We start from the raw sequence: 71,735 nt of genomic DNA, 5'->3' as shown, positions 1-71,735 counted from the left end.
GACCACACTCGCCATTGGGGCTCTGTAAAGGAGCTTAACCCAATTGGTAAACCCTACCCCGAACCCAAACCTACGCAGCACTTCCCAGAGGTACTCCCACTCTACTCGGTCAAAGGCCTTCTCCGCGTCCATAGCTGCCACTATCTCCGCCTCTCCCTCCTCCGATGGCATCATTATCACGTTTAAGAGCCGCTGCACATTGGTGTTTAGTTGCCTGCCCTTTACAAATCCCGTCTGGTACTCGTGAATCACCCCCGGGACACAGTCCTCGATCCTTATAACCAGCACTTTTGCCAGCAACTTTGCATCCACGTTGAGGAGTGAGATCGGCCTGTACGATCCACATTGCAGTGGGCCCTTGTCCCGCTTTAGGATCAAAGAAATCGTCGCCTCCGACATTGTCGGGGGCAGGGTCCCCTCCTCTCTTGCCTCATTAAAGGTCCTCACTAGTATCGGGGCCAACAGGTCTACGAACTCCCTGAAGAACTCCACCGGGAACCCGTCCGGTCCCGGGGCCTTCCCTGCCTGCATACTCCCCAAACCCTTGCTCAGCTCCTCCAACCCAATTGGTGCCTCCAAACCAGCCACCTCTTGCTCCTCCACCCTCAGGAATCTCAATTGGTCTAGGAATCGTCTTATCCCCTCTTCCCCCGCTGGGGGCTGGGATCTGTACAGCTCCTCATAGAAGGCCTTGAATGCCTCGTTTATTTTCGTCGCACTCCACACCGTGGCTCCCCTTCCATCCTTGACACCCCCTATTTCCCTCGCTGCCTCGCTCCTCTTACGGAGCTGGTGTGCCAGCATCCGACTCGCCTTCTCCCCATACTCGTAGGTCGCCCCCTGCGCCTTCCTCCACTGTGCCTCTGCCTTCCCTGTGGTCAACAGATCAAACTCCGTCTGGAGACGTCGCCTTTCCCCAAGTAATCCCTCCTCAGGGGCCTCTGCGTATCTCCTGTCCACTCTTAAAATCTCCCCAACTAACCTCTCCCTTTCCATGCCCTCTATCTTCTCCCTATGAGCCCTGATGGAGATTAACTCTCACCTGATCACCACCTTCAGCGCCTCCCATACCACCCCCACCCGCACCTCCCCGTTGTCGTTGACCTCCAAGTACCTTTCAATGCACCCCCTCACCCTCCCACACACCACCTCATCTGCCAGCAGTCCCACATCCAGCCGCCACAACGGGCGTTCCCTGGCCTGTGGCCTGGCAAACCGCCATGGGTCCACTCCCCCCATCTGGTCCATAAACCCCCTAAGCACCTTGGCCGCCGCCGGCCTCTTTCCGGTCCTAGATCTGGAGCGACCCAGTGCTGGATCCAACACTGTATTGAAGTTCCCTCCCATTATCAGGCCTCCTATCTCCAGGTCCGGAATGCGCCCCAACATGCGCTTCATGAATCTGGCATCATCCCAGTTCGGGGCGTATACATTTACCAACACCACCCAGGTCCCCTGTAACTTACCGCTCACCATCACATATCGGCCTCCGTTGTCCGCTACGATAGTCTTGGCCTCAAACGACATTCGCTTCCCCACCAATATTGCCACCCCTCTATTCTTCGCGTCCAGCCCCGAATGGAATACCTGTCCTATCCATCCCTTTCTTAACCTGACCTGGTCCGCCACCTTCAGATGTGTCTCTTGGAGCATGACCACGTCCGCCTTCAGTCCCTTTAAGTGCGCGAACACTCGAGCCCGCTTCACCGGCCCATTCAGGCCCCTCACATTCCACGTTATCAGCCGGATTGGAGGCCCCCCCCCCACACCCCCCCGCCGACTAGCCATCTCCTTTTCTAGGCCAGTCCCGTGTCCGCGTCTCCCTCACCCTCCAGTCCCCCAGACGGAAGACCCCCGCCCCGGCCACCTCTTCTGTGTCCCATTCCCTTTCGGTCAGTGCAGCAGCAACCCTTCCCCCCCCCCCCTTCCCCCCCCCCCCCCCCCCCCCCCCCGCTAGACCCGTGTCTAGCTTTTTTGCTCCCCCCATATCACTCCCGTAAGTCAGCTGACACCTGCTGACCCCGGCTTCCCCCGCCGTCCCATTGACCTCCCCCGTGTGGGAATCTCCCAATCAGTATACGTTCCTCCATTCCCCTTCCCGCCTTTCTTCCCGCGTGCGGGAAAAACCCCGCGCTTTCCTAAGCCTGCCCCGCCCCCTCTGGCGCAGCTCCTGTCGCGGCCTTGTCTCTCTCCCCCAGCCCGTGTAACATTTCTTGCGCGTGATTGACCCCCTATATACAACAACCATCACACATCAAACCCCAAAACATCCCCCCACCCTCACAAACCCTCAGATAGAGTCCAACTTTTCGGTTTGTATAACTGTCCACGCCTCTTCAGGCGCTTCGAAGTAATAGTGTTGGCCCTTGTATGTGACCCACAGTCGCACTGGCTGCAGCATTCCGAATTTCACTTCTTTCCGGTACAACGCTGCTTTGGCCCAGTTGAAACCCGCTCTCCGCTTTGCAACCTCCGTGCTCCAGTCCGGGTATATTCTGATCTCTGCATTGTCCCACTTACTGCTCCGCTCCTTCTTGGCCCATCTCAGGACCCACTCTCTGTCCGTGAACCGGTGGAACCCCACCACCATCGCCCTTGGAGGCTCGTTTGCCTTGGGCCTCCTCGCCAGTACCCGGTGTGCCCCATCCAATTCCAGCGACCTCGAAGGGGCCTCCGCGCCCATCATCGCCTCGAGCATCGTGCTCGCGTATGCCCCGGCATCGGCCCCCTCCACTCCTTCAGGGAGACCCAGGATCCGCAGATTCTTTCTCCTCGACCTGTTCTCCAGGTCTTCGAGTCTTCCCGCCCACCTCTTGTGTAGCGCCTCGTTCTGCTCCACTCTCACCGCCAGGCCCACGGGCTCGTCCTCGTCCTGACTGACTCGTTTCTGTACCTCCTGGATCTTTACCTCGTGGGCCTTCTGGGTCATCCCTAGTCCTTCTATCGCCGACAACATAGGCGACAGCATCTCCTTCCGCAGCTCCTCGAAGCAGCGCTTGATGAACTCCTGCAGCTCCGGCCCGCACTCCGCTTTGTCCCCAGCCGCCGCCATTTTGCTTTTCTTCCCTCGCTTCTCCCGCTGCTCCAATGCCGTTTTTTTGGCCGTTTCACTTCTGGCCCGGTCCATAAAAGTTGAAGGGGGACCTCGCTCTTCCCTTCCCCACGGGTCGTCTTCAAAAAAATTCCTGTTGGGGCTCCTCTAAAGAGCCCGAAAGTCCGTGATAGCGGGAGCTGCCGAATCATGCGGCTTAGCTCCGCATAGCCGCAACCGGAAGTCCTGCATTGCCACCCTAACCATCCAGGGCGTAGAGTTCAGCGGCTTCCGGCTCTACGTCCTCCCCAACCTCTGCGCTGCCTTGCTACTCGGCCTGGACTTCCAGTGCAACCTCCAGAGCCTAACCCTGAAATTTGGCTGGCCCCTACCACCCCTTACTGTCTGCGGTCTCACGCCCCTTAAGGTTGATGCACGATCAATTGCACAAAGACTAAAGTTGGGTACAACTGTGGCTTTATTACAGTCAGATGTGTGGCCTCCTGCTGCAGCTGGCGAAATGGCAGGGCACTGAAGGTCATGCATATTTATATAGTTCTCCCTGGGCAGAGCCAGCCGGCAGGAGCTACCGGCGAACCTGTAGTGCAGGTCCTACCTTACATCTCCAATTACAGTGGATCACCACATTCACCCCCTGTTAAAAATGAGTCCAGCAGGGGTGACGTGAAACTATATACATTTAGTGCAATTATGTACAGTGGTAGGGAAAGAAAAGTCCATGTTGACGGTCCAGAGTCCGTCAAAGGTTCAGCCGGTCCGGTGCTTTGATGCTTCGTTGGGAGCGGCGTAACGGTGGCAGCGAGGCCGGTGCTGGCGGTGGTGGGGGTGGCACCGATGGCGATGGCGGTGGTGGCGGTGCTGATGCTGGCCAGTCATCGAGGAACTCCAGGAGCGTGCAGAAGTCCTCTTCGTCCTCTTGTGTGGAAAAGGGGGGGGGTGGTGCTCTGGTGGGGTAAATATTGGCGGCGCGGTGGGAGGTGGGGGGGCGCATGGGTGGGGGGGTGCGTCAGGGTGGAACCTGACGGTGCCAGGTCCCTGAGTGACACAGTATCTTGGCGGCCACCAGGGAACTCAACGTAGGCATATTGAGGGTTGGTGTGGAGCAGGTGAACCCTGTCCACCAAGGGGTCCGCCTTGTGGAGTCGGACGTGCCTACAGAGAAGGACCGGTCCTGGAGCAGCAATCCAAGTCGGGAGCGACACCCCGGATGTGGACTTCCTGGGGAAAGTAAAAACACATTCTTGGGGTGCGTTATTAGTGGCGGTGTACAATCGTGACCGGATGAAGTGTAGAGCGTCAGGGAGGACCTCTTGCCAGCGAGAGGCTGGGAGGTTCCTGGACCGTAGGGCCAGCTGGACGGCCCTCCAGGCCGTCCCATTCTCCCGTTCTACTTGCCCGTTTCCCCGGGGTTTAACAAACAAAGAACAAAGAAATGTACAGCACAGGAACAGGCCCTTCGGCCCTACAAGCCCGTGCCGACCATGCTGCCCGACTAAACTACAATCTTCTACACTTCCTGGGCCCGTATCCTTCTATTCCCATCCTATTCATGTATTTGTCAAGATGCCCCTTAAATGTCCCTATCGTCCCTGCTTCCACCACCTCCTCCGGTAGCGAGTTCCAGGCACCCACTACCCTCTGCGTAAAAAACTTGCCTCGTACATCTACTCTAAACCTGGCCCCTCTCACTTTAAACCTATGCCCCCTAGTAATTGACCCCTCTACCCTGGGGAAAAGCCTCTGACTATCCACTCTGTCTATGCCCCTCATAATTTTGTATACCTCTATCAGGTCTCCCCTCAACCTCCTTCGTTCCAGTGAGAACAAACCGAGTTTATTCAACCGCTCCTCATAGCTAATGCCCTCCATACCAGGCAACATTCTGGTAAATCTCTTCTGCACCCTCTCTAAAGCCTCCACATCCTTCTGGTAGTGTGGCGACCAGAATTGAACACTATACTCCAAGTGTGGCCTAACTAAGGTTCTATACAGCTGCAACATGACTTGCCAATTCTTATACTCAATGCCCCGGCCAATGAAAGCAAGCATGCCATATGCCTTCTTGACTACCTTCTCCACCTGTGTTGCCCCTTTCAATGACCTGTGGACCTGTACTCCTAGATCTCTTTGACTTTCAATACTCTTGAGGGTTCTACCATTCACTGTATATTCCCTACCTGCATTAGACCTTCCAAAATGCATTACCTCACATTTGTCCGGATTAAACTCTATCTGCCATCTCTCCGCCCAAGTCTCCAAACAATCTAAATCCTGCTGTATCCTCCGACAGTCCTCATCGCTATCCGCAATTCCACCAACATTTGTGTCGTCTGCAAACTTACTAATCAGACCAGTTACATTTTCCTCCAAATCATTTATATATACTACAAACAGCAAAGGTCCCAGCACTGATCCCTGTGGAACACCACTGGTCACAGCCCTCCAATTAGAAAAGCATCCTTCCATTGCTACTCTCTGCCTTCTATGACCTAGCCAGTTCGGTATCCACCTTGCCAGCTCCCCCGTGATCCCGTTTGACTTCACCTTCTGTACTAGTCTACCATGAGGGACCTTGTCAAAGGCCTTACTGAAGTCTATATAGAAAACATCCACTGCCCTACCTGCATCAATCATCTTAGTGACCTCCTCGAAAAACTCTATCAAGTTAGTGAGACACGACCTCCCCTTCACAAAACCGTGCTGCCTCTCACTAATACGTCCATTTGCTTCCAAATGGGAGTAGATCCTGTCTCGAAGAATTCTCTCCAGTAATTTCCCTACCACTGAAGTAAGGCTCACCGGCCTGTAGTTCCCGGGATTATCCTTGCTACCCTTCTTAAACAGAGGAACAACATTGGCTATTCTCCAGTCCTCCGGGACATCCCCTGAAGACAGCGAGGATCCAAAGATTTCTGTCAAGGCCTCAGCAATTTCCTCTCCAGCCTCCTTCAGTATTCTGGGGTAGATCCCATCAGGCCCTGGGGACTTATCTACCTTAATATTTTTTAAGACACCCAACACCTCGTCTTTTTGGATCACAATGTGACCCAGGCTATCTACACCCCCTTCTCCAGACTCAACATCTACCAATTCCTTCTCTTTGGTGAATACTGATGCAAAGTATTCATTTAGTACCTCGCCCATTTCCTCTGGCTCCACACATAGATTCCCTTGCCTATCCTTCAGTGGGCCAACCCTTTCCCTGGCTACCCTCTTGCTTTTTATGTACGTGTAAAAAGCCTTGGGATTTTCCTTAACCCTATTTGCCAATGACTTTTCGTGACCCCTTCTAGCCCTCCTGACTCCTTGCTTAAGTTCCTTCCTACTTTCCTTATATTCCATGCAGGCTTCGTCTGTTCCCAGACGTTTAGCCCTGACAAATGCCTCCTTTTTCTTTTTGACGAGGCCTACAATATCACTCGTCATCCAAGGTTCCCGAAAATTGCCGTATTTATCCTTCTTCCGCACAGGAACATGTATTCCTTTCAACGAGCTGGTCGTCCTGCTGGAGGCTATACCCCTGCTGAGCAGGAACTGACGCAGCTCATCGCTCATGAATGAGGATCCCCTGTCACTGTGGATGTAGGCGGGGAAACCGAACAGAGCGAAGATGGTGCTGAGGGCCTTGATGACGGTGGCAGATGTCATATCGGGGCATGGGATGGCGAAGGGGAATCTGGAGTACTCATCGCCCACACTGAGAATGTACGTGTTACGGTCGGTGGAGGGGAGGGGCCCTTTGAAATCCACGCTGAGGCGTTCAAAGGGGCGGGAAGCCTTCACCAGGTGCACACAGTCTGGCCGGTAGAAGTGCGGCTTGCACTCCGCACAGACCTGGCAGTCCCTGGTGACTGTCCTTACTTCCTCGACGGAGTAGGGCAGATTGCGAGCTTTGACCAGATGGTACAATCGAGTCACCTCCGGGTGACAAAGGCTGTCGTGTAGGGCCCGGAGTTGGTCCACTTGCGCGCTGGCACATGTACCTCGGGAGAGGGCGTCGGAGGGCTCGTTGAGTTTACCGGGGCGATACAAGATCTCGTCATTATAGGTGGAGAGCTCGATTCTCCACGCAAGATTTTATCATTTTTGATCTTGTCCCGCTGTGTGTTATTGAACATGAAGGCTACCGACCGTTGGTCCGTAAGGAGAGTGAATCTCTTACCGGCCAGGTAATGCCTACAATGCCGCACAGCTTCAACGATAGCTTGGGCCTCCTTTTTGACGGATGAGTGTTGAATTTCCGAGGCATGAAGGGTGCAGGAAAAGAATGCCACGGGTCTGCCTGCCTGGTTTAGAGTGAAGCGTCGCTTTCTACTTGGAAAGGCAAAATTCACGAGATTTTGGGGTGGTCCCGGCGGATTGGAAATTAGCAAACGTGACACCACTGTTTAAAAAAGGAGGTAGGCAGAAAGCGGGTAATTATAGGCCAGTGAGCTTAACTTCGGTAGTAGGGAAGATGCTGGAATCTATCATCAAGGAAGAAATAGCGAGGCATCTGGATGGAAATTGTCCCATTGGGCAGACACAGCATGGGTTCATAAAGGGCAGGTCGTGCCTAACTAATTTAGTGGAATTTTTTGAGGACATTAACAGTGCGGTAGATAACGGGGAGCCAAGGGATGTGGTATATCTGGATTTCCAGAAAGCCTTTGACAAGGTGCCACACAAAAGGTTACTGCATAAGATAAAGATGCATGGCATTAAGGGGAAAGTAGTAGCATGGATAGAGGATTGGTTAATTAATCGAAAGCAAAGAGTGGGGATTAATGGGTGTTTCTCTGGTTGGCAATCAGTAGCTAGTGGTGTCCCTCAGGGATCAGTGTTGGGCCCACAACTGTTCACAATTTACATAGATGATTTGGAATTGGGGACCAAGGGCAATGTGTCCAAGTTTGCAGACGACACTAAGATAAGTGGTAAAGCAAAAAGTGCAGAGCACAATTGCTTCACAGCTCCAGGGTCCCAGGTTTGATTCCGGCTTGAGTCACTGTCTGTGCGGAGTCTGCACATCCTCCCCGTGTGTGCGTGGGTTTCCTCCGGGTGCTCCGGTTTCCTCACACAGTCCAAAGATGTGCGGGTTAGGTGGATTGGCCATGATAAATTGCCCTTAGTGTCCAAAATTGCCCTGAGTGTTTGGTGGGGTTACTGGGTTATGGGGATAGGGTGGCGGTGTTGACCGTGGGTAGGGTGCTCTTTCCAAGAGCCGGTGCAGACTCGATGGGCCGAATGGCCTCCTTCTGCACTGTAAATTCTATGAAACTATGAAACTATGAAGTCTGCAGAGGGATTTGGATAGGCTAAGTGAATGGGCTAGGGTCTGGCAGATGGAATACAATGTTGACAAATGTGAGATTATCCATTTTGGTAGGAATAACAGCAAAAGGGATTATTATTTAAATGATAAAATATTAAAACATGCTGCTGTGCAGAGAGACCTGGGTGTGCTAGTGCATGAGTCACAAAAGGTTGGTTTACAGGTGCCACAGGTGATTAAGAAGGCAAATGGAATTTTGTCCTTCATTGCTAGAGGGATGGAGTTTAAGACTAGGGAGGTTATGCTGCAATTGTATAATGTGTTAGTGAGGCCACACCTGGAGTATTGTGTTCAGTTTTGGTCTCCTTACTTGAGAAAGGACGTACTGGCACTGGAGGGTGTGCAGAGGAGATTCACTAGGTTAATCCCAGAGCTGAAGGGGTTGGATTATGAGGAGAGGTTGAGTAGACTGGGACTGTACTCGTTGGAATTTAGAAGGATGAGGGGGATCTTATAGAAACATATAAGATTATGAAGGGAATAGATAGGATAGATGCGGGCAGGTTGTTTCCACTGGCGGGTGAAAGCAGAACTAGGGGGCATAGCCTCAAAACAAGGGGAAGTAGATTTAGGACTGAGGTTAGGAGGAACTTCTTCACCCAAAGGGTTGTGAATCTATAGAATTCCTTGCCCAGTGAAGCAGTAGAGGCTCCTTCATTAAATGTTTTTAAGATAAAGACAGATAGTTTTTTGAAGAATAAAGGGATTAAGGGTTATGGTGTTCGGGCCGGAAAGTGGAGCTGAGTCCACAAAAGATCAGCCATGATTTCATTGAATGGTGGAGCAGGCTCGAGGGGCCAGATGGCCTACTCCTGCTCCTAGTTCTTATGTTCTTATGACTCGTCCACTGCGCGCATCCCGGCCTTGGCGATGTCTGCTCTGATGCGGGCGAAAGCGTGTTGTGCCTCGGCCGCGAGGGGGAATTGGGTGGACTGAATGAGTGGGCGGGCATTGTCCGCATAGTTTGGTACCCACTGAGCGTAGTAGGAAAAGAACCCGAGGCAGCGTTTGAGGGCCTTGGGGCAGTGGGGGAGGGGAAGTTCCATGAGGGGGCGCATGCGGTCGGGGTCGGGCCTGAGAAGTCCGTTTTGGACTATATAGCCGAGAATGGCTAACCGGGTCATGCTGAACACACACTTCTCTTTGTTGTAGGTCAGGTTGAGAAGAGTGGCAGTGCGGAGGAATTTATCAAGGTTGGCATCGTGGTCCTGCTGGTCATGGCCGCAGATGCTGACATTATCTAAATACGGAAAGGTGGCCCGCAAACCGTACTGGTCGACCATTCGGTCCATCTCTCTTTGGAAGACCGAGACCCCATTTGTGACACCGAACGGGACCCTAAGGAAGTGGTAGAGGACCGTCTGCCTCGAAGGTCGTGTATGGCCAATCCAACTTCCGGATGGGGAGCTGGTGGTAGGCGGATTTCAGGTTAATTGTTGAGAAGACCCGGTACTGCGCAATCTGATTGACCATATCAGATATGCGTGGGAGGTGGTACGGGTCGAGCTGCGTGTTCCAATTGATGGTCTGGCTGTAGTCCACGACCATCCTGTGTTTCTCCCCAGTTTTAATCACTACCACTTGGGCTCTACAGGGGCTGTTGCTGGCCTCTATAATACCCTCCTGTGGTAGTACCAGGTATTGCGGTACCTGAGAGGTGGATGACCATTCGTTAGACCCAGGAATCTACCATTGGCTGATGTACATAGCTCCGCCCTGAGAGGCGGAGTATCAGAACCGGTGCCGTCCCAGCAGCCTTCACTTTCTGTACTGAAACTGCTGGGGAAGAGTTTAGCAGAGTAAAGCCTTCAGTTATGAATCACTTCGTCTTGAGAGTAATTGATTGTGCATCAATTTAATCTGCTACAACTTCAGTTGAAAGGATGGATCTCCGAATCAAACCGGAGTGCCTCCAGCTCAGCCCCCACGCGGAGAACTCTGCTGCTATCTTCAAACATTGGCTGGTGTGCTTTAAGAGCGACCTCGACACGGCCGCCGACACCCCCACGGAAAGACAAAAGATGCATCTCCTACGCTCATCGAGGAGGCGGAGAATTATGCTGCCGCGATCGAGCTGCTGGAAGGACATTATATCCGCCCTGTGAGCCAGGTCTACGCCCGTCACCTGCTGGCGACTAGACGGCAAAGCCCCGAGGAAACGTTGGAAGATTTCTACCGGGCGCTACTGGTACTGGGCCGAAACTGTGTCTGCCCGCAAGTTTCGGGGAACGAGCACACGGAACTTTTGATCAGGGGTGCTTTCAGGGGTATGACCTCCCCCGATATCCGCCGAAGGCTCCTAGAAAGGGATACTCTGGGACTTACAGGGGCACGGGCCCTGGCAGGGTCCATGGACGTTGCCTATAAATACGTGCTGTCCTTTGCACCCGATCGCGCGGCGGCCCCCTGGGCTGCGTGGCACCCCTCAGCGGCAGCCCCACAGACCTTCCCCCTGACCTCACAAGCCTGTGCAGCGAGATGGCCTGCTAACGCCGCCGGGCCCCACTGTTTCTTCTGCGGGCAGGCGAATCATCCCCGCCCGCGCTGCCCGGCCCGCACTGCCGCCTGCAAAGGGTGCGGCAAGAAGGGCCACTTTGTGGGGGTGTGCCAGGCCCGTGCCGTGGCTGCGGTCTCCGGCGACTATCGGCAACCCCCCTTTCAGGCCCTGACTGCCCAGCCCTCACCGCCACCCCCCTATCCTAAGGCCACGTGCGACCCGCGGGCGCGGCCATTTTGCCCCCCCGGACACCACGCTGGACAGGTGGGCGCCGCTATTTTGTCCCTCGCCGCCGCCATCTTCTTCATCGTGCGACCCATGGGTGACGCCATCTTGGATGGGGCCCCAGGCCCCCAGCACAGCCGACTACATGCTGCCCGACCAGAACTCTCCATTACTGCAGCTGGCCTCGGTGACTCTGGACCAGAGTCGGCCCCGTACGCTTGCAAAAGCTACAACGATGATCTCCATCAACGGCCACGAGACGTCTTGCCTGATTGACTCCGGGAGCACGGAAAGCATTGTTCACCCTGACACAGTAAGGTGCTGTTCTCTTGTCACCCATCCCGTAAATCAAAGGATCTCCCTGGCCTCCAGGTCGCACTCGGTGGAGATAAAGGGGTTCTGCCTAGCGAACCTCACTGTCCAAGGCAGGAAATTCAACAATTTCCGTCTGTACGTCCTGCCACACCTCTGCGCAGCCACCCTCCTTGGGCTGGATTTCCAGTGCCATTTGCAAAGCCTGACTTTTAAATTTGGCGGCCCTATACCCCCCCTTACTGTCTGCGGCCTCGCGACCCTTAAGGTCGACCCCCCTTCCCTGTTTGCGAACCTCACCCCGGATTGCAAACCCGTCGCCACCAGGAGCAGACGGTACAGTGCCCAGGACCGGACCTTTATCAGGTCGGAGGTCCAGAGGGTGCTGAGGGAGGGGGTCATCGAAGCGAGCAACAGTCCCTGGAGAGCTCAAGTAGTGGTGGTGATGACCGGGGAGAAACATAGGATGGTCATTGACTACAGTCAGACCATCAACTGGTTTACGCAGCTGGATGCGTACCCTCTCCCCCGTATAGCCAACCTGGTGAACAGGATCGCGCAATACAAGGTTTTCTCCACGGTGGATCTCAAGTCTGCCTACCACCAGCTACCCCTCCGTAATGGTGACCGCCAGTACACTGCCTTCGAAGCAGATGGGCGGCTCTATCACTTTTGAAGGGTTCCCTTTGGTGTCACGAACGGGGTCTCGGTCTTCCAGCGAGAGATGGACCGAATGGTTGACCGGTACGGCTTACGCGCAACGTTCCCGTATCTGGATAACGTCACCATCTGCGGCCATGACCAGCAGGACCACGACACCAACCTCCGCAAATTTCTCCAGACCGCGAAAATCCTTAACCTGACATACAATAAGGATAAATGCGTGTTTAGCACCGACCGTCTAGCCATTCTAGGCTACGTAGTGCGAAATGGAGTTATCGGCCCCGACCCTGAGCGCATGCGCCCCCTCATGGAGTTCCCCCTCCCTCACTGCCCCAAGGCCCTGAAGCGCTGCCTCGGCTTCTTCAGCTATTATGCTCAGTGGGTCCCCAATTACGCAGACAAGGCTCGACCCCCGATCCAGTCCACAACCTTCCCCCTGTTGACGGAGGCCCCCGCTAGGCCTTCAGCCGCATCAAAGCAGACATCGCAAAGGCCACGATGCGCACCATCGACAAGTCTCTCCCCTTTCAGGTCGAGAGCGACGATTCTGACGTAGCTCTGGCGGCCACCCTCAACCAAGCGGGCAGACCCGTGGCCTTCTTCTCCCGTACTCTCCATACTTCCGAAATACGCCACTCCTCGGTCGAAAAGGAGGCCCAGGCCATAGTAGAAGCTGTGCGACACTGGAGGCATTACCTGGCCGGCAGGAGATTCACTCTCCTCACGGACCAACGGTCGGTTGCCTTCATGTTCGATAATGCACAGCGGGGCAAGATTAAGAACGACAAGATCTTGCGGTGGAGGATAGAACTCTCCACCTACCATTGCGAGATCTTGTACCGTCCGGGGAAGCTAAACGAGCCTCCTGATGCCGTGTCCCGCGGCACTTGTGCCACCGCACAAGTAGACCGCCTCCGATCCCTCCACGAGGACCTCTGCCACCCGGGGGTCACTCGTTTTTTTCATTTTATCAAGACCCGCAACCTGCCCTACTCCATCGAGGAGGTCCGGACCGTCACCAGGGACTGCCGAATCTGCGCAAACTGCACTTCTACCGGCCAGAGAGGGCGCACCTGATAAAGGCTTCCCGTCCCTTTGAACGCCTCAGCATGGATTTCAAAGGCCCCTTCCCCTCCACCGACCGCAACACGTATTTCCTGAACGTGATTGACGAGTACTCCCGGTTCCCATTCGCCATCCCCTGCCCCGACATGACCACTACCACTGTCATCAAGGCCCTCCAGGGTATCTTTACACTGTTCGGTTTCCCCGCATACATTCACAGTGATAGGGGTCCTCCTTTATGAGTGACGAACTGCGTCAATTCCTGCTCAGCAAGGGCATCGCCTCGAGCAGGACGACAAGTTACAACCCCCGGGGAAACGGACAGGTGGAGAGGGAGAACGGAACGGTCTGGAAGACCGTCCTGCTGGCCCTACGGTCCAGGAATCTCCCAGTCTCCCACTGGCAGGAAGTCCTCCCGGTGGCCCTCCACGCCATCCGGTCGCTGCTCTGTACAACCACAAATCAGACACCTCATGAACATCTCCTTGTTTTCCCCAGGAGTCCTCCTCTGGGACCTCGCTCCCAACCTGGCTAGCGACACCAGGACCCATCCTGCTTCGGAAACATGTGAGTGCGCACAAGTCGGACCCGTTGGTCGAGAGGGACCACCTGCTGCATGCCATCCCCCAGTACGCCTACGTAGCGTTCCCTGACGGCCGCTAAGACACTGTCTCCCTTTGGGACCTGGCGCCCGCCGGAACCCCACGCGCACCCGAACCATTGCCCCCACCTCCACCCTCCCCACAGCAGCTAACTGGAAGGTCAGTACTCCCGCCGCTCCTGCCTAGGCCCGAACACACACCGACGCCCCCTACAGACGCCCCCCCCCTGTCCACCTTTTGCCCCAACAGCGCCGCCTAGGGGTGACGAAGCTGCCTGGGAGGACGACATCACGCTCCCGGAGTCGCAACCGCCGGGACCTCCATCAGAATCATGCCGAACCCCAGACGCTCCAGAAGGACGACCAGGCCACCCGATCGACTGATTGCTGCACTATGAACACTTTGTTATTACCCTCGATATCACGGTACCTCCATACCTGGTCATACCATGCGAAAGGCGACTATTAACGCTGGCCATCACCTCGCCGGGCTCTTTTTTAACTGGGGGTGAATGTGGTAGTAACAGGTATTGCAGTACCTGAGAGGTGGATGACCATTGGCTAGACCCAGGAGTCTACCATTGGCTGTTGTACATAGCTCCGCCCTGAGAGGCGGAGTATAAGAACCGATGCCATCCCAGCAGCCTTCACTTTCTGTATCGAAGCTGCTGGGGAACAAGTTCTAGCAGATTAAAGCCTTCAGTTATGAATCACTTCGTCTTGAGAGTAATTGATTGCGCGTCACCTCCTTAAGCAGCCGCTGGACTTCGGACCTGATGAAGGTCTTGTCCTGGGTGCTGTACCGTCTGCTCCTAGTGGCAACGGGCTTGCAATCCGCAGTTAGATTGGAAAAAGGGAGGAGGGATCAATCTTGAGGGTCGCGAGGGTACAAACGGTAAGGGGGCGGTAAGGGCCCACCGAATTTGAGGGTGAGGCTCTGGAGGTTGTACTGGAAGTCCAGGCCCAACAGGAGTGCAGCCCAGAGATTAGGAAGGACATAGAGGCGGAGGTTACTAAATTCTGCACCCTGGACCGTGAGGGTGACTGTACAAAAGCCTTGGATCGGGATGGAGTGGGATCCGGAAGCTAGGGAGATCCTTTGATTGGCAGGGCGGACCGCGAGGGAGCAGCGCCTTACCGTATCGGTGAACGAAGCTTCCGGTGCTCCCGGAGTCCAGCAGGCACGAGGTCGCGTGGCCGTTGATTTTAACCGTCGTCGACGCGGTGGCCAGGTTGTGCAGGCGAGATTGGTCCAGCGTCATCAGAGCGAGCTGCGGGTAGCCATCGGATGCTTCGGGTGGCGAGCGGGTGCGGTTCCGATGTCGGGATGTCTGGGGACCCTGTGGGGGACAAGATGGCGGCGCCCATGGTGCGCACATTGTGGGGTCGGGACAAGATGGCGGCGCCCATGGGGCGCACGTGGCCGAGGGGGGAGAAGATGGCGGCGCCCATTGGTCGCACATGGACCCGGGAGGAGAAGATGGCGGCTCCCATTGTGCGTCTGGCGTGGGGGAGGGGGCGATAGCGGGCGCGATCGCAGCGACTGCGTGGGCCTGGCACACCGCCGCGAAGTGTCCCTTTTTACTGCAGGCTTTACAAACTGCAGTGCGGGCTGGGCAGTGTTGGCGGGGGTGCTTCTGCTGACCGCAGAAGTAGCAGCGGGGACCCCCGGGGTGCGCGGAATGGCATGCGGCGCAGGCGTATTGGGAAGGCAGGGCCCCGGCTGAGGAGGTCGTCGGCGGGGTCCAGGAGGGGTAGGAAGGGGTAGAAGGGTGGGCAGCGCGGCGGGAGGGGTAGATTGTACGTTACGGGATGCGACCGTCATGGAGAGGGCCAAGGTTTTCGTCTCCGCCAGTTCCAGCGTGGCCCCTTCCAGTAATCGTTCTCGGATGTGGTCCGACGCAATCCCCGTCACGAAAGCATCGCACATGAGGAGGTTCGCGTGTTCGGCGGCCGTAACGGCCTGACAGTCACAGTCCCGGACGAGTGGAATCAGGGCCCGCCAGAAGTCTTCGACGGACTCACCAGGTAGTTGCGAGCGGGTGGCGAGTACATGCCTGGCGAAGAGCGTGTTCGCCCTCTGCGCGTAGTGTTCTTTGAGGAGTTCCATTGCTTTTTGTAACTCGTGGCATCTTGGAACAACGGGAACACGCTGGAGCTCAGTCTGGAGTACAGGACGTTTATCTTCTGAGCCTCCGTTGGCTCGGGGTCCGCAGCCTTGATGTAGGCCTCAAAACATGCTAGCCAGTGAGTAAAGTCTTTCCTGGCGTCGGGCGAGTGCGGATCCAGCTGCAGGCGATCGGGCTTAATTCTGATATCCATTCTGCGGAAAATCTGACTGTAATAAATTGATGCACGATCAATTGCACAAAGACTAAAGTTGGGTACAACTGTGGCTTTATTACAGTCAGATGTGTGGCCTCCTGCTGCAGCTGGCGAAATGGCAGGGCACTGGAGGTCATGCATATTTATACAGTTCTCCCTGGGCGGAGCAAGCCGGCAGGAGCTACCGGTGAACATCTCCTATTACAGTGGTTCAACACAAAGGTCGACCCGCCTTCTCTGTTTGCAAACCACACCCCGGATTGCAAACCCATCGCCACCAGGAGCAGACGGTACAGCGCCCAGGACAGACCTTCGCCAGGTCTGAGGTCCAGCGGCTGCTGCGGGAAGGTATCTTCGAGGCCAGCAACAGCCCTTGGAGAGCCCAAGTGGTAGTGGTGAAAACGGGGGAGAAACACAGGATGGTCGTGGACTACAGTCAGACCATCAATCGGTTCATGCAGCTCGACGTGTACCCCCTCCTACGCATATCTGACATGGTCAATCAGATTGCACAGTACCGGGTCTTCTCAACTGTGGACCTGAAATCTGCCTACCACCAGCTCCCCATTCGCAAGGCGGATCGCCAATACACTGCGTTCGAAGCAGACGGCCGCCTTTACCACTTCCTTAGGGTTCCCTTCGGCGTCACTAACGGGGTCTCGGTTTTCCAACGGGAGATGGACCGAATGGTTGACCGGTACAGACTGCGGGCCATTTTCCCGTACCTGGATAACGTCACCATCTGCGGCCACGATCAGCAGGACCACGACGCTAACCTTTCCAAATTTCTCCACACCGCCAAACTCCTCAACCTAACTTACAGCAAGGAGAAGTGCGTGTTCAGCATGAATCGATTAGCCATCCTCGGCTATGTGGTTCAGAACGGAGTTCTGGGGCCCGATCGCATGCGCCCCCTCATGGAACTCCCCCTCCCCCACTGTCCCAAGGCCCTCAAACGATGCCTGGGGTTCTTTTCGTATTACGCCCAGTGGGTCCCTAACTATGCGGACAAGGCCCGCCCACTCATCCGTTCCACCGTTTTCCCACTGATGGCCGAGGCTCACCAGGCCTTCAACCGTATTAAGGCCGACATCGCCAAGGCTGCGATGCACGCGGACGACGAGACGAGACGAGACGAGGACTTCCAAGTCGAGAGCGATGCATCAGACGTCGCTCTGGCCATCACCCTCAACCAGGCAGGCAGGCCCGTGGCATTCTTTTCCCGCACCCTCCATGCCTCCAAAATGCGGCACTCCTCCGTCGAAAAGGAGGCCCAAGCTATCGTTGAAGCTGTGCGGCATTGGAGGCATTACCTGGCCGGCAGTAGATTCACTCTCCTCACAGACCAACGGTCGGTTGCCTTCATGTTTAACAACACACAACGGGGTAAGATCAAAAATTATAAGATCTTGCGGTGGAGGATCGAGCTCTCCACCTATAATTATGAGATTTTGTATCGCCCCGGTAAGCTCAACGAGCCCCCCGATGCCCTGTCCCGAGGTACATGTGCCAGCGCACAGGTGGACCGACTCCGGACCCTGCACGACGATCTCTGTCACCCAGGGGTCACCCGCTTTTGTCACTTCATTAAGGCCCACAATCTGCCCTACTCCATCGAGGAAGTCAGGGCTGTCACCAGAGACTGCCAGGTCTGCGCGGAGTGTAAACCGCACTTCTACCGGCCAGACCGTGCGCGCCTGGTGAAGGCCTCCCGCCCCTTTGAACGCCTCAGCGTGGACTTCAAAGGGCCCCTCCCCTCCACTGACCGAAACACATATTTTCTCAGTGTGGTCGATGAATATTCCCGATTCCCCTTCGCTGTCCCATGCCCCGACATGACGTCTGCCACCACCATCAAAGCCCTCAACACAATCTTCGCTCTGTTCGGCTTCCCCGCCTACATCCACAGCGACCGGGGATCCTCATTTATGAGCTGCGGCAGTACCTGCTCAACAGGGGCATTGCCTCGAGCAGGACGACCAGCTACATAGATACATAGATACATAGAATTTACAGTGCAGAAGGAGGCCATTCAGCCCATCGAGTCTGCACCGGCTCTTGGAAAGAGCACCCTACCCAAGTCCACACCTCCACCCCATCCCCATAACCCAGTAACCCCACCCAGCACTAAGGGCAATTTTGGACACTAAGGGCAATTTAGGATGGCCAATCCACCTAACCTGCACATCTTTGGACTGTGGGAGGAAACCGGAGCACCCAGAGGAAACCCACGCACACACGAGGAGAACGTGCAGACTCCGCACAGACAGTGACCCAGCGGGGAATCGAACCTGGGACCCTGGAGCTGTGAAGCAATTGTGCTAACCACCATGCTACCGTGCTGCCCCCTACAACCCCCGGGAAACAGGCAGATGGAGCGGGATAATGGGACGGTCTGGATGGCCGTCCAGCTGGCCCTACGGTCCAGAACTCTCCTGGTCTCCCGCTGGCAGGAGGTCCTCCCCGACGCACTGCACTCCATTCGGTCGCTCCTGTGCACGGCGACTAACGAAACCCCCCATGAACGTCTCTGGGGTTGTTTAGCACAGGGCTAAATCGCTGGCTTTGGAAGCAGACCAAGGCAAGCCAGCAGCACGGTTCAATTCCCGTAACAGCCTCCCCGAACAGGTGCCGGAATGTGGCGACTAGGGGCTTTTCACAGTAACTTCATTGAAGCCTACTTGTGACAATAAGCGATTTTCATTTCATTCATTCATTTCATTTCTTTGCCTTCCCCAGGAAGTCCACCTCCGGGGTTTCGCTCCCAACGTGGCTGGCAGCTCCAGGACCCGTTCTCCTCCGTAGACACGTACGACTCCACAAGGTGGACCCGTTGGTTGAGAGGGTACAGCTAATCCACGCAAACCCGCAGTACGCCTACGTAGCGTACCCTGACGCCTGCCAAGACACAGTCTCCATCAGGGACCTGGCACCAGCTGGGTCACCACCCCCCTCCCTGCCCCGGCGCCACCCTCCCTTTCCCCAGCGCACCCCACCACAGCCCCCGCTCCAGGACAATCCGTCCTCCCCTTGGTCCCACCCTGGGATGAAGAGAATGTCGACACGCTCCCGGAGTCACCGACGACCGAGCCGACGCCTGACTCGCCACCAGCACTGCGGCGCTCTCAACGACGGATCAAGGCGCCCGACCGTCTAAATTTGTAACCTTCTCTGAAATTTTAATGACAACCTGTATGTAAATAGTTTTCCACCACCCCCGCTGGACTCATTTTTAACAGGAGGTGAATGTGGTAGTCACCACTGTTGTATTATATTGTATATACTGCACTGCATACGAGGGTATTACGGTAAGGCCCCTGTACTTACAGGTTCGGGGGGGAGATCCCTGCCTGCTGGCTCCGCCCAGTAGGCGGAGTATAAATGTGTGGGCTCTCCGAACAGCAGCCATTTCGGCAGCAGCTGCGGGAGGCTCCACATCTCTGCGTAATAAAGCCTCGATTACTCTCTACTCTCGTCTCGTCGTAATTGATAGTGCATCAACCACCTCTTTGTCTGCCCAGCAGCCGGCCCCTGTCACCTTCACGGCTGCGGACAGGGGGGTGGGATCTGGCCGAAGACAGCCTAAAAAGGCAAAACATAAGTCGGCACGGCGGTCAGACCGGGCTCTCCCAGACCTTGGCCATGTCCCAACCACTGACCCCCGTGCCCAGACAAGCTCAGAGGCCACAACCTCATCTCACCGCCACCCTACAACAACCTGAGGGGCCTGGAGAGACCACCACACAGGCTCCAGAGGGTGGCGGGGAACCTGTGTACGGCCCCAAGGCAGAAGATGCTCCAACCTCATCACAGTGCCAGGGGCCGGGCGGTGTGGAGGGGGGACGCCGCTGAGGGCTCTCCAGCGATGGAGACTGTGCAGCAAGGTGATCCCGCAAGCGCCGCCTGTCCGGGTGGGAGGAGGTGGTGGATCTCGCTGCCCCCTCCCCGGGTGAGCGGGGGTGGGTATCTTCCATATTTATTCCCATCGCCCTGACGCCCAGCCCCATTAAAAAGAAAGCCAAAGTGGCCTCCAAGGCCCCCAAAGCGTTTGAGCTGCTGTCGTCCCCCGAGCAGGGAGGACAGGGACCGGGCGGAAACGAGACCCCCGTGGGCCCGTCCCGCCCGGTGCAGATTTACTCCATGGTCACCTCCTCTTCTTCATCGCCGGGGGCTGGTGGCAGCCATAAATACTCTTATCTCTCCAGGTCGTGGACGGGTGACGGTGAGGAAGGCTCCTCGTACTCTACGCCCGGGCGAGCGACGCCAGGGAGCCCAGTTTTCTTCCCGGAGATGTTTCCGCGCGGTTTCCCGGACCTCTCCGAGGTCCCGGCATCGTCGGTAGGGGCGGAGGCGGAGCCGCTGCCGTCCGCGGACCCAGAATCGCGGGAGGAGCCTGCAAGGGACCCGCGCCTGAGGACGATCCTGGGGTTGGGATCGACTCGGGCCAAGGGCTAGCCGGTGGGCCTGTGGTGGGGGACTCGGGCTTGGGTGGTGACTGCTTGGAGGAGGAAGGCTGCGGAGGAGGTTGTCGGGCCTTGTTTTGTGCGAGCCGGACATGGCGGTGGTCCTCTCGGCTTACGCTGATGATGTGCTCCTCGTGTACACTGACCCCGGTGATCTGTGGAGGATGCGAGATTGCCAGGCTGTGTCTTCCACTGCGTCTTCGGCAAAGGTCAACTGGGCGAAGTGTGCCGGACTCCTGGTCGGTCCGTGGCTAATGGACCCCCTCCCAGAGGAGCTCAGGCCCTTCAGCTGGGGCCGCATCAACATCCTCTACTTGGGAGTCCATCTTTGCCCGGCAGAGTAAGCCTGGCCGGCGAACTGGCAGGAGCTGGAGAGCAAGGTCGCCGCTCGCCTGGGACGCTGGACAGGTCTGCTCCAAGTGCTGTCTTACAGGGTGTGGTGAACCACTGTAATAGGAGGTGTAAGGTAGGACCTGCACTACAGGTTCACCGGTAGCTCCTGCCGGCTGGCTCCGCCCAAGGAGAACTGTATAAATATGCATGACCTCCAGTGCCCTGCCATTTCGCCAGCTGCAGCAGGAGGCCACGCATCTGACTGTAATAAAGCCACAGTGTACCCGACTTTAGTCTTTGTGCAATTGATCGTGCATCAATTTATTACAGTCAGATTTTCCACAGAATGGATATCCGAATTAAGCCTGATCGCCTGCAGCTGGATCCGCACTCGCCCGACGCCAGAAAAGACTTTACTCACGGGCTAGCATGTTTTGAGGCCTACATCAAGGCTGCGGACCCCGATCCAACGGAGGCTCAGAAGATAAACGTCCTGTACTCCAGACTGAGCTCCAGCATGTTCCCGTTGATCCAAGACGCCACGAGTTACAAAAAGCAATGGAACTCCTCAAAGAACACTACGCGCAGAGGGCGAACACGCTCTTCGCCAGGCATGTACTCGCCACCCGCTCGCAACTACCTGGTGAGTCCATCGAAGACTTCTGGCGGACCCCAATTCCACTTGTCCGGGACTGTGACTGTCAGGCCGTTACGGCCGCCGAACACACAAATCTCCTCATGCGCGATGCCTTCGTGACGGGGTTTGCGTCGGACCGCATCCGAGAACGATTACTGGAAGGGGCCACGCTCGAACTGGCGGAGACGAACACCTTGGCGCTCTCCATGACGGTCGCATCCCGTAACGTACAATCGTACCTCTCCCGCCACGCTGCCCACCCTTCTACCCCTTCCTACCCCTCCTGGACCCCGCCGACGACCTCCTCAGCCGGGGCCCTGCCTTCCCAATACGCCTGCGCCGCACGCTGATCCGCGTACCCCGGGGGTCCCCGCTGCTACTTCTGCGTTCAGCAGAAGCACCCCCGCCAACACTGCCCGGCCCGCACTGCAGTAAATCCTGCAGTGAAAAGGGCCACTTTGCGGCGGTGTGCCAGGCCCGCGCAGTCGCTGCGATCGCACCCGCTATCGCCCCCTCCCCCACACCAGACATCCCGACATCGGAACCGTACTCGCTCGCCACCCGAAGCATCCGATGGCTACCCGCAGCTCGCTTCGATGACGCTGGACCAATCTCGCCCGCACAACCTGGCCACCGCGTCGACGACGGTGAAAATCAACGGCCACGCGACGTCGTGCCTGCTGGACTCCGGGAGCACCGGAAGCTTCGTTCACCCAGATACGTTAAGGCACTGCTCCCTCGCGGTCAACCCTGCCTATCAAAGGATCTCCCTAGCTTCTGGATCCCACTCCGTCCCGATCCAAGGTTTTTGTAGTCACCCTCACGGTCCAGGGCGTAGAATTTAGTAACTTCCGCCTCTATGTCCTTCCTAATCTCTGCGCTGCACTCCTGTTGGGCCTGGACTTCCAGTGCAACCTCCAGAGCCTCACCCTCAAATTCGGCGGGCCCTTACCCCCCACCTTACCGTTTGCGGCCTCGCGACCCTCAAGGTCGATCCCCCCTCCCTTTTTCCAATCTAACTGCGGATTGCAAGCCCGTTGCCACTAGGAGCAAACAGTACAGCACCCAGGACAAGACCTTCATCAGGTCCGAAGTCCAGCGGCTGCTTAAGGAGGGTATTATTGAGGCCAGCAACAGCCCCTGGAGAGCCCAAGTGGTGGTGGTTAAAACTGTGGAGAATCAAAGAATTGTCGTGGACTACAGCCAGACCATCAATCGGTACACGCAGCTCGACGCGTACCCCCTCCCACGCATATCTGATCTGGTCAATCAGATTGCGCAGTACCGGGTCTTCTCAACAATTGACCTGAAATCCGCCTACCACCAGCTCCCCATCCGGAAGTCGGACCGGCCATACACGGCCTTTGAGGTGGACGGTCGCCTCTACCACTTCCTTAGGGTCCCTTTCGGTGTCGCAAATGGGGTCTCGGTCTTCCAAAGAGAGATGGACCGAATGGTCGACCAGTATGGTTTGCGGGCCACCTTTCCGTACTTAGATAATGTCACCATCTGCGGCCATGACCAGCAGGACTGTAGCGCACAATGACTTACGAGAGAGACGAATAGAGATGAAGTCGATGAGGCTTATTAAGCGTGACTTGTTCCCCGCAGTTCAGCAACAGACTGGAGCGGCGGGGAGAAGCCCGGGTTCTTATACTTCGCCTTCAGGGCGGAGCTAGGAGTCAACAGCCAACCAGGACCCGGGATCTGTCAGCCAATAGCATCACGGCTTCACAGTCCCACATGACCCCTAATACATACTACCACATTCACCCCTTGTTAAAAATGAACCCGGCGGGGTGGTGGTTCGCATGGTGGTAGGGGTTTACAAGGCTGGTCCTGGGAGGAAAAATTTTTGGCATGTCATTACAATCTTAGCCCTACACTGGGCTATGTACAAGGTTTGTGAACTATTTACAATATTCGTAAGAGAAAAAGAACATTTTCGTTACAGTCCAACAACATTCTTGTGTTACACCGATGCCACGAGTCGAGCGGGCAGTCTGGTCTTCCTTGTCGATCGCCTCAGCCCCGGTGGTGGTGCAGGTGCTTGTTCCAGCGTTGTCGTCTCCGGGAGTTTCGGTGTCTGTTTCTGTTTCACTCCTGGTCGGACACGGGAGGAGGACCGATCCTCCCGGGAAGGGTGCGGTCGCGGGGTGCGCCGGTGGCAGGGAGGGGGTGATCGGTGTCGGGGGGATGTGCGTGTTGCCGGCGGGCGCCAGGTCTCGCAGGGAGACCGTATCCTGTCGGCCATCGGGGTACGCCACGTAGGCGTACTGCGGGTTCGCGTGGAGGAGGTGAACCCTCTCGGCCAATGGGTCCGACTTGTGCGCCCGCACATGTTTCCGGAGCAAGATGGGTCCTGGGGCCGCCAGCCAGGTCGGCAGCGACGTTCCAGAGGAGGACTTCCTGGGGAAGACAAGGAGGCGCTCATGAGGCGTTTGGTTAGTGCTAGTACACAGCAGCGACCGGATGGAGTGGAGAGCGTCCGGGAGGACCTCCTGCCACCGTGAAACTGGGAGATCCCTGGACCGTAGGGCCAGTAGGACGGTCTTCCAGACCGTGCCGTTCTCCCTCTCTACTTGCCCGTTCCCCCGGGGGTTGTAGCTGGTCGTCCTGCTCGAGGCTATACCCTTGCTGAGCAGGAACTGGCGCAGCTCGTCACTCATGAAGGAGGACCCCCTGTCGCTATGGATATATGCGGGGCAACCGAACAGTGTGAATATGGTGCTAAGGGCTTTAATGACTGTGGCCGCTGTCATGTCAGGGCAGGGGATGGCGAAAGGGAAACGGGAGTACTCGTCCACCACATTCAGGAAGTATGTGTTGCAGTCAGTGGAGGGGAGGGGCCCTTTGAAATCCAGACTGAGGCGTTCAAAGGGGCGGGAAGCCTTGATCAGGTGCGCTCTATCCGGCCTGAAAAAGTGCGGCTTGCATTCTGCGCAGATGTGGCAGTTCCTGGTGACTGTACGGACCTCCTCCACAGAGTAGGGGAGGTTGCGGGACTTTATAAAATGGTAGAACCGAGTGACCCCCGGGTGGCAGAGGTCCTCGTGGAGGGCTTGGAGACGGTCTATTTGTGCGTTGGCACATGTGCCGCGGGATAGGGCATCGGACGGCTCGTTCAGCTTTCCAGGACGGTACAAGATCTCGTAGTTGAAGGTGGAGAGCTCGATCCTCCACCTTAAGATCTTGTCATTTTTAATTTTGCCCCGCTGTGCATTATCGAACATGAAGGCTACCGACCGTTGGTCAGTGAGGAGAGTGAATCTCCTGCCGGCCAGGTAATGCCTCCAATGTCGCACAGCTTCCACTATGGCTTGGGCTTCCTTTTCCACTGAGGAGTGGCGGATTTCTGAGGCGTGGAGGGTTCGGGAGAAAAAGGCCACGGGTCTGCCCGCTTGGTTAAGGGTGGCCGCCAGAGCTACGTCGGAGGCGTCGCTCTCGACCTGGAAGGGGAGGGACACGTCAATGGCGCGCATCGTGGCCTTTGCGATATCCGCTTTGATGCGGCTGAAGGCCTGGCGAGCCTCTGTCGACAGGGGGAAGGTAGTGGTCTGTATTAGCGGGTGGGCCTTGTCTGCATACTGGGGGACCCACTGGGCGTAATATGAAAAGAACCCCAGGCAGCGTTTCAGGGCTTTGGAGCAGTGGGGGAGGGGAAATTCCATGAGGGGGCGCATGCGTTCGGGGTCGGGGCCTATTATCCCATTGCGCACTACGTATCCCAGGATGACCAGCCGGTTTGTGCTAAAGACGCACTTTTCCTCGTTGTATGTGAGGTTCAAGGCGTTAGCGGTCTGGAGGAATCTTTGGAGGTTGGCGTCGTGGTCCTGCTGATCGTGGCCGCAGATGGTTACGTTGTCGAGATACGGGAACGTGGCCTGCAACCCGTGTTGATCAACCATTCGGTCCATCTCCCGTTGGAAGACCGAGACCCCGTTTGTGACGCCAAATGGGACCCTTAGGAAGTGGTATAGACGCCCGTCTGCCTCGAAGGCTGTGTACTTGCGGTCACCTGGGCAGATGGGGAGCTGGTGGTAGGCGGACTTGAGGTCCACGGTGGAGAAAACCTTATATTGGGCAATCCGATTTACCATGTCGGATATGCGGGGGAGAGGGTACGCATCTAGCTGTGTGTACCTGTTGATGGTCTGGCTATAGTCTATGACCATCCTTTGCTTCTCCCCGGTCTTTACTACTACCACCTGTGCTCTCCAGGGACTATTGCTGGCCTGGATTATGCCTTCCTTCAGCAACCGCTGGACTTCGGACCGAATAAATGTCCGGTCCTGGGCGCTGTACCGTCTGCTCCTAGTGGCGACGGGTTTGCAATCCGGGGTGAGGTTTGCAAACAAGGACGGGGGTTCAACTTTCAGGGTTGCGAGGCCGCAGATAGTGAGTGGGGGTATTGGGCCGCCGAATTGAAACGTTAGGCTCTGCAGGTTGCACTGGAAGTCTAATCCCAGTAATGTGGGCGCGCAGAGTTGGGGAAGGACGTAGAGCCTGTAGTTTTTAAACTCCCTCCCTTGCACCGTTAGGGTCACTATGCAGAACCCTTTGATCTCTACGGAGTGGGATCCTGCAGCTCGGGAAATCTTTTGCGTACTGGGACGGATGGTCAAAAAACAGCGTCTTGCCGTGTCGGGGTGGATGAAGCTTTCGGTGCTCCCGGAGTCGACCAGGCATGGTGTCTCGTGTCCGTTGATCAGCACCGTTGTTGTCGTCGTCTGGAGCGTCCGGGGCCGTGCTTGATCCAGCATCACCGAGGCCAGTCGTGGTCGTAGTGTCTCAGCATCTTCTTCGGACCCCGTGGAGCCGTCGATGCTGGGGTCCTTTGTTGTCATCCAAGATGGCGGCGTCCATGAATCGCACGTGGCCGGGGGTGGACAAAATGGCCGCCCCCACGGATCGCACGTGGTCGGGGGTGGACAAAATGGCCGCCCCCATGAATCGCACGTGGCTGGGGGGGTCACAAGATGGCGGCGCCCATCCTCCCCTCGTGGTGGCCGGGACCCAAAATGGCGGCGCCCGCGGGTCGCACATGGGGCGCTGGGGGGGGTTGGGGAGCGTTTGGGATGCGCTGGGCTCTTTCTTCTCCGGGGACTGCGGCGACCCCCCGGGACCGGCACACAGCCGCGAAATGGCCCTTTTTGCCGCAGCTCTTGCAGATCGCTGCGCGGGCCGGGCAGCGCTGCCGGGGGTGTCTCGCCTGCCCGCAGAAATAGCAGCGGGCCCCCCCGGGATGATCTGCCGTCTTAACCGCGCAAGCCTGTGAGGGAGGGGGGGGTTTGTCGCGACGGGGGTCCACGGAGCCCAAGGGGCTGCCGCGCGGTCGGGGTCATAGGCGCGGGCGTTTTGTGAGGCCACATCTCGGGAAGCTGCGATGGCCCATGCCTCTGAGAGTCCTAGCGACTCTTTTTCTAAAAGTCTTTGGCGGATTTGGGGAGAGTTCATACCTGCCACAAACGCATCGCGAATTAACATGTCCGTGTGTTCAGTCGCGTTTACCGGCGGGCAGCTGCAGCCCCGTCCCAAAATTAGCAGCGCGGCGTAGAACTCCTCTAACGATTCTCCGGGACTTTGCCGTCTCGTTGCGAGTTGGTAGCGTGCGTAGACCTGGTTCACGGGGCGAACGTAGATGCTCTTCAGTGCTGCGAGCGTCGTCGGGAAATCCTCTGCGCCTTCTATGAGAGGGTAAATTTCCGGGCTTACCCTTGAGTGCAGGACCTGCAGTTTCTGGTCTTCTGTGATCCGGCCGGGGGCCGTTCGGAGGTAGCCTTCGAAACAAGCTTGCCAGTGTTTAAAAACTGCTGCCGAGTTCACTGCGTGGGGGCTGATCCGCAGGCATTCCGGGGCGATCCTGAGCTCCATAGTCCTTTAAGTCACGCTTAATAAATTGTAGCGCACAATGACTTACGAGAGAGACGAATAGAGATGAAGTCGATGAGGCTTTATTAAGCGTGACTTGTTCCCCGCAGTTCAGCAACAGACTGGAGCGGCGGGGAGAAGCCCGGGTTCTTATTCTCCGCCTTCAGGGCGGAGCTAGGGGTCAACAGCCAACCAGGACCCGGGATCTGTCAGCCAATAGCATCACGGCTTCACAGTCCCACATGACCCCTAATACATACTACCACAAGGACCACGATGCCAACCTCGATAAATTCCTCCGCACTGCCACTCTTCTCAACCTGACCTACAACAAAGAGAAGTGTGTGTTCAGCATGACCCGGTGAGCCATTCTCGGCTATATAGTCCAAAACGGACTTCTCGGGCCCGACCCCACCGCATGCGCTCCCCCATGGAACTTCCCCTGCCCCAACACCCTCAAACGCTGCCTGGGGTTCTTTTCCTACTATGCTCAGTGGGTCCCAAACTATGCGGACAAGGCCCGCCCACTCATTCAGTCCACCCAATTCCCCCTTGCGGCCGAGGCACACCATGCTTTCGTCCGCATCAGAGCAGACATCGCCAAGGCTGGGATGCGCGCAGTGGATGAGTCACTGCCTTTCCAAGTAGAAAGCGACGCTTCAGACGTCACCCTTGCCGCCACTCTAAACCAGGCAGGCAGACCCGTGGCATTCTTTTCCCGCACCCTTCATGCCTCTGAAATTCGACACTCATCCGTCGAAAAGGAGGCCCAAGCTATCGTTGAAGCTGTGCGTCATTGTAGGCATTACCTGGCCGGTAAGAGATTCACTCTCCTTACGGACCAACGGTCGGTAGCCTTCATGTTCAATAACACACAGCGGGGCAAGATCAAAAATGATAAAATCTTGCGGTGGAGAATCGAGCTCACCACCTACAATTATGAGATTTTGTATCGCCCCGGGAAACTCAACGAGCCCCCAGACGCCCTCTCCCGAGGTACATGTGCCAGCGCACAAGTGGACCAACTCCGGGCCCTACACGACAGCCTTTGTCACCCGGGGATTACTCGATTGTACCATCTGGTCAAAGCTCGCAATCTGCCCTACTCCGTCGAGGAAGTAAGGGCAGTCACCAGGGACTGCCAGGTCTGTGCGGAGTGCAAGCCGCACTTCTACCGGCCAGACCGTGCGCGCCTGGTGAAGGCTTCCCGCCCCTTTGAACACCTCAGTGTGGATTTCAAGGGGCCCCTCCCCTCCACCGACCGTAACACATACATTCTCAGTGTGGTCAATGAGCACTCCAGATTCCCCTTCGCCATCCCATGCCCCGATATGATGTCTGCCACCATCATCAAGGCCCTCAGCATCATTCTCGCTCTGTTCGGTTTCCCCGCCTACATCCACAGTGACAGGGGATCCTCATTCATGAGCGATGAGCTACGTCAGTTCCTGCTCAGCAGGGGTATAGCCTCCAGCAGGATGACCAGCCCGGGGAAACGGGCAAGTAGAACGGGTGAATGGGACGGTTTGGAGGGCCATCCAGCTGGCCCTATGGTCCAGGAGCCTCCCAGCCTCTCGCTGGCAGGAGGTCCTCCCTGACGCTGTACACTCCATCCGATCAATATTGTGCACCGCCACTAATAACGCAACCCACGAATGTGTTTTTACCTTCCGCAGGAAGTCCACATCCGGGGTGTCACTCCCGACTTGGCTCGCTGCTCCAGGACCGGTCCTTCTCCGTAGGCACGTCCGACTCCACAAGGCGGACCCCTTGGCGGACAGGGTTCACCTGCTCCACGCCAACCCTCAATATGCCTACGTTGTGTTCCCCGACGGCCGCCAAGATACTGTCTCACTCAGGGACCTGGCACCGTCAGGTTCCACCCCAACACACACCCCCACCAATGCGCCCCCCCCCCACCTCCCATCGCGCCGCCAATATTGACCCCACCAGAGCACCCCCCCTCCCCTTTTCCGCACAAGAGGACGAAGAAGACTTCTGCACGCTCCCGGAGTTCCCCGATGACTGGCCAGCATCAGCACCGCCACCACCGCCATCGGTGCCACCCCCACCACCGCCAGCATCGACTTCGCCGGCACCGTTACGCCGCTCCCAACGAAGCATCAAAGCACCGGACCGGCTGAACCTTTGACGGACTCCGGACCGTCAACATGGACTTTTCTTTCCCTACCTGTTGCTAACTTTTGGTTGGCTCTTAATTCGTAATTGGCTCTGTTTTATAACCTTTGCTCTCGAGTAGTCAGGTATCTTTCTGATACTGCCACGAGGTTCAAGTTCAAGTAATGATCAATAACTCAACACACCAATTAGTAAGATTCAAATCAAAACACATTTATTATACACAGTCAATCTCTACTCATGCGTAAACTCTACTTTCTAGACTATTCTCTATCACTAAAAGGCCAATACTTAGCTTCGGACTGGCCCACCAGGTCAGGGGAACAAATGGCCTTTCGTTCGATCTGAATCTGCAGGATTCAAAAGCTGCTTTGGACTGGTAGCTAGGAGCGTCTATCGCGTAGCGAGCGTTGACTTGAGGCTTACTTGGTTGATGCGGCAGCTTAGACAGATCACTCTCACGGGTTGTTTCGAGTTGCTGAGTGACCCTGCCAAGAAGGACGAATTGAACTTGGGGACTCTATTTTATAGTCCCCAGGGGCTTCCCGCCCTTTGGGCAGACCCCGTACCTGGTTCCAAGTGATTGGACTGCGTTCCGATCACTTGGATCGATTTCTCCAATACTGGAGTTGTTCCCTGATCGCTGGGCTGTCCCTAAATGTCCGTTGGCCATCCTTTGTCTTGGCTCCTGCTGGCGCCGAGGAGTCTGGCTTGGCTTTATTCGCCTTAACTGTTGCAATTGTGCCTGGGAATCGCACATTACTATGCAGATGGCTGCTGGTTTCAGTGCTGTCTGGGTTTCTGCAAGTTCTAATACACAGGATTTCTGCACTTGCTGGTCTTTGCCTGAGTTGGCTGAATTTCCCTGCAACCTTTGCGGTTCTCCATTTTAAGTCGGGAAGTGGCCAACCCAGGTGGCTACATACCACTGTACATAATTGCACTAATTGTATATAGTTTCACGTCACCCCCGCCGGACTCATTATTAACAGGGGGTGAATGTGGTGATCCACTGTAATTGGAGATGTAAGGTAGGACCTGCACTACAGGTTCACCGGTAGCTCCTGCCGGCTGGCTCCGCCCACGGAGAACTGTATAAATATGCATGACCTCCAGTGCCCTGCCATTTCGCCAGCTGCAGCAGGAGGCCTCGCATCTGACTGTAATAAAGCCAAAGCCTCAAAACGGTCATGCTCAGCCCCGTGGGCAGACCTGGACTGGATACGGTGCGGTTGTGCGGTGGCATCCCGTCTGAGTGGACCCCTGCTTGAATGGAATTCCACATTGGTTTCAAGCCCCTAAACCCCCCCTGGGCGCCGGTACCCCACAGCCCCAGTCGCCATGCGGAAATACCCTCCGTGCCTTTTCGCACCGCGCGGAGGGGTTTCCTGTACGACCTACTATTGCACACCTTCCACCTCCTTGTCCTCGTTGACGTCCAGCGACGGAGGTCCCCACTGGAGGTCCCTCTACGGAGGTGTCCTCCCCATAAAACTTGGGGACCTGGGGTGGAGGGTGCTGCACATGGCAGTGCCGTGCAATCGTTGATCCCATCACTTCACGGCCTGGCCAGAGTCCTGCCACTTTTTAGGCCTGGTGGAGACCGTGCAGCATGTTTATGTTGTCTGTCCTAGGTGTCATGATATGCACTCATGCACATAATGAGATACAGACAGACAGTGACAGACACCCAGTACAGCCAATCAACACACAGGACAGAACACAACCAATCACCAGACAGAACACTAGAGGGGGTTTCCCCACTATAAAACACACGAGGCATCAGCACTCTGCCTCTTTCCACTGGTGACAACTGTAGTGACAGTCAGGGTGTATCTATCAGTTAGCACCTTCTATACGTGGCTCAGAGCTAGTCTGGTCTAGTTAGTTATAGTTAGCACGCTTAGATTAGTAGAGTGTCAAACCCACAGCAAGCTGTGTGCACTGCTACAGAAGTTCAATGAAACGTATTGAACCAACGTCTAAGTTTGGAGTCTACTTTCCAATACAACTGCATCCAGTTGCAGTCCGTGTTACCCCAGGGTGAATAACACGACACTAGGCTGCATTCCCTTTTTGGTTTCTTGACAATGTTGTTGTTGAGGTTTTCTTTGCACTTCAGCCCCACACTCCTGATCGACAGACATCCGGTGCAGAGAGGGGCGGGAAAGGCAGAGGATCTCCTCGTGAACCTGCTCTGGGCCTGGCCTAACTTGCCATCAATAGGTCCAGGCAGCGGGCGACCAAGGGGGTCATCCGACCTGACTGTCTGCCCATCATCCGCAGCCTCAAATACTCCCAGGACAGAGGGAGTGAGAGAGTGAGATAGAGAGAGGGGCAGAGTCAGACAGAGAGAGAGAGAGAGACAGATAGAGAGAGAATCAGAGAGAGAAACAGAGTGAGAGACAGAGGGAGAGAGAGCCAGGGACAGAAAGACAGAAGGAGAGAGAAACAGAGAGAAAGACTAAAATGGAGAGAGGCAGAGACAGAGAGTACGAGAGCGAGAGAGAGACACGCACAGAATGAGACAGACAGGTTTCAGAGCAGTCACATGATTTCCTGCAGGAGTGTCAGAGCCAGTGAGAGAATTGGCTCCTGTCCCAGAACTGAAAAGGCCAAAAGCTTCCGGCTGCAAAGTGAAAGCAAAAATGAAGATTTCCATCCTTGTGTCACCCAACCCCCACCATCAGCAATCTAAAACACCAACAATTCAACTGGAAAATCACGGAAAATGCACCGACACATACACTGGCTTCTACTCAAGCTGGGTAAGCAACGCTCCCACTCAGCCACAACAGTGGGAACTTTAATCTCTGTCTAACCCCGTGCTGTCCCTGTCCTGAGAGTGTTTGATGGGGACTGTGTAGAGGGAGCTTTACTCTGTATCTAACCCCGTGCTGTACCTGTCCTGGGAGTGTTTGATGGGGACAGTGTAGAGGGAGCTTTACTCTGTATCTAACCCCGTGCTGTACCTGTCCTGCGAGTGTTTGATGGGGACAGTGTAGAGGGAGCTTTACTCTGTATTTAACTCCGTGATGTACCTGTCCTGGGAGTGTTTGATGGGGACAGTGTGAAGGGAGCTTTACTCTGTATCTAACCCCGTGCTGTTCCTGTCCTGGGAGTGTTTGATGGGGACTGTGTAGAAGGAGCTTTACTCTGCATTTAACCCCGTGCTCTACCTGTCCTGGGAGTGTTTGATGGGGACAGTGTGAAGGGAGCTTTACTCTGTATCTAACCCCGTGCTGTACCTGTCCTGGGAGTGTTTGATGGGGACAGTGTGAAGGGAGCCTTACTCTGTATCTAACCCCGTGCTGTACCTGTCCTGGGAGTGTTTGATGGGGACTGTGTAGAGGGAGCTTTACTCTGCATTTAACCCCGTGCTGTACCTGTCCTGGGAGTGTTTGATGGGGACAGTGTGAAGGGAGCTTTACTCTGTATCTAACCCCGTACTGTACCTGTCCGAGGAGTGTTTGATGGGGACAGTGTAGAGGGAGCTTTACTCTGTATTTAACCCCGTGCTGTACCTGTCCTGGGAGTGTTTGATGGGGACAGTGTCGAGGGAGCTTAACTCTGTATCTAACCCCGTGCTGCACCTGTCCTGGGAGTGTTTGATGGGGACAGTGTAGAGGGAGCTTTACTCTGTATTTAACTCCGTGCTGTACCTGTCCTGGAAGTGTTTGATGGGGACAGTGCAGAGGGAGCTTTACTCTGTATCTAACCCCGTGCTGTACCTGTCCCGGGAGTGTTTGATGGGGACAGTGTAGCGGGAGCTTTACTCTGTATCCAACCCCGTGCTGTACCTGTCCTGGGAGTATTTGATGGGGACAGTGTAGAGGGAGCTTTACTCTGTATCTAACTCCGTGCTGTACCTGTCCTGGAAGTGTTTGATGGGGACAGTGTAGCGGGAGCTTTACTCTGTATCTAACCCCGTGCTGTACCTGTCCTGAGAGTGTTTGATGGGGACAGTGTAGAGGGAGCTTTACTCTGTATCTATCCCCGTGCTGTACCTGTCCTGGGAGTGTTTGATGGGGACAGTGTAGAGGGAGCTTTACTCTGTATCTATCCCCGTGCTGTACCTGTTCTGGGAGTGTTTGATGGGGACAGTGTAGAGGGAGCTTTACTCTGTATCTAACCCCGTGCTGTACCTGTCCTGGGAGCGTTTGATGGGGACAGTGCAGAGGGAGCTTTACTCTGTATCTAACCCCGTGCTGTACCTGTCCTGGGAGTGTTTGATGGGGACAGTGCAGAGGGAGCTTTACTCTGTATCTAACCCCGTGCTGTACCTGTCCTGGGAGTGTTTGATCAGGACAGTGTAGAGGGAGCTTTACTCTGTATCTAACCCCGTGCTGTATCTGTCCTGGGAGTGTTTGATGGGGACAGTGTCGAGGGAGCTTTACTCTGTATCTAACCCCGTGCTGTAGCTGTCCTGGGAATGTTTGATGGGCACAGTGTAGAGGGAGCTTTACTCTGTATCTAACCCCGTGCTGTACCTGTCCTGTGAGTGTTTGATGGGGACAGTGTAGAGGGAGCTTTACTCTGTATCTAACCCCGTGCTGTAGCTGTCCTGGGAGTGTTTGATGGGGACAGTGTAGAGGGAGCTTTACTCTGTATCTAACCCCGTGCTGTACCTGTCCTGGGAGTGTTTGATGGGGACAGTGTCGAGGGAGCTTTACTCTGTATCTAACCCCGTGCTGTACCTGTCTCTGTAGTCTTAGTTTTGGCCGATGATCCTGGGGCTGGCCCAGTGAGTGAAGCTGCTGATGTGGTCCTGGACTGCTGGTATATCGAGGACTCGGGTGGTCTCAGCGCGGTCAGTGGGAGATTCTCTCGGGAGAAATCTTTGCTCGTACTCCGCAACGTCAGTATCGCCGGAGATGAGCAAACGTCCGCCTGGACTGACTACGAGGTTCGCGACGAGGATCGGAAGCACATCATCTTCGAGGCCATTGGTGAGTCTCCGTTATTTTCACCCTCGGTCAACCCCCAAAGCCTACTCCCAAACAGTAAGACTCCACCCCAACATCCACCCGACCCCTCGGCACTATCGCTCTGACAGTGCGGCACTCCCTCAGTACTGACCCTCTGACAGTGCGGCGCTGCCTCAGTACTGACCCTCTGACAGTGCGGCGCTCCCTCAGTACTGACCCTCTGACAGTGCAGCACTCCCTCAGTACTGACCCTCTGACAGTGCGGCGCTCCCTCAGTACTGACCCTCTGACAGTGCAGCACTCCCTCAGTACTGACCCTCTGACAGTGCAGCACTCCCTCAGTACTGACCCTCTGACAGTGCAGCACTCCCTCAGTACTGACCCTGCGACAGTGCGGCACTCCCTCAGTACTGACCCTCTGACAGTGCGGCGCTCCCTCAGTACTGACCCTCTGACAGTGCAGCACTCCCTCAGTACTGACCCTCTGACAGTGCAGCACTCCCTCAGTACTGACCCTCTGACAGTGCGGCGCTCCCTCAGTGCTGACCCTCTGACAGTGCGGCGCTCCCTCAGTACTGACCCTCTGACAGTGCAGCACTCCCTCAGTACTGACCCTCTGACAGTGCAGCACTCCCTCAGTACTGACCCTCTGACAGTGCAGCACTCCCTCAGTACTGACCCTCTGACAGTGCGGCGCTCCCTCAGTACTGACCCTCTGAGAGTGCAGCACTCCCTCAGTGCTGACCCTCTGACAGTGCGGCACACTCACAGTAGTGACCCTCTGACAGTGTGGCACTCCCTCAGTGCTGACTCTCTGACAGTGCGGCACTCCTTCAGTACTGACCCTATGACAGTGCGGCACTCCCTCAGTACTGACCCTCTGACAGTGTGGCACTCCCTCAGTGCTGACTCTCTGACAGTGCGGCACTCCTTCAGTACTGACCCTATGACAGTGCGGCACTCCCTCAGTACTGACCCTCTGACAGTGTGGCACTCCCTCAGTGCTGACCCACTGACAGTGCAGCACTCCCTCAGCACTGACCCTCTGACAGTGCAGCGCTCCCTCAGTACTGACCCTCCGACAGTGCAGCACTCCCTCAGTGCTGACCCTATGACAGTGCAGCACTCCCTCAGTACTGACCCTCTGACAGTGTGGCACTCCCTCAGTGCTGACCCTCTGACAGTGTGGCACTCCCTCAGTGCTGACCCACTGACAGTGCAGCACTCGCTCAGTACTGACCCTCTGACAGTGCGGCACTCCCTCAGTACTGACCCTCTGACAGTGCGGCACTACCTCAGTACTGACCCTCTGACAGTGCGGCACTCCCTCAGTACTGACCCTATGACAGTGCGGGCACTCCCTCAGCACTGACCCTCTGACAGTGCAGCGCTCCATCAGTGCTGACCCTCTGACAGTGCGGCACTCCCTCAGTACTGACCCAATGACAGTGCGGGCGCTCCCTCAGCACTGACCCTCTTACAGTGCGGCACTCCCTCAGCACTGACCATCTGACAGTGCAGCGCTCCCTCAGTACTGACCCTCCGACAGTGTGGCACTCCCTCAGTACTGACCCTCTGACGGTGTGGCACTCCCTCAGTGCTGACCCTCTGACAGTGCGGGCACGCTCTCAGCATTGATCCTCTGACAGTGCGGCACTCCCTGAGTACTGACCCTCTGACAGTGCGGCACGCTCTCAGGACTGGCCCTCTGACAGTGCGGCAATCGCTCAGTACTGACCCTCTGACAGTGCAGCACTCCCTCAGTACTGACCCTCTGACAGTGCGGCACTCCCTCAGTACTGACCCTCCGACAGTGCGGCACGCTCTCAGCACTGACCCTCTGACAGTGCGGCACTCCCTCAGTGCTGACCCTCTGACAGTGCGGCACTTCCTCAGTACTGACCCTCTGACAGTGCAGCACTCCCTCAGTGCTGACCCTCTGACAGTGCAGGCACTCCCTCAGCACTGACACTCTGACAGTGCGGCACTCCCTCAGTACTGACCCTCCGACAGTGCAGGCACTCCCTCAGCACTGACACTCTGACAGTGCGGCACTTCCTCAGTACTGACCCTCTGACAGTGCAGCACTCCCTCAGTACTGACCCACTGACAGTGCGGCACTCCCACAGCACTGACCCTCTGACAGTGCGACGTTCCCTCAGTGCTGACTGTCTGACAGTGCGGCACTCTCTCAGTACTGACCCTCTGACAGTGCAGCACTCGCTCAGTACTGACCCTCCGACAGTGCGGGCACGCTCTCAGTACTGACCCTCTGACAGTGCGGCACTCCCTGAGTACTGACCCTCTGACAGTGCGGCACGCTCTCAGTACTGACCCTCTGACAGTGCGGCGCTCCCTCAGTGCTGACCTTCTGACAGTGCGGCACTCTCTCAGTGCTGACCCTCCGACAGTGCGGCACTCTCTCAGTGCTGACCCTCCGACAGTGCGGCACGCTCTCAGCACTGACCCTCCGACAGTGCGGCACTCCCTCAGCACTGACCCTCTGATGGTGTGGCACTCCCTCAGTGCGGACCCTCTGACAGTGTGGCACTCCCACAGCACTGACCCTCTGACAGTGCGGCACTCCCTCAGTACTGACCCTCCGACAGTGCGGCACTCTCTCAGTACTGACCCTCCGACAGTGCAGCACGCTCTCAGCACTGTCCCTCTGACAGTGCAGCACTCCCACAGCACTGACCCTCTGACAGTGCGGCACTCCCTCAGTACTGACCTTCTGACAGTGCGGCACTCCCTCAGTGCTGACCCTCTGACAGTGCGGCACTCCCTGAGTACTGACCCTCCGACAATGTGGCACGCTCTCAGCACTGACCCTCTGACAGTGCGGGCACTCCCTCAGCACTGACCCTCGAACAGTGCGGACACTCCTGGAGCACTGGCCCTCTGACAGTGCGGCACTCCCTCAGTACTGGCCCTCTGACAGTGCTGCACCCCCTCAGCACTGACCCTCTGACAGTGTGGCGTTTCCTCAGTGCTGACCTTCAGACAGTGCGGACACTCCCACAGCACTGATCCTCAGACAATGTGGCGTTCCCTCAGCACTGACCCTCTGACAGTGTGGCGTTCCCTCAGTGCTGACCCTCCAACAGTGCGGAACTCCTTCAGTGCTGACCCTCTGACAGTGCAGCACTCTCTCTGTACTGACCCTCTGACAGTGCGGCACTCCCTCAGTGCTGACCCTCTGACAGTGCGGCACTCCCTCAGTGCTGACCCTCTGACAGTGCAGCACTCCCTCAGTGCTGACCCTCTGACAGTGCGGCACTCCCTCAGTGCTGACCCTCTGACAGTGCAGCACTCCCTCAGTGCTGACCCTCTGACAGTGCGGCACACCCACAGTAGTGACCCTCTGACAGTGTGGCACTCCCTCAGTGCTGACCCTCTGACAGTGCGGCACTCCCTCAGTGCTGACCCTCTGACAGTGCGGCACACCCACAGTAGTGACCCTCTGACAGTGTGGCACTCCCTCAGTGCTGACCCTCTGACAGTGCGGCACTCCCTCAGTAGTGACCCTCTGACAGTGCGGCACTCCCTCAGTACTGACCCTCCGGCAGTGCGGCACTCCCTCAGTACTGACCCTCCGACAGTGCGGCACTCCCTCAGCACTGACCCTCTGATGGTATAGCACTCCCTCAGTGCTGACCCTCTGACAGTGTGGCACTCCCACAGCACTGACCCTCTGACAGTGCGGCACTCCCTCAGTACTGACCCTCCGACAGTGCGGCACTCCCTCAGTACTGACCCTCCGACAGCGCGGCACGCTCCCTGCACTGACCCTCTGACAGTGCAGCACTCCCTCAGCACTGACCCTCTGACAGTGCGGCACCCCCTCAGTACTGACCTTCTGACAGTGCGGCACTCCCTCAGTGCTGACCCTCTGACAGTGCGGCACTCCCCGAGTACTGACCCTCCGACAATATGGCACGCTCTCAGCACTGACCCTCTGACAGTGAGGGCACTCCCTCAGCATTGACCCTCTAACAGTGCGGCACTCCCTCAGCACCCACCCTCTGACAGTGCGGGCACTCCCTCAGCACTGACCCTCGAACAGTGCGGACACTCCTGGAGCACTGGCCCTCTGACAGTGCGGCACTCCCTCAGCACTGACCCTCTGACAGTGTGGCGTTTCCTCAGTGCTGAACTTCTGACAGTGCGGACACTCCCTCAGCACTGACCCTCGAACAGTGCGGACACTCCTGGAGCACTGGCCCTCTGACAGTGCGGCACTCCCTCAGCACCCACCCTCTGACAGTGCGGGCACTCCCTCAGCACTGACCCTCGAACAGTGCGGACACTCCTGGAGCACTGGCCCTCTGACAGTGCGGCACTCCCTCAGTACTGGCCCTCTGACAGTGCGGCACTCCCTCAGCACTGACCCTCAGACAATGTGGCGTTCCCTCAGCACTGACCCTCTGACAGTGTGGCGTTCCCTCAGTGCTGACCCTCCAACAGTGCGGCACTCCTTCAGTGCTGACCCTCTGACAGTGCAGCACTCTCTCTGTACTGACCCTCTGACAGTGCGGCACTCCCTCAGTGCTGACCCTCTGACAGTGCGACACTCCCTCAGTGCTGACCCTCTGACAGTGCGGCACTCCCTCAGTGCTGACCCTCTGACAGTGCGGCACTCCCTCAGTGCTGACCCTCTGACAGTGCAGCACTCCCTCAGTACTGACCCGATGATCTTTGTACCTGCAGGCTCGGATGTCCCGATACCCAATGGGGAGATTCTGCTTCACGCAGACTGTGAAGGACAAGAGGTGACGTGCGAGATTAGCAGTTTCGGGGCTCAATCTGGGGCGGATGATGCTGAGGGGGCTCCTGCCACCTCCTTCATCGGGGTGCTGCGTATCTCTGGGGGTGGCCTCGGCATGGCTCTGGTGTTCAGAACCATTCCAGTCAGCGAGAAGGACAGCGGAGAACGGATATTCAACGAGAAGCTGAATGTAGAACTGAGCCCGACGGGAACTATCCCCCTTTCTGGTGGGTATCGCATTGAGTATTTGTACCCATTGGGATGGTGTACACTGGGAGTGAACGGGAAGGGGTTTGGCTCCATTGGGATGGTGTACACTGGGAGTGAACGGGAAGGGGTTTGGCTCCATTGGGATGGTGTACAGTGGGAGTGAACGGGAAGGGGTTTGGGTCCATTGGGATTGTGCACAGTGGGAGTGAACGGGAAGGGGTTTGGTCCATTGGGATTGTGGACAGTGGGAGTGAACGGGAAGGGGTTTGGGCCCACTGGGATTGTGTACAGTGGGAGTGAACGGGAAGCGGTTTGGGTCCATTGGGATTGTGCACAGTGGGAGTGAACGGGAAGGGGTTTGGGTCCATTGGGATTGTGCACAGTGGGAGTGAACGGGAAGGGGTTTGGTCCATTGGGATTGTGTACAGTGGGAGTGAACGGGAAGGGGTTTGGGTCCATTGGGATTGTGTACAGTGGGAGTGAACGGGAAGGGGTTTGGGTCCATTGGGATTGTGCACAGTGGGAGTGAACGGGAAGGGGTTTGGGTCCATTGGTATTGTGCACAGTGGGAGTGAACGGGAAGGGGTTTGGTCCATTGGGATTGTGTACAGTGGGAGTGAACGGGAAGGGGTTTGGGTCCATTGGGATTGTGTACAGTGGGAGTGAATGTGAAGGGGTTTGGGTCCATTAGGATTATGTACAGTGGGAGTGAACGGGAAGGGGTTTGGGTCCATTGGGATTGTGTTCAGTGGGAGTGAACGGGAAGGGGTTTGGGTCCATTGGGAATGTGTAGAGTGGGAGTGAATGGGAAGGGGTTTGGGTCCATTGGGATTGTGTGCAGTGGGAGTGAAAAGGAAGGGGTTTGGGTCCATTAGGATTGTATGGAGTGGGATTGAATGGGAAGGGGTTTGGCCCATTGGGATTTTGTAGAGTGGGTGTGAACGGGAAGTGAATTGGGTGCCTTAGGATTGTGTAGAGTGGGATTGAAAAGGAAGAGGATTGGGTCCATTGGGATTGTGTACAATGGGAGTAAACGGGAAGGGGTTTTGGTCCATTGGGATTATGTACAGTGGGAGTGAACGGGAAGGAGTTAGGGACATGGGAACACAGGAACATAGGAATTAGGAGAAGATATTGGTAATTCAGCCCTTCGAGCCTGCTCCACCATTCAATCAGATCATGGCTGATCTCTTCCTGGTCTCAAAGCTAGCTACTTACCTGTTCCCATATCCCTTTAATCCATTTTTTAATCCGAAATATATCGATCTGCTTCTTGAAACCATTTAATGACTCCAATTCCAGCGCAATATGGGGCAACGAGATCCAGAAATTCACCTCCCTCTGCGAGAAGTAGTGCCACTTGTCCCAGTTTTAAATCTAATGCCTCTCAACCTATATCCGTGACCTCTCGTTCTAGATTGCCGCACAAGGGGGACATTGACATAAGAACATAAGAATTAGGAGCAGGAGTAGGCCATCTGGCCCCTCGAGCCTGCTCCACCATTCAATGAGATCATGGCTGATCTTTTGTGGACTCAGCTCCACTTTCCGGCCCGAACACCATAACCCTTAATCCCTTTATTCTTCAAAAAACTATCTATCTTTATCTTAAAAACATTTAATGAAGGAGCCTCTACTGCTTCACTGGGCAAGGAATTCCATGGATTCACAACCCTTTGGGTGAAGAAGTTCCTCCTAAACTCAGTCCTAAATCTACTTCCCCTTATTTTGAGGTTATGCCCCCTAGTTCTGCTTTCACCCGCCAGTGGAAACAACCTGCCCGCATCTATCCTATCTATTCCCTTCATAATCTTATATGTTTCTATAAGATCCCCCCTCATCCTTCTAAATTCCAACGAGTACAGTCCCAGTTTACTCAACCTCTCCTCGTAATCCAACCCCTTCAGCTCTGGGATTAACCTAGTGAATCTCCTCTGCACACCCTCCAGTGTCAGTACGTCCTTTCTCAAGCAAGGAGACCAAAACTGAACACAATACTCCAGGTGTGGCCTCACTAACACCTTATACAATTGCAGCATAACCTCCCTAGTCTTAAACTCCATCCCTCTAGCAATGAAGGACAAAATTCCATTTGCCTTCTTAATCACCTGTGGCACCTGTAAACCAACCTTTTGTGACTCATGCACTAGCACACCCAGGTCTCTCTGCACAGCAGCATGTTTTAATATTTTATCATTTAAATAATAATCCCTTTTGCTGTTATTCCTACCAAAATGGATAATCTCACATTTGTCAACATTGTATTCCATCTGCCAGACCCTAGCCCATTCACTTAGCCTATCCAAATCCCTCTGCAGACTTCCAGTATCCTCTGCACTTTTTGCTTTACCACTTATCTTCGTGTCGTCTGCAAACTTGGACACATTGCCCTTTGTCCCCAACTCCAAATCATCTATGTAAATTGTGAACAGTTGTGGGCCCAACACTGATCCCTGAGGGACACTACTAGCTACTGATTGCCAACCAGAGAAACACCCATTAATCCCCACTCTTTGCTTTCTATTAATTAACCAATCCTCTACCCATGCTACTACTTTCCCCTTAATGCCATGCATCTTTATCTTATGCAGTAACCTTTTGTGTGGCACCTTGTCAAAGGCTTTCAGGAAATCCAGATATACCACATCCCTTGGCTCCCCGTTATCTACCGCACTGTTAATGTCCTCAAAAAATTCCACTAAATTAGTTAGGCACGACCTGCCCTTTATGAACCCATGCTGCGTCTGCCCAATGGGACAATTTCCATCCAGATGCCTCGCTATTTCTTCCTTGATGATAGATTCCAGCATCTTCCCTACTACCGAAGTTAAGCTCACTGGCCTACAATTACCCGCTTTCTGCCTACCTCCTGTTTTAAACAGTGGTGTCGCGTTTGCTAATTTCCAATCCGCCAGGACCAGCCTAGTGAATTTTGGTAAATTATTACTCGTGCATTTGCAATTTCCCTAGCCATCTCTTTTAGCATTCTGGGATGCATTCCATCAGGTCCAGGAGACTTGTCTACCTTTAGCCCCACTAGCTTGCCCGTCACTACCTCCTTGGTGATAACAATCCTCTCAAGCTCCTCACCTGTCATAGCCTCATTTCCATCAGTCACTGGCATGTTATTTGTGTCTTCCACTGTGAAGACCGACCCAAAAAACCTGTTCAGTTCCTCAGCCATTTCCTCATCTCCCATTATTAAATCTCCCTTCTCATCCTCTAAAGGACCAATATTTACCTTAGCCACTCTTTTTTGTTTTATATATTTGTAGAAACTTTTACTATCTGTTTTTATATTCTGAGCAAGTTTACTCTCATAATCTATTTTACTCTTCTTTATAGCTTTTTTAGTAGCTTTCTGTTGCCCCCTAAAGATTTCCCAGTCCTCTAGTCTCCCACTGATCTTTGCTACTTTGTATGTTTTTTCCTTCAATTTGATACTCTCCCTTATTTCCTTTGATATCCACGGTCGATTTTCCCTCTTTTTACCGTCCTTCCTTTTTGTTGGTATAAACCTTTGCTGAGCACTGTGAAAAATCACTTGGAAGGTTCTCCACTGGTCCTCAACTTTTTCACCATCAAGTCTTTGCTCCCAGTCTACCTTAGCTAGTTCTCTCATCCCATTGTAATCTCCTTTGTTTAAGCACAAAACACTAGTGCTTGATTTTACCTTCTCACCCTCCATCTGTATTTTAAATTCCACCATATTGTGATCGCTCCTTCCGAGAGGATCCCTAACTATGAGATCCTGAATCAATCCTGTCTCATTACACAGGACCAGATCTAGAACTGCTTGATCCCTCGTAGGTTCCATTACATACTGTTCGAGGAAACTATCGCGGATACATTCTATAAACTCCTCCTCAAGGCTGCCTTGACCGACCTGGTTAAACCAATCGACATGTAGATTAAAATCCCCCATGATAACTGCTGTACCATTTCTACATGCATCAGTTATTTCTTTGTTTATTGCCTGCCCCACCATGTTACTATTTAGTGGCTTATAGACTACTCCTATAAGTGACTTTTTTGCCTTACTATTCCTGATTTCCACCCAAATGGATTCAACCTTATCCTCCATAGCACCGATGTCATCCCTTACTGTTGCCCAGATGTCATCCTTAAATAACAGAGCTACACCACCTCCCTTACCATCCACTCTGTCCTTCCGAATAGTTTGATACCCTCGGATATTTAACTCCCAGTCGTGACCATCTTTTAACCATGTTTCAGTAATGGCCACTAAATCATAGTCATTCACGATGATTTGCGCCATCAACTCATTTACCTTATTCCGAATACTACGAGCATTCAGGTAAAGTACACTTATGTTGGCTTTTTTACCTCTGTTCTGAATCTTAACACCTCGATCAGTAACCTCCCCTAAGTTATATTTCCTCTTAACCTTTCTCCTAATTTTCCTTGTCGTTGAACCCATATCTTCATGTAACAACCTGCCGCGTCGCTTACCATTAATGTTTTCAATTCCCGTTTTATTCCTTTTCGTATTCCTGGTCCTATTCACTGAGCTCCCCTCAGTCACTGTACCTTGTACTGTCGCCCTTTTTGATTTTTGACTATGACTTCTCTGCCTTACACTTTCCCCCTTACTGCCTTTTGTTTCTGTCCCTGTTTTACTACCTTCCAACTTCCTGCATCGGTTCCCATCCCCCTGCCACATTAGTTTAAACTCTCCCCAACAGCTCTCGCAACCCCCCCAGGACATCGGTTCCAGTCCTGCCCAGGTGCAGACCGTCCGGTTTGTACTGGTCCCGTCTCCCCCAGAACCGGTTCCAATGTCCCAGGAATTTGAATCCCTCCCTCTTGCACCATCTCTCGAGCCACGCATTTATCCTATCTATCCTGACATTCCTACTCTGACTAGCTCGTGGCACTGGTAGCAATCCTGAGATTACTACCTTTGAGGTCCTACTTTTTAGTTTAACTCCTAACTCCCTAAATTCAGCTTGTTGGACCTCATCCCGTTTTTTACCTATATCGTTGGTGCCTCTGTGCACAGCTGGCTGTTCACCCTCCCCCTCCCAGAATGTCCTGCAACCGCTCCGAGACATCCTTGACCCTTGCACCAGGGAGGCAACATACCATCCTGGAGTCTTGATTGCGTCCGCAGAACCGCCTGTCTATTCCCCTTCCAATTGAGTCCCCTATCACTATAGCCCTGCCATTCTTCTTCCTGCCCAGCTGCGCAGCAGAGCCAGCCACGGTGCCATGAACCTGGCTGCTGCTGCCTTCCCCTGGTGAGCCATCTCCCTCAACAGTATCCAAAGCGCTATATCTGTTTTGCAGGGAGATGACCGCAGAGGACACCTGCACTGCCTTCCTACTCTTGCTCTGTCTTTTGGTCACCCATTTTCTATCTCCCTCAGTACCTTTCACCTGCGGTATGACCAACTCGCTAAACGTGCTATCCACGACGTCCTCAGCATCGCAGATGCTCCAAAGTGAGTCCATCCGCAGCTCCAGAGCCGTCAAGCGGTCTAACAGGAGCTGCAACTGGACACACTTCTTGCACGTGAAGGTGCCAGGGACAGTGGACGTGGCCCTGAGCTCCCACATCGCACACGAGGAGCATGACACGGGTCTGAGATCTCCTGCCATGTCTTAAACCTTCGGTTAACTTCAACAATTACAATTTACCAAAAAAAAATTAAATAAATAAATAAACAACGAAGAAAAAAATATATCAATATACCAATGAAAAGAAAAAGAAAACAGAAATACTACTTACCAGTCACTGACCTCGAGCCTTCCTCTTGATCTTGATTTGGCCTACGTTTACTTTGTCAATCCCTTTTATTTTTCATACACCTCGATTAGATCCCCTCTCATCCTTCTAAACTCCAGCGAGTATAAGCTCAAACTGTTTAATCTCGCCTCATACAGTAACCCTTTCATCCCCGGAATCAATCTGGTGAAACTCCTCTGAACTCCAATTCCACCACATCCCTTCTCCAATAAAACCAACACGGCAGCACGGTGGCACAGTGGTTAGCACTGCTGTCTCACGGCGCCGAAGACACGGGTGTGATACCGGCTCCGGGCCATTGTCTCTGTGGAGTTTGCACAATCTCCCCATGTCTGTGTGGGTCTCACTCTCACAACCCAAAATGATGTGCCGGGGTGGTGAATTGGTCACGCCTCTTAATTGAAAAAGCAAAGAATTGGCTATTCTAAATTCATTTTTTAAAAATAAGGAGGTCAACACTGGACACAAAACTCCAGGTGTGGTATCACCAACACCCTATACAATTGCAACAACACTTATCTACTTTTATACTCCAGTCATTTTGCAATAAATGCGAACATTCCATTTGCCTTTCTTATCACATTTTGTACCTGCATTCAGACTTTCTGTGATTCATGAGCAAAGACACCCAGATCCTTCTGCCCAGTGCATTTTCAATCTGGTTTCATTGGGATTGTGTACAGTGGAACTGAACGGGAAGGAGTTTGGGTCCATTGGGATTGTGTACAGTGGGAGTGAACGGGAAGGGGTTTGGGTCCATTGGGATTGTGTACAGTGGGAGTGAATGGGAAGGGGTTTGGGTCCATTGGGATTTGTACAGTGGGAGTGAATGGGAAGGGGTTTGGGTCCATTGGGATTGTGTACAGTGGGAGTGAATGGGAAGGGGTTTGGGTCCATTGAGATTGTGTACAGTGGGAGTGAATGGGAAGGGGTTTGGGTCCATTGGGATTTGTACAGTGGGAGTGAATGGGAAGGGGTTTGGGTCCATTGAGATTGTGTGCTAGTGGGAGTGAACGGGAAGGGGTTTGGATCCATTGGAATTGTGTAGTGTGGGAGTGATTGGGAAGGGGTTTGGGTCCATTGGGATTGTGTACAGTGGGTGTGAATGGGAAGGGGTTTGGGTCCATTGGGATTTGTACATTGGGAGTGAATGGGAAGGGGTTTGGGTCCATTGGGATTGTGTACAGTGGGAGTGAACGGGAAGGGGTTTGGGTCCATTGGGATTGTGTACATTGGGAGTGAATGGGAAGGGGTTTAGGTCCATTGGGATTGTGTGCAGTGGGAGTGAACGGGAAGGGGTTTGAGTCCATTGGAATTGTGTACAGTGGGAGTGATGGGAAAGGGGTGGGCTAGCTTGAGACTGTGTACAGTGGGAGTGGGTTTGGGTCCATTGGGATTGTGTACAAGGGGAGTGAACGGGAAGGGATTTGGGTCCATTGGGATTGTGTATAGTGGGAGTGAACGGGAAGGGGTTTGGGTCCATTGGGATTGATTCCTGTTCCATTAATCCACAGTGCAATTCCTAGTCTACACTCGCACGTCAAGCATCCGGACGCTCCTGGGCCAGACCATCCTCCTGGACTGCGGGTTTCTGGGAGCTGACCCCAGCACAATATCCGTCGATTGGCGGATACAACACAAAGGCACAGGTCGGAGAATCTACACACTCTCAGAGGGCCAAGGGATGTCGGAGCGGGAGGGCACCTTGATGGACGCGGACCAGGTTGGCAGCAACGGGAATGTGTCACTCCTTCTGCGTGACATAACCGTCCAAGATGAGGGGACATACATCTGCATCGTCCAGGGACTCAAAGGTCACGCCCAACAGACCATCTTAGTGGAAATAATGGGTAAGTCAGGGTCCAGATACCTCCCTGTGTTTTGAGAGAGAGAGAGGACCGAGAGGCATCAGTCAGTGCATAGATAACGCCCTGAGTGAGGGAACTGAGACACCAGTCAATGTACAGATATCACCCTGAGAAAGAGAGAGAGAACTGAGAGACACCAGTCAGTGTACAGATATCCCCCTGAGAGAGAGGGGACTGAGAGACAACAGTCAGTGTACAGATATCCCCCTGAGAGAGAGGGGACTGAGAGACAACAGTCAGTGTACAGATATCTCCCTGAGAGAGAAAGAGAGAACTGAGAGACACCAGTCAGTGTACAGATATCTCCCTGAGAGAGGGGACTGATAGACACCAGTCAGTGTACAGATATCTCCCTGAGAGAGAGGGGACTGAGAGACACCAGTCAGTGTACAGATATCTCCCTGAGAGAGAGAGGGGACTGAGAGACACCAGTCAGTGAACAGATATCTCCCTGAGAGAGAGGGGACTGAGAGACACCAGTCAGTGTACAGATATCTCCCTGAGAGAGAGGGGGGACTGAGAGACACCAGTCAGTGTACAGATATCTCCCTGAGAGAGAGGGGACTGAGACACACCACTCAGTGTACAGATATCTCCCTGAGAGAGAGGACTGAGAGACACCTGTCAGTGTACAGATATCTCCCTGAGAGAGGGGACTGAGAGACACCAGTCAGTGTACAGATATCTCCCTGAGAGAGAGAGGACCGAGAGACACCAGTCAGTGTCCAGATATCTCCCTGAGAGAGAGAGGGGGGGCTGAGAGGCACTAGTCAGTGTACAGATATCTCCCTGAGAGAGAGAGAGAACTGAGAGACATCAGTCAGTGTACAGATATCTCCCTGAGAGAGAGGACTGAGAGACACCAGTCAGTGTACAGATACCACCCTGAGAGAGAGAGAGAACTGAGAGACATCAGTCAGTGTACAGATATCTACCTGAGAGAGAGGACTGAGAGACACCAGTCAGTGTACAGATATCTCCCTGAGAGAGAGAGAACTGAGAGACACCAGTCAGTGTACAGATATCACCCTGAGAGAGAGAGAGAACTGAGAGACACCAGTCAGTGTACAGATATCTCCCTGAGAGAGAGGGGGCTCAGAGACACCAGTCAGTGTACAGATATCTCCCTGAGGGAGAGGGGGGACTGAGAGACACCTGTCAGTGTACAGATATCTCCCTGAGAGAGAGGGGCTGAGAGACACCAGTCAGTGTACAGATATCTCCCTGAGAGAGAGAGGACCGAGAGACACCAGTCAGTGTACAGATATCTCCCTGAGAGAGAGGGGACTGAGAGACACCAGTCAGTGTACAGATATCTCCCTGAAAGAGAGGGGACTGAGAGACACCAGTCAGTGTACAGATATCTCCCTGAGAGAGAGAGGGGACTGAGAGACACCCGTCAGTGTACAGATATCTCCCTGAGAGAGAGGACTGAGAGACACCAGTCAGTGCACAGATATCTCCCTGAGAGAGAGGACTGAGAGACACCTGTCAGTGTACAGATATCTCCCTGAGAGAGGGGACTGAGAGACACCAGTCAGTGTACAGATATCTCCCTGAGAGAGAGAGGACCGAGAGACACCAGTCAGTGTACAGATATCTCCCTGAGAGAGAGGGGACTGAGTGACACCAGTCAGTGTTCAGATATCTCCCTGAGAGAGAGGGGACTGAGAGACACCAGTCAGTGTACAGATATCTCCCTGAGAGAGAGAGAGAACTGAGAGACATCAGTCAGTGTACAGATATCTCCCTGAGAGAGAGGACTGAGAGACACCAGTCAGTGTACAGATACCACCCTGAGAGAGAGAGAGAACTGAGAGACATCAGTCAGTGTACAGATATCTCCCTGAGAGAGAGGACTGAGAGACACCAGTCAGTGTACAGATATCACCCTGAGAGAGAGGGCGGAGAGACACCAGTCAGTGTACAGATATCTCCCTGAGAGAGAGGGGACTGAGAGACACCAGTCAGGGTACAGATATCTCCCTGAGAGAGAGGGGACTGAGAGACACCAGTCAGTGTACAGATATCTCCCTGAGAGAGGGGACTGATAGACACCAGTCAGTGTACAGATATCTCCCTGAGAGAGAGGGGACTGAGAGACACCAGTCAGTGTACAGATATCTCCCTGAAAGAGAGGGGACTGAGAGACACCAGTCAGTGTACAGATATCTCCCTGAGAGAGAGAGGGGACTGAGAGACACCCGTCAGTGAACAGATATCTCCCTGAGAGAGAGGGGACTGAGAGACACCAGTCAGTGTACAGATATCTCCCTGAGAGAGAGGGGACTGAGAGACACCAGTCAGTGTACAGATATCTCCCTGAGAGAGAGAGGACTGAGAGACATCAGTCAGTGTACAGATATCTCCCTGAGAGAGAGAGAGAACTGAGAGACATCAGTCAGTGTACAGATATCTCCCTGAGAGAGAGGACTGAGAGACACCAGTCAGTGTACAGATATCTCCCTGAGAGAGAGGGGACTGTGAGACACCAGTCAGTGTACAGATACCACCCTGAGAGAGAGAGAGAACTGAGAGACATCAGTCAGTGTACAGATATCTCCCTGAGAGAGAGGACTGAGAGACACCAGTCAGTGTACAGATATCTCCCTGAGAGAGAGGGGACTGAGAGACACCAGTCAGCGTACAGATATCTCCCTGAAAGAGAGGGGACTGAGAGACACCAGTCAGTGTACAGATATCTCCCTGAGAGAGAGAGAACTGAGAGACACCAGTCAGTGTACAGATATCACCCTGAGAGAGAGAGAGAACTGAGAGACACCAGTCAGTGTACAGATATCTCCCTGAGAGAGAGGGGGCTCAGAGACACCAGTCAGTGTACAGATATCTCCCTGAGGGAGAGGGGGGACTGAGAGACACCATCAGTATACAGATATCTCCCTGAGAGAGAGGGGCTGAGAGACACCAGTCAGTGTACAGATATCTCCCTGAGAGAGAGGGGACTGAGAGACACCAGTCAGTGTACAGATATCTCCCCGAGAGAGAGGGGCTGAGAGACACAAGTCAGTGTACAGATATCTCCCTGAGAGAGAGAGGGAACTGAGAGACATCAGTTGTGTACACATATCTCCCTGAGAGAGAGAAAGAGGGGACTGAGAGACCCAGTCAGTGTACAGATATCTCTGTGGTATTATAGGTATTACGGTACCTGATAGGCTGAAGCACCAATGGTGGAAACTGTATGCTTTCTATCGGTTAGGATGTATGGTAGCTCCGCCCTTCTAGGCGGGGTATAAGAGCCCGTGCCGCCCCAGCAGCCTTCATTCTGTACCTGAGCTGCTGGAGGAAACATCTAGCTTATTAAAGCCTTCAGTTGGACTATAACCTTGCTTTAGTGGTCATTGATCGTGCATCAATCTCCCTGAGAGAGAGGGGACTGAGAGACAACAATCAGTGCACAGACATCTGCCTGAGAGACAGAGAGGACTGAGAGACACCAGTCAGTGTACAGATATTTCCCTGAGAGAGAGAGAGAGAGAGAGAGAGAGCACTGACAAACACCAGTGGACAGATATCTCCCTGAGGGAGAGGTGGGACTGAGAGACACAAATCAGTGGACAGATATCTCACTGAGGGAGAGGGACTGACAGACACCAGTCAGTGTATCAGTGTACAGATATCTCCCCGAGTGAGAGGGACTGAGAGACACCAGTCAGTGTACAGATATCTCCCTGAGAGAGAGAGACGACTGATGGACACCAGTCAGTGTACAGATATCTCCCTGAGAGAGAGGGACTGAGAGACACCAGTCAGTGTACAGATATCTCCCTGAGAGAGAGGACTGAGAGACACCAGTCAGTGTATATATATCTCCCTGAGAGAGAGAGGACTGAGAGACACCAGTCAGTGTACAGATATCTCCCTGAGAGAGAGGGGACTGAGAGACACCAGTCAGCGTACAGATATCTCCCTGAAAGAGAGGGGACTGAGAGACACCAGTCAGTGTACAGATATCTCCCTGAGAGAGTGGGAACTGAGAGACACCAGTCAGTGTACAGATATCACCCTGAGAGAGAGAGAGAACTGAGAGACATCAGTCAGTGTACAGATATCTCCCTGAGAGAGAGGGGGCTCAGAGACACCAGTCAGTGTACAGATATCTCCCTGAGGGAGAGGGGGGACTGAGAGACACCTGTCAGTGTACAGATATCTCCCTGAGAGAGAGGGGCTGAGAGACACCAGTCAGTGTACAGATATCTCCCTGAGAGAGAGGGGACTGAGAGACACCAGTCAGTGTACAGATATCTCCCTGAGAGAGAGAGGGGACTGAGAGACACCCGTCAGTGAACAGATATCTCCCTGAGAGAGAGGGGACTGAGAGACACCAGTCTGTCTACAGATATCTCCCTGAGAGAGAGAGGGGACTGAGAGACACCAGTCAGTGTACAGATATCTCCCTGAGAGAGAGGGGACTGAGAGACACCAGTCAGTGTACAGATATCTCCCTGTGAGAGAGGGGACTGAGAGACACCAGTCAGTGTACAGATATCTCCCTGAGAGAGAGAGGACTGAGACACACCACTCAGTGTACAGATATCTCCCTGAGAGAGAGGACTGAGAGACACCTGTCAGTGTACAGATATCTCCCTGAGAGAGGGGACTGAGAGACACCAGTCAGTGTACAGATATCTCCCTGAGAGAGAGGGGGGACAGAGAGACACCAGTCAGTGTACAGATATCTCCCTGAGAGAGAGGGGACTGAGTGTCACCAGTCAGTGTACAGATATCTCCCTGAGAGAGAGGACTGAGAGACACCTGTCAGTGTACAGATATCTCCCTGAGAGAGGGGACTGAGAGACACCAGTCAGTGTACAGATATCTCCCTGAGAGAGAGAGGACTGAGACACACCACTCAGTGTACAGATATCTCCCTGAGAGAGAGGACTGAGAGACACCTGTCAGTGTACAGATATCTCCCTGAGAGAGGGGACTGAGAGACACCAGTCAGTGTACAGATATCTCCCTGAGAGAGAGGGGGGACAGAGAGACACCAGTCAGTGTACAGATATCTCCCTGAGAGAGAGGGGACTGAGTGACACCAGTCAGTGTACAGATATCTCTCTGAGAGAGAGGGACTGAGTGACACCAGTCAGTGTACAGATATCTCCCTGAGAGAGAGGACTGAGAGACACCAGTCAGTGTACAGATACCACCCTGAGAGAGAGAGAGAACTGAGAGACATCAGTCAGTGTACAGATATCTCCCTGAGAGAGAGGACTGAGAGACACCAGTCAGTGTACAGATATCTCCCTGAGAGAGAGGGGACTGAGAGACACCAGTCAGTGTACAGATATCTCCCTGAGAGAGGGGACAGATAGACACCAGTCAGTGTACAGATATCTCCCTGAGAGAGAGGGGACTGAGAGACACCAGTCAGTGTACAGATATCTCCCTGAAAGAGAGGGGACTGAGAGACACCAGTCAGTGTACAGATATCTCCCTGAGAGAGAGAGGGGACTGAGAGACACCCGTCAGTGTACAGATATCTCCCTGAGAGAGAGCGAGAACTGAGAGACATCAGTCAGTGTACAGATATCTCCCTGAGAGAGAGGACTGAGAGACACCAGTCAGTGTACAGATACCACCCTGAGAGAGAGAGAGAACTGAGAGACATCAGTCAGTGTACAGATATCTCCCTGAGAGAGAGGACTGAGAGACACCAGTCAGTGTACAGATATCTCCCTGAGAGAGAGGGGACTGAGAGACACCAGTCAGCGTACAGATATCTCCCTGAAAGAGAGGGGACTGAGAGACACCAGTCAGTGTACAGATATCTCCCTGAGAGAGAGAGAACTGAGAGACACCAGTCAGTGTACAGACATCACCCTGAGAGAGAGAGAGAACTGAGAGACACCAGTCAGTGTACAGATATCTCCCTGAGAGAGAGGGGGCTCAGAGACACCAGTCAGTGTACAGATATCTCCCTGAGGGAGAGGGGGGACTGAGAGACACCACCAGTATACAGATATCTCCCTGAGAGAGAGGGGCTGAGAGACACCAGTCAGTGTACAGATATCTCCCTGAGAGAGAGGGGACTGAGAGACACCAGTCAGTGTACAGATATCTCCCCGAGAGAGAGGGGCTGAGAGACACAAGTCAGTGTACAGATATCTCCCTGAGAGAGAGAGGGAACTGAGAGACATCAGTTGTGTACACATATCTCCCTGAGAGAGAGAAAGAGGGGACTGAGAGACCCAGTCAGTGTACAGATATCTCTGTGGTATTATAGGTATTACGGTACCTGATAGGCTGAAGCACCAATGGTGGAAACTGTATGCTTTCTATCGGTTAGGATGTATGGTAGCTCCGCCCTTCTAGGCGGGGTATAAGAGCCCGTGCCGCCCCAGCAGCCTTCATTCTGTACCTGAGCTGCTGGAGGAAACATCTAGCTTATTAAAGCCTTCAGTTGGACTATAACCTTGCTTTAGTGGTCATTGATCGTGCATCAATCTCCCTGAGAGAGAGGGGACTGAGAGACAACAATCAGTGCACAGACATCTGCCTGAGAGACAGAGAGGACTGAGAGACACCAGTCAGTGTACAGATATTTCCCTGAGAGAGAGAGAGAGAGAGAGAGAGAGAGAGCACTGACAAACACCAGTGGACAGATATCTCCCTGAGGGAGAGGTGGGACTGAGAGACACAAATCAGTGGACAGATATCTCACTGAGGGAGAGGGACTGACAGACACCAGTCAGTGTATCAGTGTACAGATATCTCCCCGAGTGAGAGGGACTGAGAGACACCAGTCAGTGTACAGATATCTCCCTGAGAGAGAGAGACGACTGATGGACACCAGTCAGTGTACAGATATCTCCCTGAGAGAGAGGGACTGAGAGACACCAGTCAGTGTACAGATATCTCCCTGAGAGAGAGGACTGAGAGACACCAGTCAGTGTATATATATCTCCCTGAGAGAGAGAGGACTGAGAGACACCAGTCAGTGTACAGATATCTCCCTGAGAGAGAGGGGACTGAGAGACACCAGTCAGCGTACAGATATCTCCCTGAAAGAGAGGGGACTGAGAGACACCAGTCAGTGTACAGATATCTCCCTGAGAGAGTGGGAACTGAGAGACACCAGTCAGTGTACAGATATCACCCTGAGAGAGAGAGAGAACTGAGAGACATCAGTCAGTGTACAGATATCTCCCTGAGAGAGAGGGGGCTCAGAGACACCAGTCAGTGTACAGATATCTCCCTGAGGGAGAGGGGGGACTGAGAGACACCTGTCAGTGTACAGATATCTCCCTGAGAGAGAGGGGCTGAGAGACACCAGTCAGTGTACAGATATCTCCCTGAGAGAGAGGGGACTGAGAGACACCAGTCAGTGTACAGATATCACCCTGAGAGAGAGAGAGAACTGAGAGACATCAGTCAGTGTACAGATATCTCCCTGAGAGAGAGGGGGCTCAGAGACACCAGTCAGTGTACAGATATCTCCCTGAGGGAGAGGGGGGACTGAGAGACACCAGTCAGTGTACAGATATCTCCCTGAGAGAGAGAGGACCGAGAGACACCAGTCAGTGTACAGATATCTCCCTGAGAGAGAGGGGACTGAGAGACACCAGTCAGTGTACAGATATCTCCCTGAAAGAGAGGGGACTGAGAGACACCAGTCAGTGTACAGATATCTCCCTGAGAGAGAGAGGGGACTGAGAGACACCCGTCAGTGAACAGATATCTCCCTGAGAGAGAGGGGACTGAGACACACCACTCAGTGTACAGATATCTCCCTGAGAGAGAGGACTGAGAGACACCTGTCAGTGTACAGATATCTCCCTGAGAGAGAGGACTGAGAGACACCAGTCAGTGTACAGATATCTCCCTGAGAGAGAGGGGACTGAGAGACACCAGTCAGTGTACAGATATCTCCCTGAGAGAGAGAGGACCGAGAGACACCAGTCAGTGTACAGATATCTCCCTGAGAGAGAGGGGACTGAGAGACACCAGTCAGTGTACAGATATCTCCCTGAGAGAGAGAGGACCGAGAGACACCAGTCAGTGTACAGATATCTCCCTGAGAGAGAGGGGACTGAGAGACACCAGTCAGTGTACAGATATCTCCCTGAGAGAGAGGGGACTGAGTGACACCAGTCAGTGTACAGATATCTCTCTGAGAGAGAGGGACTGAGTGACACCAGTCAGTGTACAGATATCTCCCTGAGAGAGAGGACTGAGAGACACCAGTCAGTGTACAGATACCACCCTGAGAGAGAGAGAGAACTGAGAGACATCAGTCAGTGTACAGATATCTCCCTGAGAGAGAGGACTGAGAGACACCAGTCAGTGTACAGATATCTCCCTGAGAGAGAGGGGACTGAGAGACACCAGTCAGTGTACAGATATCTCCCTGAGAGAGGGGACAGATAGACACCAGTCAGTGTACAGATATCTCCCTGAGAGAGAGGGGACTGAGAGACACCAGTCAGTGTACAGATATCTCCCTGAAAGAGAGGGGACTGAGAGACACCAGTCAGTGTACAGATATCTCCCTGAGAGAGAGAGGGGACTGAGAGACACCCGTCAGTGTACAGATATCTCCCTGAGAGAGGGGACTGAGAGACACCAGTCAGTGTACAGATATCTCCCTGAGAGAGAGGGGACTGAGAGGCACTAGTCAGTGTACAGATATCTCCCTGAGAGAGAGGGGACTGAGAGACACCAGTCAGTGTACAGATATCTCCCTGAGAGAGGGGGGGACTGAGAGACACCAGTCAGTGTACAGATATCTCCCTGAGAGAGAGCGAGAACTGAGAGACATCAGTCAGTGTACAGATATCTCCCTGAGAGAGAGGGCTGAGAGACACCAGTCAGTGTACAGATACCACCCTGAGAGAGAGAGAGAACTGAGAGACATCAGTCAGTGTACAGATATCTCCCTGAGAGAGAGGACTGAGAGACACCAGTCAGTGTACAGATATCTCCCTGAGAGAGAGGGGACTGAGAGACACCAGTCAGCGTACAGATATCTCCCTGAAAGAGAGGGGACTGAGAGACACCAGTCAGTGTACAGATATCTCCCTGAGAGAGAGGAGGGACTGAGAGACACCAGTCAGTGTACAGACATCACCCTGAGAGAGAGAGAGAACTGAGAGACACCAGTCAGTGTACAGATATCTCCCTGAGAGAGAGGGGGCTCAGAGACACCAGTCAGTGTACAGATATCTCCCTGAGGGAGAGGGGGGACTGAGAGACACCACCAGTATACAGATATCTCCCTGAGAGAGAGGGGCTGAGAGACACCAGTCAGTGTACAGATATCTCCCTGAGAGAGAGGGGACTGAGAGACACCAGTCAGTGTACAGATATCTCCCCGAGAGAGAGGGGCTGAGAGACACAAGTCAGTGTACAGATATCTCCCTGAGAGAGAGAGGGAACTGAGAGACATCAGTTGTGTACACATATCTCCCTGAGAGAGAGAAAGAGGGGACTGAGAGACCCAGTCAGTGTACAGATATCTCTGTGGTATTATAGGTATTACGGTACCTGATAGGCTGAAGCACCAATGGTGGAAACTGTATGCTTTCTATCGGTTAGGATGTATGGTAGCTCCGCCCTTCTAGGCGGGGTATAAGAGCCCGTGCCTCCCCAGCAGCCTTCATTCTGTACCTGAGCTGCTGGAGGAAACATCTAGCTTATTAAAGCCTTCAGTTGGACTATAACCTTGCTTTAGTGGTCATTGATCGTGCATCAATCTCCCTGAGAGAGAGGGGACTGAGAGACAACAATCAGTGCACAGACATCTGCCTGAGAGACAGAGAGGACTGAGAGACACCAGTCAGTGTACAGATATTTCCCTGAGAGAGAGAGAGAGAGAGAGAGAGCACTGACAAACACCAGTGGACAGATATCTCCCTGAGGGAGAGGTGGGACTGAGAGACACAAATCAGTGGACAGATATCTCACTGAGGGAGAGGGACTGACAGACACCAGACAGTGTATCAGTGTACAGATATCTCCCCGAGTGAGAGGGACTGAGAGACACCAGTCAGTGTACAGATATCTCCCTGAGAGAGAGGGACTGAGAGACACCAGTCAGTGTACAGATATCTCCCTGAGAGAGAGGACTGAGAGACACCAGTCAGTGTATATATATCTCCCTGAGAGAGAGAGGACTGAGAGACACCAGTCAGTGTACAGATATCTTCCTGAGAGAGAGAGGACTGAGAGACACCAGTCAGTGTACAGATATCTTCCTGAGAGAGAGAGGACTGAGAGACACCAGTCAGTGTACAGATATCTTCCTGAGAGAGAGAGACGACTGATGGACACCAGTCAGTGTACAGATATCTCCCTGAGAGAGAGAGACGACTGAGAGACACCAGTCAGTGTACAGATACCTCCCGAGAAAGAGGGGGGGACTGAGAGACATCAGTCAGTGTACAGATATCTCCCTGAGAGAGAGGGAGAGAACTGAGAGACATCAGTCATTATACAGATATCTCCCTGAGAGAGAGAGGGGACTGAGAGACACCAGTCAGTGTACAGATATCTCCCTGAGAGAGAGGGACTGAGAGACACCAGTCAGTGTACAGATATCTCCCTGAGAGAGAGGGGGGACTGAGAGACACCAGTTAGTGTACAGATATCTCCCTGAGAGAGAGAGGGGACTGAGAGACACCAGTCAGTGTACAGATATCTACTTAAAAACGAGGGGACTGAGAGACACCAGCTAGTGTTCGGATATCTCCCTGAAAGAGAGGGCAGCACGGTGGCGCAGTGGTTAGCACTGCTGCCTCACGGCGCCGGGCTCCCAGGTTCGATCCCGGCTCTGAGTCACTGTCCGTGTGGAGTCTGCACATTCTCCCCGTGTTTGCGCGAGTTTCGCCCCCACAACCCAAAGATGTGCAGGGTAGATGGATTGGCCACGTTAAATTGCCCCTTAATTGGAAAAAAATGTATTGGGTACTCTACAAATAATTTTATTTTTTTTAAAGTGAGAGAAAGAATGGCCTGAGGGACACCAGTCATGTGACATTATACAAATGTACAGCATGTGAAGAGTTAATGTTATGTTAAGCCTAGCCACTAAGGGGCAGGACTATAAATTGCACTGGCTCTTAAGCTAAGGGGAGGAGATTAAACTGGAGCTGACAGAGATAAGGGCCGGGATTCTCCGAAATCCCGGCCATGTGTTGATGCCGGTGTAAACGCCGGAGTGGTGTACGCCGGCGTCAACGGGCCTCCTGGCCCAGCGATTCACCGATCTTCAGGAGGCTAGCACGGCGCCAGAGTGCCACGCGCTGCTCCGGCGCCGAAAGGTGGCCCTGTACAGTCGGCGGGAGTCCGCGCATGCACGTTGTTGCCGTCTTCGCACCGGCGCGGAGCAACATGTCGGAGACCTAACAGCAGACCCGCGCGGTAGGAGGTATGCCCCCTCCAGGTCGTGGAGGCCCCCCCCCCCCCGGAATCAGATCGCCCCACCTCCCACCAGGACGTCCACCACGATCAATTACACAAAGACGAGAGTTGAATGCAACTGAGGCTTTATTACACTGAGATGTGTGGCTTCCTACAGCAGCTGGCGAAATGGCTGCTGTACTGGGAGCACACATATTTGTACTCCGCCTACTGGGCGGAGCCAGCAGGCAGGGATCTACCCCTGTACCTGTAGTACAGGGGCCTTACCACAAAGCACCTAATATATACATCAGTGGTGACTACCACATTCACCCCCTGTTAAAATTGAGTCCTGCGGGGTGGTGGAGAACTATATACAAGTACATGTTTTAACTACAGAGAACAAGTTACAGGTTCAGTCGGTCCGGAACCTTGATCTGCAGTTGGGAGCGCCACAGGGGTGGCGGCGATTCCAGTGTTGGTCTGGTCCTCGGTGACTCCGGAAGCGTGCCAGAATCCTCGTCATCCTCGGGCGTGGGCAGGGGGAGGACGAATTGTCCTGGGGCGGGGGCTGCAGTGGGGTGCGCCAGGGAAGGGGAGGGTGTGTGTGGAACCAGCTGGTGCCAGGTCCCTGAAGGAGACAGTATCTTGGCGGCCGTCGGGGTACGCTACGTAGGCGTACGGGTTGGCGTGGAGTAGCTGTACCCTTTTAACCAACGGGTCCGCCTTGTGGAGTCGTACGTGCTTACGGAGGAGTACGGGTCCTGGAGCTGCGAGCCAAAGCGGGAGCGACACCCCGGAGGTGGCGTCCTGGGGAAAGCAAAGAGACGTTCATGGGGTGTGTCATTAGTCGCAGTGCATAGGAGCGACCGAATGGAGTGAAGTGCGTCGGGGAGGACCTCCTGCCAGCGGGAAGCCGGGACAGTTCTGGACCGTAGGGCCAGCTGGACGGCCCTCCAGACCGTCCCATTCTCCCGCTCCACCTGCCCGTTTCCCCGGGGGTTGTAGCTGGTCGTCCTGCTGGAGGTGATACCCCTGCTGAGCAGGAACTGACACAGCTCATCGCTCATGAATGAGGATCCCCGGTCACTGTGGACATAGGCGGGGAAGCCGAACAGAGCGAAGATGGTGTTGAGGGCTTTGATAACGGTGGCAGATGTCATATCGGGGCATGGGATGGCGAAGGGGAACCTGGAGTACTCATCGACCACACTGAGAATGTACGTGTTATGGTCGGTGGAGGGGAGGGGCCCTTTGAAGTCCATGCTGAGGCGTTCAAAGGGGTGGGAGGCCTTCACCAGGCACGCACGGTCTGGCTGGTAGAAGTGCGGCTTGCACTCCGCACAGACCTGGCAGTCTCTGGTGACAGCCCTGACTTCCTCGACGGAGTAGGGCAGATTGCGGGCCTTTATGAAGTGGTACAAACGTGTGACTCCCGGGTGACAAAGGTTGTTGTGCAGAGTCCGGAGTCGGTCCACCTGTGCGTTGGCATATGTACCTCGGGTTAGGGCATCGGGGGGCTCGTTGAGCTTACCGGGGCGATACAAAATCTCGTAATTGTAGGTGGAGAGCTCGATCCTCCACCTCAAGATTTTATCAGTTTTGATCTTACCCCGCCGTGTGTTGTTGAACATGAAGGCAACCGACCGTTGGTCAGTGAGGAGAATGAATCTCCTGCCGGCCAGGTAATGCCTCCAATGCCGCACAGCTTCAACGATAGCTTGGGCCTCTTTCGCGACAGAGGAGTGCCGAATTTCGGGGGCATGAAGTGTTCGTGAAAAGAATGTCATGGGCCTGCCTGCCTGATTGAGGGTGGCGGCCAGAGCGACATCTGATGCGTCGCTCTTGACTTGGAAGGGGAGTGTCTCGTCGACCACGTGCATCGCGGCCTTGGCGATGTCGGCCTTAATACGGTTGAAGGCCTGGTGAGCCTTGGCCGTTAGGGGTAAAAGAGTGGATTGAGTGAGTGGGCGGGCCTTGTCCGCATAATTTGGGACCCGCTGGGCGTAGTAAGAAAAGAACCCCAGGCAACGTTTGAGGGCCTTGGGGCAGTGGGGATCGGGCCCCAGAACTCCGTTCTGGATCACATAGCCGAGGATGGCTAAGCGGTTCATGCTGAACACACACTTCTCCTTGTTGTAAGAGAGATTAAGGAGAGTGGCGGAGCAGAGACATTTGGCAAGGTTGGCGTCATGGTCCTGCTGATTGTGGCCGCAGATGGTGACAGTGTCCAGGTACGGGAAAGTGGCCCGCAGCCCGTACCGGTCGACCATTCAGTCCATTTCCCATTGGAAAACCGAGACCCCGTTGGTGACGCCGATGGGGACCCTGAGGAAGTGATAGAGGCGGCCATCTGCCTCGAAGGCAGTGTATGGGCGGTCCTCCTTGCGAATGGGGAGCTGGTGGTAGGTGGATTTTGGGTCCACAGTTGAGAAGACCCGGTACTGTGCAATCTGATTGACCATATCAGATATGCGTGGGAGGGGGTACATGTCGAGCTGCGTGTACCTACCGATGGTCTGACTGTAGTCCACGACCATTCTGTGTTTCTCCCCAGTTTTCACAACTATCACTTGGGCTCTCCAGGGGCTGTTGCTGGCCTCGATGATGCCTTCCCGAAGCAGTCGCTGGACCTCAGACCTGATGAAGGTCCTGTCCTGGGCGCTGTGCCGTCTGCTCCTGGTGGCGACGGGTTTGCAATCTGGGGTTAAGTTTGCAAATAGGGAAGGTGGGTCGACCTTTAGGGTCGCGAGGCCGCACACAGTAAGTGGTGGTAGGGGCCCACCGAATTTCAATGTCAGGCTCTGGAGGTTGCACTGGAAGTCCAGGCCGAGTAGTAAGGCAACTCAGAGGTTGGGGGGGACGTAGAGGCGGAAGCCGGTAAACTCCACGCCCTGGACAGTGAGAGTGGCTATGCAGTACGGGGTGGGGTCAGAACAATAGCGGCGACTGCGCGGGCCTGGCACACCGCAGCGAAGTGCCCCTTCTTGTCGCAGGCCTTGCAAAGGGCGCTCCGGGCCGGGCAGCATTGTCAGGGGTGTTTTGGCTGCCCACAGAAGGAGCATATGGGGCCCCCGGGGATGGTTGGCTGCCGCGCGGCACAGGCGTGGGGTTGGCTGAGTGGGGTCCCCGATGAGGCGGCCGTCTGCGGAGTCCACGATGCGTAGGAGGGGTGGCCCGCGCGGCCGGGGGTGTTGGCCTGGATGTTGCGCGAGGCGACCGTCAGCGAGAGCGGAAGCTTTTTGGGTGCCGCGAGGTCGAGCGTGGCCCCTTCTAAAAGGCGCTGGCGGATGTAATCTGACCCTATCCCCGTAACAAAAGCGTCCCTCATAAGCAAATTAGAGTTTTCCGTGGCCATGACGGCCTGACAGTCACAGTCTCTGACTAGGGGAATTAGAGCGCACCAGAAATCTTCCACTGACTCACCAGGAAGTTGACTACGAGTGGAGAGGAGGTGTCTGGTGTGGAGCATATTAGTCCGCTGAGCGTAGTTTTCTTTCAGTAGCGCCATGGCTTTGTTGTAATTCGTCGTGTCCTGGATAAGCGGAAAGACTTTGGAGCTCAGCCGTGTGTAGAGGATCTGAATCTTCTGAGCTTCCGGAATCGGGTTTGGTGCAGACCTGATGTAAGCTTCGAAACAGGCTAGCCAATGTTCAAAGTCCATTTTGGTGTTGCTTGATTGCGGATCCAGCTGCAGGCGATCCGGCTTGATGCGGAGGTCCATCTTCTGAAAACTTTAGTGTAATAAATTGATGCACGATCAATTGCACAGAGACGAGAGTTGAATGCAACTGAGGCTTTATTACACTAAGATGTGTGGCCTCCAACAGCAGCTGGCAAAATGGCTGCTGTATGGGGAGCACACATATTTGTACTCCGCCTGTTGGGTGGAGCCAGCAGGCAGGGAACTACCCCCGTACCTGTAGACAGGGCCTTACCACAAATCACCTAATATATGCATCAGTGGTAACTACCACACATCTATGTTTGCTATTCGGAATAAGTGTCAAACTCAAATTTAGTAGTGTTAATAAAATTTGTTTTGTTCTTCAAAAGAGCTTTGAGTGTCTTTGTGATCACTACACCTTCCATCCTGGAAACCTCTCACAAAGATCACCACAGGTCTGTGTATAGATATCTCTCTGAGAGAGAGCGGACCGAGAGACACCAGTCAGTGTACAGATATCTCCCTGAGAGAGAGAGCGGACCGAGAGACACCAGTCAGTGTACAGATATCTCCCTGAGAGAGAGGGGACTGAGAGACACCAGTCAGTGTACAGATATCTCCCTGAGAGAGAGAGGGGACCGAGAGACACCAGTCAGTGTACAGATATCTCCCTGAGAGAGAGAGGGGACTGAGAGACACCAGTCAGTGTACAGATATCTCCCTGAGAGACAGTGACTGAGAGACACCAGTCAGTGTACAGATATCTCTCTGAGAGAGAGAGGGGACTGAGAGACACCAGTCAGTGTACCGATATCTCCCTGAGAGAGAGGACTGAGAGACACCAGTCAGTGTACAGATATCTCCCTGAGAGAGAGGGGGGACTGAGAGACACCAGTCAGTGTACAGATATCTCCCTGAGAGAGAGAGGGGACCGAGAGACACCAGTCAGTGTACCGATATCTCCCTGAGTGAAGGATAGAGAGAGAGAGAGAGAGGGTTAATACCGTTATACTCTGTTTATTTTCAGAGCCTCCCAGAGTCACGCTGACACCAGAGGCGCTGTACTTTCACCATGGAATGCGCGAGAGCCTGATCTGTGAGATTTCACGATACTACCCACTCGATGTGACTGTGGCGTGGTCGGTGCGGACTGAGGGGGACGACCTGGACCCCCTGCCGCTGTCCGGTGTCTCGTATTCCAGCCATCGCAAGAACAAGGATGGGACTTACAACATCTCATCGCAGGTCACCATCACACCCGACCTCCTGGAGCTTGCGTCTGTTTACACATGCGAGGTGGCCCACATTGCCCTCGCGGAGCCTATCCACGTTTCTGTACAACTGCAAAGGCCCATAGGTACACATTAATCACCCTCTTCCTCCTTCCCTCCAATAGGGGAAGGGGCTGCCTGGTGTGTGTAACTGGGAGGGGGTGGGAGAGAGGGTTAATGGGTCTCTCTGGTGGGCATTGAGGGGGACGAGGGTAGCGGGGATGACAGAGTTCTCTTACCCTAAGCTAGATTAACTCTGGCCGAACTGGGAGTGGGGTGGGGGGGGGGGGGGGGGGGGGGGGCGGGGGGGGGGGGGGGGGGGGGCGTGCAGAGAGTTGAACCTCCTCGCCCAGGGATGACTGGACAGATGTGGGGGAGGGGAGCACGAGGAAGTTTGATCAGGGCCTAGTGAATAAGAATTTTCCAACAGCCCCTTCAGTCCACGGCTTATCTCTCAATCTTCCCTTTACACCTTGCAGGTGAGGAAGAGGGTATCCTGTTTTCGATATCTGGGATTGTCATCTCCTCAATTCTGTTCCTCCTGGCCCTCGTACATTTCTGTCGACTCACTCCGAGACCCGCCGGTAAGCAATCTCCCACATGACACTTGCCCCGTCGTGAGCTCGACAGGCTAATGATTGAGGTCTCCAAATTCAACCCATTTCACCTCTCTCCCTCTCTTCTTGCAGGGCCCAAGGATGGGACGCGATAGGGGAAAAGGTGAGTCTTCTTCTGCTCCCCAACGAATGTGCATTGGCATACAAAATGGCAGCTGCTAGGCCCGGAAGCCTGCCCCTCAAGTTAATGCTGTCCCCTTTGCCTTGTGGCTTCCTCACCCATTTGCACCCACCGACGCATCCAGTCATTGAGACTCCCTCATAACACATCCATTCCTACTCTGTTGACAGGGATACTGCTGTAATGGTCGTCGAGGGCGAGTCCCAGTGCAGCCAGGGAGACGGACCACCGTGAAGTGGAGGCGTCGAGATGGAGGGAAGAGATCCGGGCTCTTTCTGCATTCTGAGCTGAGTTTGTTCGCTGGATCCCTTCATTCTCCCATTGAACACCATCCCTCTAATCTCCAAACACTCCCCATCGAAGACCATCCCTCTAATCTCCAAACACTCCCCATCGAAGACCATCCCTCTAATCTCCAAACACTCTCCATCGAAGACCATCCCTCTAAGACCAAACACCCTCCATCGAAGACCATCCCTCTAATCTCCAAACACGCCCCATCGAAGACCATCCCTCTAATCTCCAAACACTCTCCATCGAAGACCATCCCTCTAAGACCAAACACCCTCCATCGAAGACCATCCCTCTAATCTCCAAACACGCCCCATCGAAGACCATCCCTCTAATCCCCAAACACACTCTCCATCGAAGACCATCCCTCTAATCTCCAAACACTCCCCATCGAAGTCCATCCCTCTAATCCCCAAACACACTCTCCATCGAAGACCATCCCTCTAAGACCAAACACCCTCCATCGAAGACCATCCCTCTAATCCCAAACACTCTACATCGAAGACCATCCCTCTAATCCCAAACACTCTCCATCGAAGACCATCCCTCTAAGACCAAACACCCTCCATCGAAGACCATCCCTCTAATCCCCAAACACACTCTCCATTGAAGACCATCCCTCTAATCCCCAAACACTCTCCATCGAAGACCATCCCTCTAAGACCAAACACCCTCCATCGAAGACCATCCCTCTAATCCCCAAACACACTCTCCATCGAAGACCATCCCTCTAAGACCAAACACCCTCCATCGAAGACCATCCCTCTAATCCCCAAACACGCTCTCCATCGAAGACCATCCCTCTAATCCCCAAACACACACTCCATCGAAGACCATCCCTCTAATCCCCAAACACACTCCCCATCGAAGACCATCCCTCTAATCCCCAAACACTATCTCCACCGAAGACCATCCCTCTAATCCCCAAACACTCTCCATCGAAGACCATCCCTCTAATCCCCAAATACTATCTCCATCGAAGACCATCCCTCTAATCCCCAAACACTCCATCGAAGACCATCCCTCTAATCCCCACACAGTATCTCCATCGAACACCATCCCTCTAATCCCCAAACACTCTCCATCGAAGACCATCCCTCTAATCCCCAAACACGCTCTCCATCGAAGACCATCCCTCTAATCCCCAAACACTATCTCCATCGAAGACCATCCCTCTAATCCCCAAACACCCTCCATCGAAGACCATCCCTCTAATCCCCAAACACACGCTCCTTCGAAGACCATCCCTCTAATCTCCAAACATTCTCCATCGAAGACCATCCCTCTAATCCCCAAATACTCTCCACCGAAGACCATCCAGGAAACCATCAAACCGCTGTCGAGTGCCCCAGCAGCCCCGGACCCACCCACGCCCACACCCACCGTCACAGCTTCCGAAGTCAGATTGGCCTCCTTGAAAGTGAACTCCCGGAAGGCTACCCCGGATGGGGCCTCTGATCTTGCACTCAGATCCTGCGCGGACCAGTTGGTAGATATGTTTGCGGACATCTTCAACCTCTCCCTACTCCATTCCAAGGTCCTCACCTGCTTCAAGAAGACCACCATCATACTGGTGCCAAAGAAGAACCAGGCAACGTGCCTCAATGATTATCATCTGGTGTCCTTTACTTTGATCGTAATGAAGTGCTTCAAGAGGTTGGTCATCAGGCACATCAACTCCATACTCCCACAATGCCTAGATCCACTGCAGTTCGTATACCGCCGCAACCGGTCCACAGCAGATGCCATCTTCCTGACCCTACACTCATCCCTAGAGCATCTCGACAACAAGGACTCCTACATCAGACTCCTATTTATTGACTACAGCTCCGCCTTCAACACCATAGTCCTAGCCAAACTCATATCAAAGCTCCAAAACCGAGGACTTGTCTCCTCACTCTGCAACTGGATTCTCGACTTTCTGACCCACAGACCACAATCAGTAAGAATGAACAACAACACCTCTCCTCCACAATAGTCCTCAATACCAGGGCCCCGCAAGGCTGCGTACTTAGCCCCCTACTCTACTCCCTGTACACACAAGACTACGTGGCAAAATGTGGCTCCAACTCCAACTACATGTTTGCTGACGACACAACAATAGTGGGTCGGATCGCGAATAACGACGAGTCAGAATACAGGAGAGAGATAGAGAACCTAGTGGAATGGTGTAACGACAACAATCTATCCCAATGTCAGCAAAACTAAAGAGCTGGTCACTGATTTCAGGAAGCAAAGTACTGTACACACCCCTGTCAGCATCAACGGGGCTAAGGTGGAGATGGTTAGTGTGATGAATGGTTACTGTACCCTTAATACCATGTAGGTGATGCCCCTTTAAGACTGGGTTTGGAACCCTGGGGGACTCTGCCTCCGGCTCCGCCCACCAGGGAGCCGTATATAAGGTGACGCCCTGTAGGCGGCACTCAGTAAGCACACGTCTCTGTAGCTGGCTAGTTCTCTGCTTATTAAAGCCTTCATTTACCATTCCACACTCTCGTGTCGTTATTGAGGGTACTACAATTTAATAAGCAGACTACGTTAGGATGGACGCTGGTCTCAAGCCAGAAAAGCTCAACCTGGAAGCACGGACCCCGGAGGCCAAAGAAATGTTTAAGTACTGGCTCCGCTGCTTCGAGGCCTACCTGGAATCCTCGGCAGCTCCCGTCAAGGGCCTCGCAAGCTGCACCTACTCCACGCCCGTGTGAGCCATAGAATCTCCGCCATGATCGAGAAGGCGACCACTTACAACGAGGCGATCGAGATCCTGCGCAAGCGTTTCGTCAAACCCATAAATGAGGTACATGCACGGCACCTGCTCTCTACCTGCCGGCAGCACTCAGGGGAAACGCTGGACGAGTACGTGGAAAAGCTCACTGCGCTCGCCAGGAACTGCAACCATCAGGATGTGACGGGGGAAGTCCACATGAACCTGTACATCCAAGATGCCTTCGTGTCCGGCATCCGTTCGACCTATATCAGGCAGCGGCTCCTTGAAAATGGAGCTAAAGACCTTCGGTAAACGGTAACGCTCGCCACCTCACTGGAAGTGGCCCGCCACAACCTAGGCACGTGCCCCGTGGACCTTGCGAGCCCCCCTTGGACTTCCCCAGACTCTGCCACGCTACGGGCCTGCGCCACGCGGCGACCCGCCCAGACCGGGGGCACACTGTGCTATTTCTGTGGGCAGAGCCAGCATCCACGTCATCGCTGCCCAGCCCGCTCCGCCATCTGCAGCGACTGCGGAAAGAAGGGGCATTTCGCGAGGGTCTGCCTGGGTAGGCCCAAGGCCCAGAAACAAAAAGCTTACCAAGCCCGAAAATCGAGCTCACAGGCCCGCATGCCCCGCAACGCAGCTGCGCACCAGCCGGACACGCCCCTTTCTGATGCGTCATCGGCCTCATGCGAGTCATGGGGCGGCCATCTTGGCAGCAGCCATCTTCTAAACCCGACACGTGCGACCGACGGCGGCGGCCATTTTGTGAATCCGACTCGGCTGAGGACTCGGACTACCCGCAACTGGGAGCGATCACCCTCGACCAATCGCGGCCAAAACACCTGCAGAACTCTATGATGCAGGTCCAGGTCAACGGGCACGACACTGCATGCCTCTTCAACTCCGGGAGCACGGAGAGCTTTATCCACCCTGAAACGGTAAGGCGCTGCTCCTTGCGCACCTATCCCGCTTCCCAAACCATAGCCCTCACCTCCGGGTCCCACTCGGTCCAAATCACGGGGTATTGTATTGCGGATTTCTTGATCCAGGGCGCCGTATACACTCGTCTTAAGCTCTATATCCTCCCTCACCTCTGTGCCCCCCTGCTGCTCGGACTGGGTTTCCAGTGCAGCCACCGAAGCCTGACACTGAAGTTCGGCGGACCCTTGCCCCCCCTCACGGTGTGCTGCCTTGCGACACTGAAAGTTGCACCCCCCTCGCTATTCGCTAACCTCACTCCTGACTGTAAGCCCGTCGCCACCAGGAGCCGGCGCTACAGTGCCCAAGATATGGCTTTTATCAAGTCAGAGGTCCAGCGTTTACTGGGAGAGGGGGTCATCGAGGCTAGCAACAGCCCCTGGAGAGCACAAATGGTGGTAGTACAGTCCGGGGAAAAGAAACGGATGGTCGTGGACTACAGCCAGACCATAAACCGCTTCATGCAGCTCGATGCGTACCCCCTTCCCCGCATAGCAGAGATGGTCAATCGGATCGCTCAATGCCGTGTATTCTCCACTGTCGACCTAAAATCCGCCTACCACCAGCACCCTATCCGACCGAAAGACCGCCCCTATACTGCTTTCGAAGCAGCCGGCTGGCTTTTCCGCTTCCTCAGGGTCACCTTCGGCATCACAAATGGGGTCTCTGTCTTCCAGAGGGCGATGGACCAAATGGTGGACTAGTACGGCTTGCGGGCTACTTACCTGTACTTGGACAATGTCACCATCTGCGGCCATGGTCAGCAGGACCATGACGCGAACCTTGAAAAGTTCCTCCAGACCGCTCGAGCCCTTAACCTGACCTATAACGAGGGCAAATGCGTTTTCCACACCACCCGGCTGGCCATCCTCGGCTATGTCGTGGAAAATGGGGTCCTAGGTCCCGACCCCGACCGCATGCGCCCCCTTAAGGAACTCCCCCTACCCCGTAGCCTCAAGGCACTCAAATGGTGCTTGGGGCTTTTCTCCTATTACGCCCAGTGGGTTCCCAAATATGCGGACAAAGCCCACCCACTCCTAAAGACCACGACATTTCCCCTGACGGCTGAGGCCCGGTCGGCCTTCAGTCGCATCAAGAACGACATTATCAAGGCCGCTGTGCGCGCGGTGGATGAAACCATCCCTTTCCAGGTAGACAGCGATGTGTCGGACATCGCCCTGGCTGCGACCCTCAACCAGGCAGGCAGGCCAGTAGCGTTCTTCTCCCGAACCCTCACCGCCTCTGAGTTTCGGCACTCTGCAGTAGAAAAGGAGGCACAAGCCATTGTGGAGGCTGTGTGGCGCTGGAGACACTACCTAGCCGGTAGGAGGTTCACCCTCGATACCGACCACCGGTCGGTAGCCTTCATGTTTGATAACACACAACGGGGCAAAATTTAAAATGATAAAATCTTGAGGTGGAGGATCGAACTCTCCACCTATGCGTACGATATTAAGTATCGTCCAGGGGAGCTGAACGAGCCCCCAGATGCCCTGTCCCGCGGCACATGCGCCAACGCGCAGGAGGACCGCCTGCATGCCATCCACAATGACCTCTGTCACCCGGGGGTTACCCGGCTCGTCCATTTCATCAAGTCCCGCAACCTACCTTACTCAACCAAGGAGGTCAAGGCCATGGTCAGGGCCTGCCAGGTCTGTGCGGAGTGCAAACCGCACTTCTATCGGCCAGACAAGGCTCGCCTTGTAAAGACCTCGGGGCCCTTTGAGCGACTGAGCGTGAACTTCAAGGGGCCCCTCCCGTCCACCAACCATAATATCTATTTCCTAACCGTCATCGACGAGTTCTCCCGCTTCCCATTCGCCGTTCCCTGTCCCGACATGACCTCAGCCACGGTGATTAAGGCACTGCACAGCATCTTCACCCTGTTCGGTTTCCCTGCTTATATCCACAGCGACCGGGGTACATCGTTCATGAGCGATGAACTGCGTCAGTATCTGCTCAGCAAAGGCATCGCCTGGAGCAGAACGACCAGTTATAACCCGCGGGGAAACGGGCAGGTGGAGAGGGAGAACGCGACCGTGTGGAAGGCTGTCCTTCTGGCCCTACGGTCGAGAAGTCTCCCAACTACTCGCTGGCAGGAGGTCCTACCCGATGCCCTACACTCCATTAGGTCGCTCCTCTGCACCGCCACGAATGAGACCCCGCACAATCGCTTGTTTGTCTTCCGCAGGAAGTCCACCTCTGGGGTCTCGCTTCCACCTTGGTTGACGACTCCGGGAGCTGTTCTTCTCCGGAGGCACGCGAGGAGCCATAAGACGGAACCTCTGGTCAAGAGGGTCCAACTGCTACATGCGAACCCCCGGTACGCCTACGTCGCGCACCCCGACGGAAGGCAAGACACGGTTTCCCTCCGGGATCTGGCACCCGCTGGTTCCCCCACTGATGCCCCCCCCGGGCCGCCACATCGTCGGTAGACACCGACCACGCCCCCCCCCCCCCCAGCACCCCTCCCCTCTAAAGTCCCCGCCAGCGCCGGCACAGCTACCCCCAGTTATTCCCCAGCCCCCCGACTCCCTACCCCGACCCGGACGAAGGCTCCGACCACCGTGCTCCCGGATGTACCCTCACCAAAGACGTCCGTGTACGCCACACCACCGCCTGAGCTGAGAAGGTCGACGAGGACGATCAGGCCGCCAAAACGAATAGACTTCACTTCACCCTCGACGGACTCTGCGTTTTTTTAAACAGGGGGTGAATGTGATGAATGGTTACAGTACCCTTAACACCATGTAGGTGATGCCGCTTTCAGACCGGGTTTGGAACCTTGGGGACTCCGCCTCCGGCTCCGCCCACCAGGGAGCCGTATATAAGGTGACGCCCTGTCGGGTGGCACTCAGTGAGCACTCATCTCTGTAGCAGGCTAGTTCAATTACCATTCCACACTCTCGTGTCGTTGTTGAGGGTACTACAGTTAGCAGTTTCAAATTCCTAGATATGCACATCACCAAAAATCTGTCCTGGTCCACCCACGTCGATGCTGCCACCAAGAAAGCACAATAGCTCCTTTACTTTCTCAGGAATCTAAGGAAATTCAACATGTCCGCACTGACCCTTACCACATTTTACAAATGCACCATAGAAAGCATCCTATCTAGCTGCATTACAGCCTGGTATGGCAACTGCTCGGCCCAAGACCGCAAGAAATTTCAGAGTCATGAACACAGCCCAGTCCATCACACAAACCTGCCTCCCATCCATTGACTCCATCTACACCTCCCGCTGTCTGGGGAAAGCGGGCAGCATAATCAAAGACCCCTCCCATAGCATAATCAAAGACTCTTCCAACATCTTCCATTGGGCAGGAGATGCAGAGGTCTGAGAACCCGCACAAACAGAATCAAAAACAGCTTCTTCCCTGCTGCTTTTTAAAATAAATTTAGAGTACCCATTTCATTTTCTCCAATTAAGGGGCAATTTATCGAGGCCAATCCACCTACCCTGCACATCGTTTTTGGGTTGTGGGGTCGAATCCCACTCAAACACGGGGAGAATGTGCAAACTGCACACGCACAGTGACCCAGAGCCGGGATCGAACCTGGGACCTCGGCGCCGTGAAGCAGTTCTTACCTGCTGTCAACAGACTCCGAAACCACCCTCTTATGGTCCGGGATTCTCCGACCCTGCACCGGGTCGAAGAATCCCCGGGGG

At 54.5% G+C, this 71,735-nt stretch overlaps 1 protein-coding gene across 1 annotated transcript; it reads left to right on the top strand.

Moving 5' to 3' along the window:
- Nucleotides 1-31,960: 31,960 nt before the first annotated feature.
- LOC140392887 (tapasin-related protein-like) lies at nt 31,961-66,861 on the top strand. The gene is made up of 8 exons (XM_072478648.1): nt 31,961-32,265; nt 34,207-34,446; nt 39,136-39,420; nt 46,688-47,023; nt 63,100-63,429; nt 63,823-63,927; nt 64,033-64,063; nt 64,252-66,861. Exons 1-7 carry the CDS (start codon nt 32,229-32,231, stop codon nt 64,053-64,055), a joined length of 1,356 nt encoding a protein of 451 aa, XP_072334749.1. The 5' UTR covers nt 31,961-32,228; the 3' UTR covers nt 64,056-64,063; nt 64,252-66,861.
- Nucleotides 66,862-71,735: the final 4,874 nt, after the last annotated feature.

The sequence above is a fragment of the Scyliorhinus torazame genome, chromosome 16 (genome assembly GCF_047496885.1).
Source record: "Scyliorhinus torazame isolate Kashiwa2021f chromosome 16, sScyTor2.1, whole genome shotgun sequence".
Lineage (NCBI taxonomy): Eukaryota > Metazoa > Chordata > Chondrichthyes > Carcharhiniformes > Scyliorhinidae > Scyliorhinus > Scyliorhinus torazame.
This window is presented reverse-complemented; position numbering and strand designations above follow the sequence as displayed.

Excerpts from the sequence above, each read along its gene's own strand:
- LOC140392887 (XM_072478648.1), top strand. The coding sequence starts at position 32,229 with ATGCACCGACACATACACTGGCTTCTACTCAAGCTGG. Across the intron at positions 63,430-63,822 it reads ACAACTGCAAAGGCCCATAG|GTGAGGAAGAGGGTATCCTG; the intron begins GTACACATTAAT and ends TACACCTTGCAG. Across the intron at positions 63,928-64,032 it reads ACTCACTCCGAGACCCGCCG|GGCCCAAGGATGGGACGCGA; the intron begins GTAAGCAATCTC and ends CTCTTCTTGCAG.